Source organism: Molossus molossus, unplaced genomic scaffold (genome assembly GCF_014108415.1).
Source record: "Molossus molossus isolate mMolMol1 unplaced genomic scaffold, mMolMol1.p scaffold_m16_p_2, whole genome shotgun sequence".
Taxonomy (NCBI): domain Eukaryota; kingdom Metazoa; phylum Chordata; class Mammalia; order Chiroptera; family Molossidae; genus Molossus; species Molossus molossus.
Genome location: NW_023425355.1, coordinates 37,460,058 through 37,532,146, shown reverse-complemented (window position 1 = coordinate 37,532,146; position 72,089 = coordinate 37,460,058).

Sequence of the window (72,089 nt, the reverse complement as noted above, 5' to 3'; positions counted from 1 at the left end):
CTGGATTTGTGTAACTTTTTTCTTCTACAGATTAGGGGAGTTTTCTGTCACTATTTCTTCAAACAAATTTTCTATTTTTTTCTCTGATTCTTCTTCTCATACCCATTTGATGTAAATATTGTTACATTCTGTGGTGTGACAAAGTTCCCTTAACTCTCCTCCTTTTTAATTTTTATTACAATTCGCTGCTCTATTTGGGTGTTGTTGTTTTTTTACCTTGTCTTCTAACTTGCTGATTCTGTATTCGCCTTCTTCTAATCTACTATGGAATCCTTCCAAGGTATTTTTTTCGTTGCAATTTTTATTAATGTATTGTTTTAAAATTTTATTTATTTTTGTTACAGATGATTCTCCTTCCCCACTCCAGACAGCCTTCTCCCCATATGCTCCTCCCATCCTTCATAGCATTGTTGTCTATGTCCATTGGTTACAGATACATGCAGATAAGTTCTTTGGTTTATATTATCCATCTCCACCACCCCCCTCTTCTGAGGTCTGTCAGTCTAAACTATTCTCCTTTCTGTGTCTTTGGGTCTATTTTGTTCATCAGCTTATTTTGTTCACTATATTCCACAAAAAAGTGAGATCATGTGGTATTGGTCTTTCTCTGATTGGATTATTTTGCTTAGCATAATGCTCTCCATATCCTTCCATGTCGTCTCAAAGTATAAGAAATTTTTCTTTCTTACAGCTGTATAATATTCCATTGTGTAAATGTACCACAGCTTTTTTCCCCACTCATTTACTGATGGACACTTGGGCTGTTTCCAGATCTTAGCTATTGTAAATAGTGCTACTATAAAGATAGGAGTACATATATTCTTTCTGATTGGTGTTTCAGGCTTCTTAGGGTATATTCCTAGAAGCAGGATCACTGGGTCAAATGGAAGTTCAATTTTTAATTTTTTGAGGAAACACCATATTGTTTTCCACAGTGGCTCCACCAGCCTGCATTCCCAACCGCAGTGTACTAGAGTCCCCTTTACTCCACACCCTCGGTAGCACTTGCTGTTTGATGATTTGTTGATGACAGCCATTCTGGCAGTTGTAAGGTGAAACCTCCTTGTTGTTTTAATTTTGCATCTTTCTGATGATTAGTGACATTGAGCATTTTTTATGCCTCTTGACCATTTGTATGTCCTGTTTTCAGAGGTATCTATTTAGTTCCTCCACCCATTTTTAATTTGGGTTCTTTGTCTTCCTTTTGTTGAGTTGTATGAACACACTATATACTTTGAAAATTAACAACTTATCTGATGTATCGTTTGTAATTATGCTCTTCTATATAGTGGGTTTCCTTTCTATTTTGATGGTCGTTTCTTTTGCTGAGCAGAAGCTTTTTGGTTTGATGTAGTCCCATGTGTTCATTTTCTCCTTTGTTTTTCTTGCTTTAGATATGTGATGTTGGCTGTAGCTTTTATTTATACATGGACTTTATTATGTTAAGATATGATTCCTCTATTTCCACATTGCTGAACATTTTTATTAGAAATGGGTACTGGATTTTGTCAAATACTTTTTCAGAGTCTATTGAAATTATTATGTTTTTTATCTTTCTTTTTTTTTATGTGGTGTTTCACATTTATTGATTTGTAAATATTGTACCAGCCTTGCATCCCTGGGATGAATCACATTTGTTCATGGTGAATAATTTTTTTGATGTATTTCTGGATCCAATTTGCTAATGTTTTGATAAGAATTTTGTCATCTGTGTTTGTGAGGGATATTGACCTGCAGTTTTCTTTCTTTGTAGTGTCTTTTTATCTGGTTTTAGAATTGGAATTCTGTTGGTCTCCTTCAGTGAGTTTAGAAGTCTTCCTTCTTCTTGGACTTTTTGGAATAGTTTGAGAGGAATGGGTGTTAGATCTTTGAATGTTAGTAATAACTACTCCATGAAGCCATTCGGGCCCAGGCTTTTGCTTGCTGAGAGTTTCTTGATTATGTCTTTAATTCCTTAGTTGTTATTGGTCTTGTCAAGTTTTCTATCTCTTCCTGGTTCAGTTTTTAGAGACTGTGTGTTTCTAGAAATTTTTCCATTTTGCCTAGATTGTTCAAATGTGTTGGCATATAATTGTTCATAGTGTTTTTTAATGATCCATTGTATTTCTGTGGTGTTAATTGTTACTTCTATTTCGTTTCTAATTTTTTTTTTTTTTTTTAATTTCGGTACTCTCATTTTTTTTCCTGTTGAGTCTGGCTAAGGATACATCAATCTTGCTTATCTTTTCAAAGAACCAGCTCTGTATATCATTGATGTTTTGGGGTTTTATTTTCAGTGTCATTTATTTTTCTTCTGACCTTTATTTTTTCAATGTCTTGTCTTTTTATAATATGTATGTCTTTTTATTTTATTTATTGATTCATTTTTACTTCCTCTACATGATCCTTTTTTATTTCTTTCCTCTACACAATCTTTCTTTAACTTGCATAGAACCTCTGCAACTTTCCTAGTCCTTCCCCTGACATTAACCTGAGAGTATGCTCAAGCTATCTGCAGTCTGTACATTCCCCAGTTTTTCTTCTCCTCCTCCCTACTCAGATCCATACATTCCTGCTTCCCTCTGCATTCTCCCTTTTCCTGTGACCTTACTGTACATTCCCTGCCTCTCAGGAGTTCATTAAACTTGGTGTAACCTAAGTGGGTAAGCTGGTTGACTAAATTCCGACCTAGAACCTCTGGAACTGTCCATCATCCATTAATTCCCTTTATGATTTGTTTCTGCTTGGCTAAGTCATTTTCTGATCTAGTGTATCTGATGAGGCCTCACTGGTTTTAGGGCTGCCCCCTAAGCTTTCTGATCTGTAGCATATTTCTCTTGCCCCATTGGAGAGCCTAGATTATGGCTGAGTTCAGCTCATTAGGCTGATGTTCCCCTATTCAAGAACTGTGATGAGATGACACAGTCCAGAGTTACTACTGCTGCCCCAGCATACCTGATTTCTTCTTGGACATAGCTGCTCCCATCTGTGAACAATACTTCATCTGATGATGGCAGTGGAACATCCTTGAGATCTGGGTGGGCCGTCTGCACTCTGTCAATTGCCTCCAGGCCATGCTGTAGAGGTTACACTGGGTCATCATCTGGAGGCAGGCTGGCAGGATTGATGGCCAACATTTTGTGGAACTTGATGTGGGGCTGGCCTGGAATGGTAGTGGCCAGTAATTTGAACAATCACCAAATAAGATCATGTCTGAGTAGAGGGTATGGGCACTCTGGCATGACCAGAAACAAATGAGTCACAGTATTTTTTCGCAAAGTCTATAGTCCTCTTTGAAGTCCAGGGGTAGGTTAGGGGTTCCATTGGCTTGGTCAGGACTGAGTCTGCTGCACAAGTATCTACTAGGAAACTAACCAGTTTGCCCCCTATTGTCTTGTTATTCTTGGCTCCCAAGGGCTCAGTTGGAAGGAGCCTTGACCCTGTCATTTTTTTTAAGTTAAAAATGACTTTTTACTTTGTTCCTATACACCTGACTTTGCCCTTGTCTTTTCTATCCCTAACTGGGATCTAGGCCTGCCATCCTGACCATTCCTCATGTTTCCCTTTCTAGGGTGATCTCTTTCCATGGGCCCTGTTTCCTTTAAGGCTGCCTTTATTACCTTTGCTATTCTTTTATCTTGTTCTCCCCCAGGGGTGTCACTTTATTATATACCTTTGAGCTATTTCAAACAATTGGGCCTTTAGGCCTAACTCGAGAACACAGGTGAAAAGTGCCCAAGGAAGCCTTCCTCCTGGCAGTATTTAGATCTCACAGCAAGCAGAGGGATGGGAAACTTTCCTCTGATCTCAGGTTTTCAAAAGGACACAGGAAAGGAAAGCATTCTCCTAGTGTGTGTGTTACTCGGGACAGAGTGTTTTTTCAATTCTCTCTAAGAGCATTTCATGCCCACACTCATGCCCAGCTCCCTAAAACTCCCCAAAGTTAACAGCTCTGCGGGAGACCTGTGTTGTTGCACTCACTGCTGCCAAACCCGTGAGCCATCTGGGCTGGCATCAAAGGAACATGCCCCTTCCATGGCCAGACCACTCTCCCTGGGGAACCCTGCAGCCCCTGTGGCCCCAGCAGCCTGTGGGTGAGTGCCTGTGCACCAGCCTGTCAACCCCATTTCCCAGGACAAGGGGCTCTCTGCACCGGAACCCGGTCTCAACACACGGCGGGGCACACCATGCCATGCACACAGTGGCCCACCAGCAGGGACAGCCTCTTCCCGTCCACTTCCCCTTTTCCCTTCTTGGTGCATCTGCTGCAGCCATTTTTTTGTGTGTGTGGGGTGGGGGGGCAGGCCTGGGCATGCATGGGGGTTTTGCCTCCTCTGAGGGGGCAGAAGGATGGGGGTCACATCCCTATAGATTGACAGGCAAATGACTTAAAATGTAGCATTTAAAATACCCTGTGTTGCCCTCAGAATCTTTCCATTTGATAAACTGTGCACTTTGTTGGGGCCTAGAAACCTGTCCTACTCTTTGTAAATCGGCCACAGAAGCATCTGCTTCGGTATCTAAAATACCTTTAACTTTCTTTCCATTCGAACTGAGCTCTATTTGAGGGCAACCTTGGGTGATTAACTGCACCCAATAGGCTCCATTTATTAAGCCAAATCCTCCCTCTCCCCATGGCTTCTTTGATAGCACTTTAGCACTTTCCCAGCCACCTGATGTGGCAAAATCACAATCTGTGCTATCTTAGTTTCAGGTAAAACTTATACAATAGTATTAATTGTTTGGGCCATAACTTTTATTTCCCTCAAATAATCAGAATAAATAACTCCAGGCAACACTTGGAACATTTTCATAGTGAGACTACTCCTTCCCAAGATTAAACCCACTGTTTCTCATAGGCAAGCTGTTTAACTATCAATATGCCGGTCTCTGAATCACTTATTATTCTGTTGTCTGCCAGTAGCAACCGAGCTACAAAATCTTGATATAGCTCTTCAGGTCTTTGTCTGATGGATGTAAGATCTAGCAAATTCTCCACTTTTGTTGGGAGTTCTTTTCAGGCCTTCAAAGCACAAATATTAATCTGCTGATATGCCTGGAGAAAAAACCCTAGCTGATCTTGAAGAACCTGATATTTTCCTGCACCTGTGAGCGTTTCCAAAGAAATGGGTACTTTATGCTTTTGATTCCATGTGGCCTGCTCACTACTAATCTCCATCCAGTTATTTTTTCACATCAGATACTCCCGTGGGGTAAGGCAAGCTTTCGCTAATGTTTGCCAATCACCAGGGACTAGGCTTCACTAGCAATATTCTAATAAACTGAGCACAAAAGAGCTGTGGGCCCATACGTAGTACAAGGAGATTTGAGATTTTTTAACATCTTAAATGGGATGGGCTCATGAAATTTTAATATTTGACCTGGATTGATTGGGTCAGGCCCCTCTATCACTGGAAATAATAAAAATCCAGTGATATTCTCTCTGGCAGGTCTTGCCTCTCTTAGTCCCATCTGTAAGGGAGAGAGAGCACAGGGGCACTAGAGGGTTCTTTGGGCCAAGCCCCTGTATCCCCTCGGGATGGTAAGAACTACTTTTGCAAAACTTTTGGTAACATTAAACCCCTCATCTGAATCTTCTTCACTGAGGTGCGACTGATTTTGTTCTGCCTCTCTTTCTAGTTCTCTTTTATACTCTGGGAATAGTCTCAGCAGGGGAATTAACCTCTCTCACAGCCTTAGTAGAAGGCAGTGGGAGAGTCTTTAAAGACTCATAGCCTTTCTCAGCTTCCTTCAAGTCTTTCACTCCACCTTGCTTCCCCACCTTATTAGCTTCCTGCACAGGATCAAGGCGATTTCTAATTAGGACCCAAAGAGTAAATGTTTGTGCCGGAAACTTGTTTGAGCCTTTTGCTGTATCTCTGCCTCACAGGCACTTCCCTACCTTTTCCCAGGTTTCTCTTGGGGCCCAGTTTGGGACCCACTACCAGTATTTGTTCCCTGGTCTGGAGGGCATGACCCTTTAACTATGGGGGTGGGTGTCTCATTAAATTAAGCCATTGGTCAATATAGGGGAATTAGTCTGGATGTCCTGGCTCCCCTGTGACCTGATTCCAAACTGGCTGCACTAACTCCGGGTTGAAGGATCCCACGTCAGGCCAGGCTACCCCGAACATGGGTCAATTTAACTCACAGAAGGTCCTTAACTTTCCTTTAGATATTTTTGTGCCCTAATCAGAACCTTCTTCAAATCCTTTCCTAAGAACGTTTACTGTGCAACCCAATGAGGTCTTCTGGGCACTAGGGCTGCTAGCCATGATTAGACTAACCATAACAAAGTTGAGGGAGACACAGTAGGGAGGCAGACAAAGACAAAAACAAGGGAAGACAAACAAGACAGAAACTTACACTTTGTCTGCCTGGCCAGTCCTCTCACGGAGATTTCAGACACCTCTTGGCATGTGGCAAGTTGGAATAAGCCCCCAACTCAAATCAGGCTTGCTGGTGGGACATCAGAGTGGCCCAAGAACCTGATACTGCCTTATAACTGTATGAGGTCATCACGGGACTGCAGGGTAGGACTCACACAGGCTCCATAACAAGCGTCATGGAGCACAGTCACTCACACACACATTCACACAGTCACACTCACACACCAGAAGTTCCTGGGAGGCGATTAGATTCCCTTTCTGCCCCAGTGGCAGGCCAAGGAAAATTTCTTATCCAGAGCAGCATCTATGCCACATGCGAGGTGATCAATCTCCCCTTCAACCCCAGTGGCGGACCAGAAAGCACAATGGTCCAGAACCAGAATTTACCAGAATTTAATCCCTCCTAACGTCTCAGGGGGATCCTGGAGAGGAGAGGTTGCACCGCATCTGGCCCTCAGTCTCACCCAATTAAACCGATCACCCAGAACTTACCTCCAGGTTTCCTTTCATCTTTTGGGGATGTCTTGGCATCTCCTGACCACTCCTCAGAAACCTAAGTAGGATCTTTGTGGCCCTGGAACATCTCAGGGGGTACCCCCCCAAAGAACTACAGGTATCTGGTGGCCAGACCAGGAGAGGCCGTTCATCCTAGGCATCTATCCCCTGGTGTCCTAAAGCACCAGGGATCTCACTGGGGCCTCCAAATGTTGTAACATGTCAACAAGATAACCAGAGACACACAGCCGAATTGTAAAGGGGCACTTTATTACACTGGTGGGCTGGGGGGATCTCCCAAATCCCAGCCCCAAGCTTCCTTTGTTCTTTGCTTATATAGGAACAAAATACAGAAAAAAAACTACATTAAAAAAAAAAAAAAGAGCTATATTCAAAGAAAAAACTTACATTCTTCCTGGCTCCACTTAATTGGCATTAGGGCTTATACAGACTTCTCCAGAGAAGAAGGGGGGTTGATTGCAGGGGTTAGGGCAATCATTAATCTCTTTCTTTTTTATGGTCCCTTCAAGTTTCCCAAGGCCATCATTAACCCCTTATCTTTATGGTTCTTCTGGGTGTCAGTCCCAGGTTTTTTAGAAAACTGCTCGGGTGTTTACGTATGGGAATAACTGATCAGAACAGAGTTTGATTTTTTTAAAATAGCCCAGTTCAAGACCAAAACAAAAGGATCTCCCCCAAAATATCTACCTCAACAATGATAGAAGCCAATCACCTCAACAAGAAGATTGAGTTTTTAAAACTCAAGTTTTTTAAAAAACATGCTCACATCCACATAAGGAGCACTAGTAGGTGTGAAAAAAAATAATTAGAAGAGGAAAAAAGAAAAAAATATTGAAATGAAATAAAAGTACAGAAGACAATGCACAACCAGACTTAAAAAAAAAAAGAAGAAGAAGAAAAGAAAAAACCTTAGCTTAAACAATGATAAAAGTCCCAGGCTCAGCAATAGGATTAAAATTCAAACAAACACTTACACCCACCCACACACACACAATGAACAATACTAGAAGGAATGAAAATAAATAACTTAAAAGGGGCAGGGCAAAAATGTATATAAAAGTAAAGAAGGCAAAGCAATAACATACCAAACCAAAGGGCACCTTGAAAAGTTATCAGCATCTACATTGGTAGGAGCACCAGCTTCAACGAAAAACTTAAAGGACAAACAACCAACCAGAAAACACACACATATGTACATGAAGAGAATACTAGAAAACATGAGACCAAAAAGGTTAGGAGAGGGGGAAAAAAACAAAAATGAGAATATGAAAGCAACGAAGGCAGAGACCAGAAATAGGGTAAGTATGAAAAATAAAAAGTAGGAAATAATAATTGAAATAATAATTATAATTTTAGAGGGTAACAATGCTAATTTGAATTAAATATAGAATAGGAAATTAGAAAATGAGAAAAGAAAAAAAAACAATTGAATAAAAAAAATGCTTTAAAAACCCACACAACAAAACCACCACCTCAATAACAGAAAAAAATACCTTGAATCTGCTCTTTATGGAGCTCACTGGATTTTTCTCCATTGTTGTTGGATCTGGCCCCTTGAGTGTGGGTCCCTGTCCTTTTGGACAGTCTCTGGTATAGGCCAATGTGAATCATTGTCTCTGCCTGGTCCTTGGCCTCCTGGCTGGAACCCTGCAGGACATGGTCCCAGGTAGTTCCATGAGCTGGGCTACACTAGCACAAAGGCTGAGTCAACTTGTGTGTATTTGTTCTGGGCTGCTTTCCCTCCCCTCTAATGTACTGGGCTCTTTGGGATATCAAGTCCAGTCAGGGTGGTTTACTCAAATTTGTGTTGGGGGTGGTGCCTGTAGCTTGCAGGAGAGGCAGGCAGTTTCTCCCTCTCCTTCCAATGACTAGGTTCTCCCTAGGTTGCTGGCATCCCACCCCATGCAGGTAGGACTAGAAAAAAAGTGTTATGAAAAGAAAGAAAAAGATAAAAGAAAAGAAAAAAAATGTTCTACTTGGCTTTTTGATCTTTCAGCAAGGGTGGTTTGTGCTGGGTGGGGCTATTTCCCAGGCTCCCACCTGGCCAGATGTTGGAATCACCAACGGGTCAGTCCTTGCCCTTCTGGTGCAGATTTCCTGCCCTACACTGTTCCGCAGGGCAGGGGTTTTCTGTAGGTCAGATATCCAACTCCCCAGCATGTCAGGCACTGCTGATCTGATCTTCAGCTCAGAGCTGGTCCCTGAGAGGGGGAGGGGTGCCTCCTCTTAGCTTGAGGTGGGGAGGAAAAGGGCTGTTTCCTCAGGTACCACGTGTGCTCCCCTTCCCTTCTTTATTGCTCTCCTTTGAAGATCTCTATGTGGTGCTGAGTTCCCCCTTTCCCAGGAGGCTAAAGCTCAGGGGCTGCCTACACCTTCCCTGTCTTCCAAGCCAAGCCACTTCCCGCAGCTGCGTAAGTTCACTCACTCACCTACTTGCCATCTCTTTCTCTCTCCTCTCTACAGCCTCCTTGTTCACAGTATTTTCAGTCAGCTATTTTCAGTGACTTTTCAAGTTGAATGTTCTGCAGTTTAGCCTCAGGTCCAGTCCTATGTTTGGATCAAGTGGATGGGACTTCCTTAGGCTTTAGCCATCTTGTCCCTTCCTTGGGAGAGTGTCTTCTAATGAAATAAAAAAATCACTGGTGCCTTGGGACCCAAAGAACAAAAAACAAGGCTCTACAACAGCTGCTGGAGTAGTCAGTGTAAGCAACTCAGTCTCCAGTGCTCTGGAGCCAGGAGCACGTTCACAATGACATTTTTAAAGATCCAGTCTGTGAGATCCACAGCCAATTTCCTAGAAGTCTTAAAACGTTAATTAGACCTAGCAGATCCCATAACCAAATCCCATAATCCCATAAATCTATAACAACAAGTGAGGCACAAGAGTTTAGGCACACTCTGAGTGCAGGTAACATTTATACAGGAGGAAGGAAAATGACTCTTACTCCCAATCAAAGGTGCTATTTTAAGATTTGACAGAGTCACTATCACCAGAGTTGGGGACATGTAAACTAAAAATGTGCCCTCTCCACACATATGCAGCAAGCATGCACACTTACACATGCACACACATACACGTGTCCTTGATTGTGTCACTTTAATGTCTGCTGTATCTCTCTCTCAAACAAATCTTGGGCTGAACAAACACTGGGACAGGGCTACAGACGGTTTAGTACAGGATACAGCTACCACAAGGCCTGTTCCCTACCACCTCTTGTTTTTATTGTTGTCAGTATTACAGATGCCCCCCCCCTTTACCCGCTTCCATCCAGCCCCCACCCCACACCTGGCCTTTCCCTCACTGTTGCCTGGGTCCATGGGTTTTGTATATGTTCATATATCTTCTTTGGTTAATCACTTCCCATCCCCTTCACATCCCTCCCCTTGGAAATCTGTCATTCTTTTCCATGCATCCATGCCTCTGGAGCTATTTTGTTCATCAGTTAATGTTGTTCATTAGATTCTACATATAAGTGAGATCATGTGATATTTGTTTTTCTCTAACTAGCTTATTTCACTCAGCATAATAGTCTCCAGGTCCATCCATGCTACTGCAAAGGGTAAGAGCTCCTTTTTTTACAGCTGCATACTATTCCATTGTGTAAATGTATCACAGCTTTTTTATCCTCTCATCTATGGATGGGCACTTGGGCTATTTCCAGATCTTAGATATTTTAAATAACACTATTGTGAACATATGGGGTGCATATATTCTTTCTGATTGGTGTTTCAGGATTCTTAAGATATATTCCCAGAAGTGGGATCACAGGGTCAAATGATAGTTTCATTTTTAATTTTTTGAGGGAACTCCATACTATTTTCTACAGTGGTTGCACTAGTCTTCTTTCCCACCAAAAGTGTACTAGGGTTCCCTTTTCTCCATATCCTCACCAGCACTTGTTGGTTATTCACATATTGATGGCAGCCATTCTGGCATGTATGAGGTAGTAACTTTTTTTTTTTCTTTTGGTATGTGCCCCTAGCAGGAACCAAACCTGGGACTCTCATAATCCCATAATTCACAGGCCGATGTTCCAACTGCTGAGCCAAACCAGCCAGGGCATAACCTATTGCTGTTTTCATTTGCATCTCTCTGATGATTAGTGACATTGAGCATTTTTGCATATGTCTACTGGCCATCACTGTGAGAAAGAAACATCTATTGGCTACCTCTTGCACTTTGGAAAAGTGTCTATTTAGGTCCTTGGCACATTTTTAAACTGTATTCTTTGTCTTCCTAGTGTTGAGTTGTATGAGTTCTATGTAGAGTTTGGAAATTAATCACTTATCAGATATCTCATTAGCGAATATGTTCTCCTATAAAGTGGGTTCCAATTTCACTTTGTTGGTGGTTTCTTTTGCTGTGCAGAAGCTTTTTAGCTTGATGTCCCATTTCTTTATGTTTTCCTTTGTTTCTCTTGCCCTACTAGATGTGTTAGTGAAAACACTGCTACATGAGATGTCTGAGATTTTCCTGCTTATGTTTTCCTCTAGGATTTTTATGGTTTCACAACTTACATTTAAGTCTTTTATCCATTTTGAGTTTATTCTTATATATGGTGTAAGTTGGTGGTGCAGTTTAATTTTTTTTTTTTAATGTAGCTGTCCAATTTTCCTAACACCATTTATTGAAGAGATTGTCTTCACTCCACTGTATGCTCTTGCCTCCCTTGTCAAATAATAATTGTCCATAATGACATGGATTGATTTCTAGGGTCTCTGTTTTGTTCCATTTATCTGTGTGCCTGTTCTTGTGCCAGTACCAGACTGTGTCGATTATAATGGCTTTGTATTATAGTTTGATATCTAGTATTGTGATCCCTCCAACTTTGTTCTTCTTTATCAAGATTGATGAGGCTATTCTGGGTCCTTTTTGGTTCCATATAAACTTTCAGAACATTTGTTCTAGATCTGTGTAATATACCATTGATATTTTAATATGGATTGCATTGACTCTGTAGATTACTTTGGGTAGTATGGACATTTTAATGTTAATTCTTCCAATCTATGAACATGGTGTATGTTTTCACTTGTGTGTACCTTCCTTTATTTCCTTTCTCAGTGAACTATACTTTTCTGAGTACAGGTCTTTTACCTCCTTGGTTAAGTTTATTCCCAGCTATCTTATTATATTTTTCTTGCAGTGCTAAATGGGATTGCTTTTTCAGTTTCTCTTTCTGAGAGTTTATTATTAGTGTGTAAAAACATAAATTTCAGGATGTTAATTTTGATTCTTTGCCAAATTCATTGATTACATCTAGCAGTTTTTTGGTTGAGTCTTTGGGGTTTTCTATGTACAATATCATGTCATCTGAGAATAATAACAATTTTACTTCCTCCCTTCCAATTTGAATTACTTTTATTTATTCTTCTTTTCTAATTGCTGTGGCTAAGACTTCCACTACTATATTAAATAAGAATGGTGCAAGTGGGCATCCCTGTCTTGTTCCTGATCTTAAAGGAAATGCTTTGTCTTTGCCCATTTAGTATGATGTTGGCTGTAGGTTTTTCATATATGGTCTTTATTATGTTGTGGTATGATCCCTCTATTCCCACCTTGCTGAGAGTTTTTATCATAAATGGTTGCTGAATTTTGTCAAATGCTTTTTCTGTGTTTATTGATATGATCATGCAATTTTTTTGAAGTATGTTCTCATTGATTTTTTTAGAGAGAGAGGAAGGGAGAGAGAGATAGAAACATGGATTGGCTACCTCTTGCACTCCCCCTACTGGGGATCAAGCCTGCAACCCAGATATGTGCCTTGATTGGGTATCAATCCAGGACCTCTTAGTCCATGGGACGATGCTCAATACACTGAGCCACACCAATAGTGCACAATGATTCCCTTTTCTCCACAACCTCACCTGCACTTGTCATTTGTCGATTTGTTTATGGTAGCCATTCTGGCAGGTATGAGGTGATATCTCATTGTTGTTTTATAAGATTCTTTCTTTGTCTTTAACATTTGTCATTTTAATTATGATGTGTCTTGGAGTGGGTTCATCTTGGTTCGGACTCTCTGTGCTTCCTGAACTTGTGTGACTTTTTCCTTCACCAAGTTAGGGAAGTTTTCTGTCATTATTTCTTTAAATAGGTTCTCTATTCCTTGCTCACTTTCTTCTCCTTTTGGTACTCTTATAATGTAGATGTTGTTGCATTACATATTGTTCCAAAGTTCCCTTAAACCATCCACCTATTTTTTAATTCTTTTTCCTTTTTGCTGCTCTAATTGGGTGTTTTTTGCTACCATCTTCCAAATCACTGATTTGATCCTTTGCTTCATTCAATCTGCTTTTCATTTCTTCCAGTGTATTCTTTGTGTCAGATATAGTATTCATTTCCAACTTGTTCTTGTTCATGGCTTCTATTTCTTTTTTTGTTTGTTTGGTTTTTTTTTTGTTTTTTTTTCATTTATCTTTAGATAGAGCAGGAGGGAGAAAGGGAGGAAGAAAGAGAGAGAAACATCGATGTGAAAGAGACACATCAAGTTGTTGCCACCACACAACACCAACCAGAACCAGAGATAAACCACAACCGAGGTATGTGCCCCTAGTGGGAATTGAACCCAGTACTCTCTGGATTGTGGGCTGATGCTCTAACCAGTGAGTCAAACTGGCTAGGGCTCTATTCTTTTTTTATGCTGTTGTAGTTCCCACTGAGTTCATTGTAATTCTCACTAAGTTCCTTGAGTATCTTATAACCATTACTTTGAACTCTATATCTGATAAATTGCTTGCATATATTTTATTTAGCTCTTGTCCCTCTCTGTCTGTTTCTATGTATTAGATTAGACTGCTATGCCTCCCAGTCTTTGTGCGTTTTTTTATTTAGTAAGTGTCCTGTGAGACCAAGCGGTGCAATCTCTTTGGTCTCCTGAGCTGGATGCTTTAGGAGTGTCTCTTGTGTGGGTTATTTGGGCTCTCTTGCTGTAATCAGGTCTTGATAGTTGTTTTCCCCTTTGTGAGTGGAATCTCCCCTCAGTCTTGCTGACTGTAAGGTTCACCACCGACCATATTGTGCAAGCTGTTGTCCTGTTGTTGTCAGAACAAAACAAAATACAACAAAACAAAACAAGAAACAAAACAAAAACATTCAAAAGATCCTTACAACATTAATAACCAGAAAAACAACCACAAAAGGAAAGCGTATTAGAAAAGAGTAAAGAGAACAATAATAATAAAATTAAATTTAAAAAATAAAAAAATAAAACAAGAGGAAGAAAAAAGGATATAATATTAAAGAGGGGAGATAAAACTAAGAATAAAGACTAGAAAAAGAAATATGTTATTTAAAAAGAGAAAGGAAAAAATTATGAAAAGGAAAAAAGTAGAAAGGAAGAAAGACAAAAATGAAGGAAAGAAAAAAAGAAGAGAAAGGAGAAAATAAAGTAAGAAAAAGGGGAAAAATAAGAGATATGAAGAAAAAAAGAAAAATCATACAAAGCAATAAAAAATAAAAATAAAGATAATAATATCAAAAAGGAGAAAAAAATGAAGTGGATTTCATCTCAGCAGAGTTTAGTGCCTCCTCGGAGCTCCCTTTGGATCTTGTTCTTATGCTGACTGAGGCAGACTCTTTTGTCTGCCATTTCTGTGCCTCCTGGGATGTACTTTGATGCAACACTGTCAAGAATTGTCCATGTTTGGGTTCTCAGCAACCTGTTCAAAGCCTCAAGGGATCCACAATTTGTGGCTACCTCTGTGGGTCTTGGCTGCTCAAGGGAGAGGCCAAGCTGCACTCTAGGGCCGGATTGTTAGCAGCACAGGGCTCAGGGATGGTTCAGCAAACCTCCCGAGGCATCTTAGGCTCCATCTCTGCCCACTTGCCAGCTCTCAGTTTTAGTCACTAAGAAGGCAGTTTCTGAAAGGGCTTTTGGCATAATCAGGATTTATTACATCTGGGTCTCTTGTGAGGGGGAGGTGCTATTCAGATTTCAGGAAAGATGGTGGGTGTGTTTCCCTGTCCCAGAGTCTGTTCTGAAATATTTCCCTGACCTTGGCAGGACAGAGCCCCTGTATACAGTCTGGTGTGGTCTGCTGACAGCCAGGAGTTTCTATCAGCTCTCCAGTCTCAAGGTGGTTTCTGCCCTTCCTTGTTAAAGTCTCCTCTTTAGCTAGTCTTCAGTTGTTAATTCAGGGTGAATGTCCCACAATTTAGTTTTATTTCCCATTTGATTCTGGGAAGAGGTGCAAGAAAGATCCACCTGCTCTGCCGCCACCTTGAAACCCTTCTTTCTTGAGGATGGGTTGGGGATGCTGTGCATCCTTATCAGGACACAAGCGATCTGTGCAGGTGGAGGTGGCCTGACCCAAGGACTCCACTTTCAGGTTTCTCTCAGATCAGATACTGAGACAGTGAGTGTGTAGACAAAGTACACAGAAGATTCCTGAAGGCACACACTACATGTATGCTCCTGAATGGCGTATTAGACATCTACCCTCTCCCTTCTTCCCTTTAGAAACTGTACACTTACTCAGGGCTCTCTCCATAAATGTGATCTGAGGACACCTTAGACATTCTGGAAATATTGCCACTGGGCACAGTAGCTGCTCACCCTCCAACACCACAGATAACTCCATGTTCCCACAACCAGGTTTTCCTAGGCTGTTCTGTTATTAATGCTGTCCCTGAGGCCTTTCTTACCCTAGGCAGGAAACAACTGGTTATCAAGTTTAAGAAATATGAGAGAACCCAAGACCTGCTACTAAGATTAGCTCCCAAGCCTCAAAGTGTTAAAAATTAATTTTCCCCAATACTAAGATATCCATCAAGAAGTGAGTTATAATCTCTTTGAGGTTTCCAAAGCATACAAGTAGACTCCAGGTAACTCCAATTTAGCCTTAGCCCCTGATGCTTGACATGACTTATGACCCTTGACCTAATCTTATTTTCAGAAGGCACTATCCAGGATAGTCTTGGTCTCCTAATGATTTCTTTGTTAAGTCCTTGTGGACCCAAAGCCAAACACTGAGAACTCTTCAAGGAGTTAGCCTGGTTAACTTAAAGTCGCAAGAATCCCTTGCCTTGAATGTGCTTTTATGTATAGTCAGCCAGTCTCTCTGACCCATGGGACCTAATTCTGCTTTCCCTTCTGAATCCAGGAAGGGGGTGATTATGAATAGTTGCAGTCTTGGAAAACCTCTATGTAAGGGCAAATATGACCTTTTGGGTCTCATAAATCTGAGGGGCCTGTCCTCCAGTCCCTGAAAAGCCATTGTTAACACCCCCTCACTTCCAGAACCTAATAAATGAGCTATTGTGAACACTACTGCTCCCAAAGTATGAGGGTCTCAGAACCCTGAAATGTTCTCTGCTAGGCTCAAGGTTCCCTTGGTTCACAGAAGCAGTTTCCAGGGGGCCCTTGAGGGCTAGCTAACAGGGCAGGCCCCTTGCAGCAGGAAGTTCAGCATTAGTTATGTGGCCCTGACAAACAGAGAAGGCCCCATGTTTGGCCAGAGGTAGAATAGGATCCCCAAGCCTTGTGGAGTTATTCCCGACCCTCCCCAGGAGAAAAGCAACAGAGTTGGGTCTTCTCTCTAAAAGGGGATGAATTACTTGTCCACTGACACTATAGAATAAACTTCTCCCCGTGCCTGCTAGGTCCCCTATGCAATGGCCAGCCATGGCTCCCAAGTTGCTGTCAAAGCTAAATATGAGTCTCAATTTCTTTATAAAGCAAACTGTTAATCAAGGTGAGAAACATAAGACTGTTATTCAAGAACCAGCTGGTACTATAGTTGAGTGGTCTGGAATCTCAAGAATGCCAATATCCCAGAGAGTGGGGTCCAGTAATGGGGAACTTTGAAACTCCCAGGGAGAGTTTAAAGGCCACTCTGGGGCCTTATATACTGTCCCTATAACCAACCAAGGAGGTAGGATGTATGAGCATGGGCCTTTTCTGTCTAAAGGAACTTCAGAGTTTACAGGAAGGCTGAGAGCCAGCTGAGATCAATTTATACCAACTCTGGGGAAACCCAAAGCTAGAATAAAAGAACTCTTAATTGTAGCTATTATTAGCCTCAGTAGTGAAGGCCTTAGCCAAAGGGAACAAATGGCACCATCTTGGAAATTCAAACAATCGAGTGCTTAATGTTTCAGCCTCTGCAGTCAGGCAGACTTGAAATTGAGTCAAACTCAGACACTTTCTAGCTTTCTGACCTCGGGCAAACCACTCAACCTCTTTCAGTCTTAGTTTCCTTCTGTATAAACTGGAGATTATAGTCCTGGGTGGGATAACTCAGTTGGTTAGAACATCATTCTGATACTCCAAAGATGCAGGTTTGATCCTCAGCCAGGGTATATACAAGGAGAAACCAATGAATACAAATATAAGTGGAACAACACACCAATGTTTTCTCTTCTCTCTCTCTCGCTCTCTTCCCCTCCCCTTCCTCTCTCTCTAAAATCAATCAATAAAAAATAAATTGGAGACTATAAATGTACTTAGCTCACAGAGTTACTGTGAGTATTAAATGAGTTGATGCATGATAAGTCTTGAACATAGGACTTGTAGCAAAACTCTAGAAATGGTTCTTGTTACCACAGATGTCATCAAACTGCTCACTGGGATACGGTAGAGAAAGGAAAAATCAAAGGCCAACTACTAAAAAGGCCAAAGTGCCTGGCAACTATGCCTCATCAGGCCACCCTTAGGAACATTGATTTCCAGATATGATTTGTGAAAGGGTCCTTATATTCTTCCATGCTCCATGAGACCTGAGTTGTAGGTGCCTCCAGAACTTTGGTGAAATATGTAGAATAGTCATTTTACTGCTTTACTCTCACTCTGCCATCACAGAATTGTATTACGTAGCACAAGGGCCTTTACCCAAAAGGCACTTGTTCCCTCTCCTAGTGCATGTAATCTGAGGAATGGGCGGTTTTCTCTAGGGTTGACAAAATCTTGGATATTTGCCCTGGCTAGTTTGGCTTAGCGGTTAGAGCGTTGACCAGAGGACCAATGAGTCATGGGTTCAATTTCTGTCAAGGGCATGTACCTTGGTTGCGGTTTGTCCCTGGCCCTGGTCGGGGTCTTGAGGAAGGCAACCAGTTGATGTGTCTCTTTCACATCGATGTTTCTCTTTCCCTCTCTCCCTCCCTCCCACTCTATCTGAAGATAAATGGGAAAATATCCTTGGATGAGGATTAAAAAAAAAATTTTGGATACTTATTGTAAACACTGCTTTCTAAATGGTATGTTAGGACAGTACAAGTGGGTGGCACAAGCTTAGGATGATTTGGTGACAAATCAGTCTGATCCTTAGGAGATTGCTTCAGAACTAAGCAGACTTAATAATACAAATCCTTTAGCCCATCCTCAGAGACTGATTTAATGTGTCTGGAGTAGAACAAAGGATTAAATAAACTCCCAAAATGAATCTAATGCATAGCCAAGCTTGAGAAGCCAGACTTATCTGAACCATAATTCTCACATTTCAGTGAACACTGGATTCATTAGGTGGGGTAGGACTTGTTAAAATGCAGATTTCCAGGCCCTGCCCACTAGATCTTCTATTCTGGTGATCCAGACATGATGCAGTAGGCATCAGACATTTGCATTTTTAACCAGCTACTCCAGGTAACTCTGGCCTAGAGGAAATGGTCATTTGCTTTGTAATAATTCCTGGCTAGTATGGCCAAAGATTCTCCTGAAAAGAAAGGCATTGCTTAATCTATTACAAATTTCAGTACTTATAATATTAATACACAATCTCCTAAATTCCTTTTAGAATTTGTTGAAATACTTTCTCAATCTTGTGATGATATATAAAAAACAATGATTCTAAGCAAAAATGTTTTTAAATTATTATTGAAGATTATATTAGTTATCTATTGCTTCAAAACAAATTATCCCAAATCACTAGCTTAAATAACATTTATTATTTCATAGTTTCTGTGGATTAGGCATCTGAGCATGGCTCAACCTGTGGGTCACAACCTCTTTGCGGATTAAACGAACTTTTCACAGGGGTGGCCTAAGACATAACAGTAGCAAAATTACAGTTATGACGAAGCAACAAAAATAGTGGTTAGGGATCACCACAATATGAGAAACTGTATTAAAATGTCGCGACATTAGGAAGGTTGAGAACCACTGGCTCAGATGATTGCCTCTGGCTCACGGTCTCTCATGAGGATACAGTCTAGGCATTGGCCATGGCCTGAGTTCTCATTTGGAGGCTTAACAGGGGGAGAATATGCTGTTAAATTCACTCATGTAATTGTTAGAAGGATTCAGTTCCTTTCTGCTTGTCAGCCAGAAACATCAGTTCCTTGCCATGTCTACCTCTCCATAAGGCAACTCACAGCTCACAACATGGCAGCTGGCTTCTTTCACAGTGATAAGGGGAGAGAAAGGAGAGCGAGAGCGAGAGCGAGAGCGAGAGGGAAGGGAAGGGAAGGGAAGGGGAGGGGAGGGAGGGGAGGGGAGGGGAGGGGAGGGGAGGGGAGGGGAGGGGAGGGGAGGGGAGGGGAGGGAAGGCGAGGGAAGGCGAGGGAAGGCGAGGGAAGGCGAGGGAAGGTGAGGGAAGGCGAGGGAAGGGAAGGAGAGGGAAGGGAAGAAAAGGGAAGGGAAGGAGAGGGAAGGGAAGGAGAAGGAAGGAAAGGGAAGGAGAGGGGATGGGAGAGAGACAGAGATCAATGTGAGAAACACCAATTGGTGCCTCCCTCATATGCCCCAACTGGGATCGAACCAAAACATAGGTTTGTGCCCTGACCTGGAATTGAACCAGCAACTTTTTGGTGCACAGGACAGTGCCCCAACCAACTGAGCCACACTGGCCAGGGAAGTCATACTCTTTTTGTAACCTAATCTTGGAAGTAAAATTGCATCACTTTAGCCATACAGGTATACCTCATTTTATTGAGTTTAGCTTTGTTGCATTCCCCATATATTGCATTTTTTACAATTTGAAGGCAAAACCTTCCAGCAGCAAAAGATTATGACTTGCTTTATTCCAATTCTTGCTTTATTGCCGTGATCTGGAACCAACCTTGCAATATCTTCTAGGTATTCCTGTATTCTGTTAGTTAGAAGCAAGTCACTAGGTTCAGCCCACCCTCAAGTAGAGATTACCCAAGGGCTTGAATACCAGGAGGTGGGGATCATCAAAAACCATTTCAGAGGCATTCTAATTTTAAAGTATATTTTAGAGCAATATTTAATGTTATTCAAAATATAAGAAAATATTGATATATGACAAGTACATTCAAAAATGACATTTATTGACATGCATTTAAACCAGACATTACAGGGTATTTCATTTGGAGACTGAATGTATATTAAAACGTCAAAAGGAATTTAGCTATGTGTGGTGGCCTCAAAAATTTAGCAAAAATGCTTTCATGTTGTGATGTTTAAAATTCATGAATTTTGTACTATAAAAATAAATTTACTTATTTACATAATTTTAGTATTTTCTCTCTAAGAAATGACTTTAGAAAAAAATGCTGCTGTTTCTCCATACCTTCTACACAAAGCACATAGCAAGGTGCTTATTCTTTTTTTTTCTTTTCTTTTTATTTATTTATTTATTTATTTTTCTTACAGATGTTTCTACTTTTCCCCCCACTGATTCCCCCTGTCTCACCCTCCCCGCTCTGTCAACAGCTTTGTTGTCCATGTCCATTGTTCATGCACACATGCGTATAAGTTCTGTGGTTTATCTCTCCCCCACTACCCCTCTTCTGGGGATTGTTAGTCTGTACCCCACTTCCACCTCTCTTGGACTACCCCATTCCTCAGACTATTATGTTCATTATATTCCACAAATAAGTGAGACCATATGATACTTGTCTTTCTCTGTTTGGCTTTTTTCACTTAGGATAATGCTTTCTAGGGCCCTCCATGTAGTCTCAAAGGATAAGAGATCTTTCTTTCTTACAGCTGCATAGTACTCCATTGTGTATATGTACCACTGCTTTTTTATCCATTCATCTACTGATGGACATTTAGGCTGTTTCCAGATTTTAGCTATTGTAAATAGTGCTGCTACAAACATGGGGGTACATATATTCTTTCTGATTGGTGTTTCAGGCTTCTTAGGGTATATTCTTAGAAGTGGGATCACTGGGTCAAATGAAAGTTCAATTTTTAATTTTTTGAGGTAACACCATATTTTTTTCCATAGTGGCTGCACCAGCCTGCATTCCCACCAGCAGTGTACTAGAGTCCCCTTTTCTCCACACCCTCGCCAACACTTGTTGTTTGATGATTTGTTGATGGCGGCCATTCTGACAGGTGTGAGGTGATACCTCATTGTTGTTTTAATTTGCATCTCTCTGATGATTAGTGATGATGAGCATTTCTTCATATGTTTCTTAGCCATTTGTATGTCCTGTTTGGAGAGGTGTCTATTTAGAGCCTCTGCCCATTTTTTTAATTGGGTTCTTTGTCTTCCTTTTTTTAGGTTGTATGAGCGCTCTATATATATTAGAAATTAACCTCTTATCTGATATATCATTGGCAATTATGCTCTCCCATACAGTGGGTTGCCTTTCCATTTTGATGATTGTATCTTTGGCTGTGCAGAAGCTACTGAGTTTGATGTAGTCCCATGTGTTCATTTTCTCCTTTGTTTCTGTTGCTTTAGGTGATGTATCAGTGAAAATTCTGCTCCGTATGATGTCTGAAATTTGTTGCCTACGGTTTCTTCTAGAATTTTTATAGATTCCTGAGTCACATTTAAGTCTTTTATCCATGTTGAGTTTATTCTTGTGTATAGTGTAAGTTGAAGGTCTAGTTTCATTTTTTTCCGTGTACATATTCAATTTTCCCAACACCATTTATTAAAGAGGCTGTCTTTACTGTATGCTTTTGCCACCTTTGTCAAATATTAATTGAGCATATTGCCTTGGGTCCATTTCTGGGTTCTCTCTTCTATTCCACTTGTTCATATGCCTGTTCTTATGCCAGTACCAGGCTGTTTTGATTACAGTTGCTTTGTAATATAACCTGAAATCTGGTAATGTGATCCTTCATACTTTGTGCTTCTTTTACAAGATTGTTGTGGCTATTCAAGTCTTTTTTGGTTCCATATGAAATTTTGAAATATTTATTCTAGTTGTGTGAAGTATGTCATTGGTATTTTGATGGGGATTGCATTAAATCAATAGATTGCTTTGGGTAGTATGGATATTTTAATGATGTTAATTCTACCAATCCATGAACAGGGTATGTGCTTCCAATTTTTTATATCTTATTCTATTTCTTTTTTCAATGACCTGTAGTTTTCTGTGAATAGGTCCTTTATTTCTTTGGTTAAGTTTATTCCTAGGTATCTTATTATTACTATTATTATTTTTTGCTGCAATGGTAAATGGGATTGTTTTCTTAGTTTCTCTTTCTGTGAGTTTATCATTGGTGTATAAGAATGCCATCGATTTTTTGACATTAATTTTGTATCCTGCTACTTTTCCAAATGCATTTATTAAGTATATGGGGTTTCTACATATAATATCATGCCATCTGCGAATAACGTCAGTTTCACTTCCTCCTTTCCAATTTGGATCCCCTTATTTTTTTTTCTGTCTGTTTGCTGTGGCTAAGACTTCCAGTACTATGTTAAATAAGTGGTGAAAGTGGGCATCCTTGCCTTGTTCCTGTTCTTAAGGAAAACGCTCTTAGTTTTTGCCCATTGAGTATGACGTTGGCTGTAGGTCTTTCATATATGACCTTTATTATGTCGAGATATGATCCCTCTTTTCCCTCATTGCTTAGCGTTTTTTCAGAAATGGATGCTGGATTTTGTCAAAGGCTTTTTCGGCATCTACTGATATGATCATGTGGTTTTTAGTCTTCATTTTGTTTATGGGGTGTATCACATTTATTGATTTGAGAATATTGTACCAGCCTTGCATCCTTGAAATGAATACCACTTGGTCATGGTGAATAATTTTTTTGATATGTGCTGGATCCGATTTGCTAGTATTTTGTTCAGGATTTTGGCATCTATATTCATCAGGGATATTGGCCTGTAGTTTTCTTTCTTTGTGATGTCTATTTCTGGTTTTGAAATTAGAATTATGCTGGCCTCAAAAAATGAGTTTGGAAGTCTTCCTCCTTCTTGAATTTTTTGAAATAATTTGAGGAGAATGGGTATTAGTTCTTCTTTGAATGTTCTGTAAAACTCCCCCGTGAAGCCATCCAGGCCTGGGCTTTCGTTTGCTGGGAGAGTCTTGATTATGTCTTCATATCTTCTGTTGTTATTGGTCTGTTCAAGTTTTCTATCTCTTCCTGGTCCAGTTTTGGGAGACTACGTGTTTCTAGAAATTTGTCCATTTTGCTTAGATTGTTGAATTTGTTGCCATATAATTGTTCACAGTAGTTGTCAACGATCTTCTGTATTTCTGTGGCATCAGTTGTTACTTCTCCTCTTTCATTTCTGATTTTGTGTATTTGGGTTCTCTCTTTTTGTTTTTTTGGTGAGTCTAGCTAAGGGTCCATCAATTTTGTTTATCTTTTCGGAAAACCAGCTCTTTGTTTCAGTGATCCTTTGAATTGCTTTTTGTTTTTTGTTTTTGTTTTTTTGGTCTCTATGTTATTTATTTCTGCTCTGATCTTTACTATTTCCTTCCTTCTACTTGCTCTTGGGTTTCCTTTTTGTTTTCTTTCTAGTTCTGTAAGTTGTGAGGTTAGATAGTCTATTAGAGATTCTTCTTGCTTCTTGAGGTAGGCTGCAGTGCTATGAACTTCCTTCTCAGAACTGCTTTCGCTGTATCCCATAGGTTTTGTGTTGGTGTGTGTTCATTTTCATTGGGTTCCAGGAAGTTTTTAATTTTTTCCTTGATCTTCTCAGTGACCCATTTGTTGTTTAATAACATGCTATTTAGCCTCCATGTATCCAAATGTCTTTGCATGTTCTTGTTGCGATTTCTACTTGCATGCCATTGTGATCTGGGAAGATGCTTGATATGATTTCAATCTTCTTGAACTTGTAGAGACTTAGTTTGTGTCCTAGCATGTGGTCTATCTTTGAGAATGTCGCATGTGCACTTGAGAAGAATTTGAATTCTGTAGTTTTGGGGTGTAATTCTCTGTAGATATCCATTAAATCCATTTGATCTAGCGCTTCATATTGAGTCTGTGTTTCTTTGTTTGCTTTTGTCTAGAAGATCTACCCAGTGATGTCAGTGCGGTATTGAAATCCCCTACTATGATTGTAATGCTGTTGGTTTCTCATTTGAAGTCCTCAAGAAGATTTTTAATATATGTTGGTGCTCCTATTTTGGGTGCATACATGTTTATCAAAGTTATATCTTCATGTTGGATAGATCATTTCAATATTATGTAGTGGCCTTGTTTGTCTCTAGTTATGGCCCTTATTTTGAAATCTATTTTATCAGATATGAGTATTGCTTCCCCAGTTTTTTTCCCCTTTCCGTTTGCTTGGAAGATTTTTTTCCATCTCTTCACTTTCAATCTATGTGAGTCTTTTGTTGTGAGGTGGGTCTCTTGTAAACAACATATATGTGTCATGCTTTCGTATCCAGTCAGCTACTCTGTGTCTTTTTATGGGAGCATTCAATCCATTTACATTTAAGGTGATTATTGATATGTACTTATTTATTGCCATTTTTGTTTAGTGTGGTTCTATTTTTCTTCCTATTTCTCCTGTTAATTACAGCAGTCCTTTTAACATTTCTTGCAGTGCTGGTTTGGTGCTAATGTGTTCCCTTAGCCTTTTTTTTTTTTCTGGGAAGCCCTTTTTTGTCCTTCTATTTTGAATGATAGCCTTGCTGAGTAGTTTTGGATTCAGATCCTTGTTTTTTATTACTCTGATTACCTCATTTCATTCCATTCTGGCCTGTTGTGTTTCTGTTGAGAAGTCAGCTGAGAGCCTTATGTGGTTTCCTTTGTAGGTAACCTGTTGTTTATCTCTTGCTGCATTTAGGTTTCATTCTTTGTCATTAATTTTTGGCATTTTGATTACTATGTGTCCTGTTGTGGGACTGTTTGGGTTCTTGTTACTTGGGACTATCTGTGCTTCCTGAACTTGAATGCCTTTTTCCTTCACCAAATTAGGGAAGTTTTCTGTCACTATTTCTTCAAATATATTCTCTAACCCTTGCTCATTTTCTTCTTCTTCAGGGACTCCTATGATGTGATGCTTATTACGTTTCCAGTTGTCCCACAGTTCTCTTAAGCTGTCCTCCTGTTTTTTAATTGGTTTTTCCTTTGGGTTTTCTGAAGGTTGATTTTTTTCTACCCTGTCTTCTAATTCACTGATCCCGTCCTCCATTTACTCTACTCTGCTGTTTAGACCTTCCAATGTGTTCTTTATTTCTGTTATGTCATTCTTCATTTCTTCTTTGTGGTTTTTATTTTCCAACTGGTTGATTTTCAATATTTCTAGGTCTTTACTCATGGTGCTCATGTCCTTACACATGCTGTTGAGCTTCCTGAAGATCATGGCTCTGAATCCTACTTCTGTTAACTTACTTAACTGCACCTCATTTATGTCATCTTCGGTAGAGGTCTCTTGTTCTTTTATTTGGATTTTGTTTCTGTGTTTCACCATTTTGGCTATCACAGTGGGCTTTGGAGTCTGCCAAATTTTTCCTGTGGGTGTTGGTGTTCAGCTGTTTGTGGCCCCCTCTCCTCGGTTTGGATGAGGCTGGGAGGACCCACATTAAACACCACTGTCAAGTCTTACTTTCCTTGTTAGAGTTGCTAGCCCAGGGCTGGTACAGTTACCCTCTAGCTTTTTGACTGGAGGCTATCAGTAGCAGTTATTTGAAGAGCCTTGGCTTCTCAGTTGAGTGAAAAACTCTCTCAGGTGTTCAGCATAAGGGGAGTTTCCAGAGGTGGGGCAGATGCTGGTTGTTAATGGGTCTCATTTGCATTTCAATGGCCCCCGGGAGTGGTTTAATCTCTGAGGGAGGAGCCGCCGCCTCTCCCCAGAGCCCTAGGAAGGAGTAAGATGACCACCATCCTTCCTAACTGCAACTCAGCAAAAGCTCTGAGTGCCCTCCAATTCCCAAGTGTTCTCACACAGTTCCAGTCCAGTCCGCCCTCCCTCTGCCGGAGCCCAAGGTGAGTGGCTGTGGCTATTTTAGCATCTGTCCCCACTCTGCGCTGTGGAGCTGCTTGGGTGTTTCACCCGAGGGCGTTACTCACAGATAAGGCTGCTGCACTCTCTGAGCTCCCAGCCCCCTCTCGCACCTCCGCAAACCTACTAGGATCAAGTCAGGGTCCCTGGGTATATGGTCCTCACAAACTGCTTTTCTGTTGTTTTTTTTTCCTGAGGATTTGTCTTTATTTTTGTTGTAATTCCAGTTTGGTCCTGGGAGATTGTCTGTGTAGCTTCCATTCACTCCACTGCCATTTTGGAATCTTGCAAGGTGCTTATTCTTTTCCCTCCAATAAATGTAGAGCCCAATTTTATGTGATTGGCAGTATACTTTCAATATTGGCACTGGTTTTTGAAGTGTGAAAGATAGTTTAATATACTACGTAAGGTTTTTTCATCAGATGTTTTCACTTAGAAATCTGGTAAAGAGCAGCTTCAGATTATGTATTAGTCAGCTCAGTCTGCCATGACAAAGTGCCATAGGCTAGTTGGCTTAATCAACAAAAATTTATTATTTCACAATTACGGAGACTAGAAGTTCAAGGTCAAGATGTCAGAAGGGTTGATTTCTTCTAATAATTTGGCTTGTAGACAATTATTTTCTACCCGTGTCTTCATATGGTTTTCCCTCTGTCCTAATCTCTTATTTTTATAAAGACACCAGTCTACTGGACAAGAGACCACCCTCAGGGCCCCATTTTAACTTAGTTACCTCTTGAAAAACTATTCAATTTTCTGTCTGCTTCATTTAATTGTTGATTTTGCTGCAACCACTTTCTGCTATTTTCTTTGATCAAGATTCAGCATTTCACCAACATTAAAGGTTGGTTATGGGCTGGACTTGGAACCTAGTCACCATTTATATTATAGATTCTTGAGAAAATAGGACCGGAGTTCAAAAAAAACTTTAGTCATTCACCACTTAACAATGGAGGTAAGTTCTGAGAAAATTTTTGTTAGGCCATTTTGTCATTGTGTGAATATCAGAGTGCACTTACAGAAACTTAGATGTTACAGCCCGCTACACACCTAGGCTACATGGTATTGCCTGCCATTCCTAGGCTACAAGCCTATGCACCATGTTACTGTATAAAACAACATGACATTAAATCAAGCACAAGAGAAAATGATACAATCAGCAAACACAGTAAACAAGAGATATCAGAGGCTGATGCCAGCATAACTGGCACACTGTTTTACAGCAGTAGAAAGAGTACACTCTAAAATAGTGATAAAAATATAGTGTAATAAATATATAAGCCAGGAAAATGGTTATTATCATTATCAACTATTATGTACTGTACATAATTTCATGTGGTATACTTTTATATGACTGGCAGTGCAGTAGGTGTGTTTATATCAGCATCTCCACAAACATGTTAGTTACAACTGCTATGACATTACTAGGCAATAGGAGTTTTTCAGCTTCATTATAAGATTATAGGACCAAATTGGTATATGTGGTCCATTGTCAGAAACATCGTTATGCGGCACATGACTGTATTTACTGGTTCTGTTTGTAAGCTTGGAACTGCTATGTCCTGTGTGGCAATTACCAATTTAAAATAAGTAGGCAATAAAATATATTTAACATTAAAATTCTACTAAGCATCGCTGATTCTTGGTTGGAGGGTTCAAAAAACACATCAAGATCTTGCTCTCCATATGAATAGCAATTAAAGTTCTACAGAAGTTATAGGAAAGTGGGCTGATCTAGGCACTTCCCTAGACATGTGTAACCCCTCTGCCTGAAACAAGCTGAATCTGGTCCCAGAATTCCAAATCAAGTTTAGTAACTGCTACTTTTCCTTAAACTAAGAGAGGGTCAATCAAGTTCACCTGTCTAAGCTCACTTGATATTGTTCGGACATTTTTCTGACTATCCAGGAAGATAAAAAAAGATTCATAATACATAGTAAAGGCATAATTTCTGCTTAAGATGTTATCTTTTATAAGTAAGCTTAGATTGTACAACAGGCAAGTATAATATTTTTGGATCCACTAGCATTTTTTCAGTTGTGTTTTGGGAGACCCAGGATATTTCTTTATTGGTTTTTTCTTTTTAAGTTGTGTTTGTCATCATTATAATTCATGGGAGACTGAATAGCAGCATATTTTAGTAGGATTTGGGAGCATTATATTTTAAATACCAAAACCAGTTCCCCAAACTGTCATAATAGAAGTTACTCAGCTCATTAGCTGAAAGTTTTCTCAGATGAATCCCACTGCTAAAACATTTTCTCTGTGCCTATTAAAATGTCAGTGCATTCTGTGCTCAGTACATGATGGATACAGGACACTATTTACTGACTAAAATAGGTTATTCTATTCACTTGCCAAATATGCAGAAATGTAGATAAGATCACAATGATTGAGGTCCTAGGCAATGTGGCAGTTGAAGAGGGAATGTTGTAGGCTTCATTGTCCAACAGACAAAGAAAAAGCAAAATCATGCATGTTTGGGAGCATATTTCAGAGCCAAGCCAAGAAAAGCAACTCCCTTCTTAAAAGCTCTGAAACCATGACAACTTTGGTTATTTAGTCATATATTCTGGAATATACTATTTAATGATGATGTTAATTAAATGGTCTTGTGGGGTTAGTGTCTCAGGAAACTTGGAATCTGACTCCTAAACCCAACCCTTGTGAAATAAAGCTGAATTGGTTTGAGGTAGGGGTAGAGAAAGGAGTGGCAACAGATACAGAAAAGACACAAAGAAGGAAAATAGTAGAAGGAAGAAATAGAGAAATACATGAAGCAACGTGGGGGGTCATTATTTTTTATTAAAATGTTGATAGAACAGGAAATTACTTAAGCCACTGGAATAAAAAAATGCCCTTTCCTTTTTCCTCAGACTGGATGTTGCATGGTGATCCAAATTAGGTTTTGTGATTGTCTTTTAATTGAAATGTTTTTAATTGAAATTTAAAGAGGTCTTGACCTCTTTAAATCTTTCTCAAGCATGTATTAGAAAGAGCCAATCTAAGTGACTAAGTTTTAAAATAAAATATAAAAACAATTTATTAACTACTTAATACAATTTCAAATCACTTTTCCCAGAATTCCCTAAATTCAGGCTATAAAATGCATCAAAGTCATCCAAGTACTGCCAGAGCCAATCTTCATTCCGAGTTTTACAGCCCTTGTGTGGTTCCTATTGATGCAGCCTGACACTCTCTGAGGCTGTTAACTACTGGCACCTTTACACTTCTTTATTAGTTCATCCTGTATTTTCATCTCTGCCTACTGAGAGATCCACAAACTAAATTATGCTCATAGACAAGAGTTTTATGAACAAACACACCTAAAGTATGTGGCACCTTGGTCTGAGTCATAGTTTAAAGAAACAAACATCACAACTGCAGTTTAAAGAGTTATCTGCGAAATTTAGAGCTCCCATAATTTTCAAAATGCACCAGGAGAAACTTGAGGACATTTTGTGCATGATGCCACTAGTGGGCGCCAGAAGTACAGTGAGAACCCATAGATGAATTTAAGAAAGCAGCCTTTCCTTTGACCAGGTTGAAGAAATGAAAAGTATTTTTTGATAATTTGGGGCTCCCTTCAGCTTTTGTGTTTTTTCAAGTTTGGATGATAAATAGAGAGACCTTAGGCTTGATTAAGAACCTTTCAATTCCCACATCTGAAATGGAAAGGAACTGCTTCACTTTTCAAGGAGGTGTGGAGGTAAAATACTTTTTCTTCCACCTTCTAAGTTCTTCTACCTGGGCTAATAATCAAATTAACAGAGCCAGATTCATAGTAGAAAATCAAATTTTAATCCATGTGCAAAGGGAATTCGCATAAACATGAAAATTCCAAAGACAGCAAGGCAAAATTGAGTATATATGTAATTTTGTACAAAGAAGAAAAGTGAAGAACATGAGCTTAGATTTCAAAAGTGAGAATCAGTGATTTACAGGTACTTAGGAAGAGTAGAACACACTCGGCAGGCAAATTTTTGCTTCAGTGGGACACAAAGGGTGATCTAGTTACCAGGCTCCTAACTGGAGCCCTCCCATAAGCCGTATTCAATTCAATTTAGGCTAAGGCAAACATCTTAGGATTTCCTTCCTGTTGTGGCCTTTCCATCCGAATCTCTTAGACAGGAAAGTAGAAGGGTCAAGGGTTCTTTCTAAGTCTTTTGTTTCTTAATCAGCAGCTTAAAATCAAAATCCAAAAAAGCAAAATTTTGGTCTTGTTCAGAGGGGTGATGAATAGAGACAACTGCTTTTTGCTGCAGCCAATAAATTCTTCCTTGCTTTGCTTACTATTCACCAGGCACTGTGTATATGCTGTATCTCATTTACTCCTGAGGATAATCTTAGAGAGTGGATGTTATCCACCTTTACCCTTTGAGAAGACTGAGGCACAGAGAGGTTAAGTAACATGCCTAAAGTGACAACAATGGTACAATTGACACCAAAACCCAGATCCATCTGACTCCAGAGTCAGGGCTTTTATTGGAGACCATATGACCTTTATGCTCTCTTTGTTCTATAACTAGATTATAATATAAGAAAATTTATCCTGATTATGGTGTGACTGGACTTTCAATTAAAATCAGACTCTCTCAAATCATGGTTCTAGTATGCAATTAAATGGGAGGAAGAAAAAAACAAGAAATAAAATAGGGTTAAAATTTTCCAAGTGAGGAAGGACTCTCAGGGAGAAAAAATTCTTCCCAAGCAACACTTCTGTTATCAGCAAGATGACAAGAACTTGGTTCTTGTCTTCTTCAAGGAAAGATTTCAATCTTCAAGATAAAGTGCAGCAAAGCAAGCAAGAATTTATTGGCCACAGCAAAACACCCTCAGGACAGTGAAACAAGGAAAGGCTTAACATAGAAGTCACAGAACAGGGGGCCTTGGAGATAGGTCCAGGGGGTAAGTCCAGAATGAGTTGCTGCTGCTCGTTTTCTTCCTGGTTGTAAGTCTCCTGGTGTCCCTTAGAGTTTAGGAGATGAGAGCCTGTGGAGGAAGGATATGGGGGAGGGAATGGCAAGGGCATGTTCCCCAGAAGGAGAGCACATGCTGGGTTCATTGGTATATGACAAGGCAGGGGGTCATTAGTCAGTGCAGCTGGTCCTGAGGCAGCCATGGTGTCACTTATCTGGTTTTGCTGTTTTTCTGGGCCTAAAGCTGAAATGCAACTGAGAACTAGATGTTATCCTTAGGGAGGAAAAGGTCAGGACATATAATCTCATAACCAGTGATATGCTAGTGGAGAAAAGGTTACCTTGGGTGCAAAGTCCTTGTTTTCTCAGTTTTGCCCCTTGCTGGGAACCTGGGGTTTTCTGCCCTGGTGGCCTTCTATACCTGGCCTATCATCCTTGCTTCGCTCATGTCTGTCTAACTGCCTATTACACTTTCAGATATGAAGGTCATAGGGTACACTTATGTTGTTTATTTAGATTCCATTCCTTTAGGCTGAGACTCCAGAGATTTGATGATTCAGCTATCAGGAAGAGCCAGTGTCTTCAGCCCTAGGATAGAAGTACCAGCACCTTTGTGATGCTGGAAAAAATTCTATCCAGTCTGAGACATCTATTTTACAGAATCAATATCTTATGCACTCTACAAAATAAAGCCACATCATTTATTTTGTTGTATCATGTTTCACTTCTGAGGCTAAATGTCAGAGGGACAAAAACATAGATATCTTTCTTGACTCCCAATAATGGAGGAAATGGACTTACAAGGAAAAGGATAATGGAAGTGATAGTAAAGCTCTCCATTTTGTGTATGAATATAAGGTAGGAAGTAGCCTTAATAATCTAAAATGTACAAGAATCACTTGACTTTGAACACAATATACAAGCTATTGACCTTCCTGAATATAGTGTTCTGCAGTTAATGTTATAACAACTTTGCACTTAAAATTATTACTACCTATTATGTAACAGAGACTTTCAATAGTAACACATCTTCACTCCAAGTAGTGTGGTAAGAGCTCTACCTGCACTACATTATTTAAACCCCACAAAAAATCCTCCTCGGCAGTTACTATTATTATGAAAGCAATACATGTACACAGTTGGACAGATAGTATAAAAAATCCTATATTGAAAAAAAAGTGGCAGCCTCTACTCTTCCCAACCCCTGCCTTCTTCTAAGAGGCAACGAATCTCATTTGGTATTTAACTCTAAATTCCTGAATTCCGGTTTATACTGCTATTCCTTAATTTTTCAAGTTTAAGCATTATCTATTCACTTCCTATATGCAATGCAATGATTTAGCTCCCTTGCAACCCTTCTTCCTCCTTATATACATACAACTCTACTGTATTTTTGGAGTTAATGATAGTTTCCTTTTTCACTACTTTAGTTTTTATGTGTTTATCACTACTAATCCAACTGCAGACTTACCAAAAGGACTCTAAAACGTTTCTCAATATGGTCAGTACCTCAAGTAGTCTGATTATTTTATCTTTTCCCTGGGGACATCCTTCCAGAACCCTCCGTCTACATGTACCTAGCCTACAGCATGGCTATCTTCCTGGGCTTTTCTTTCACCTTCATTCTGCAGATTTTCTCCATCTGTCTCTTATGTTTCCTGGATCCCCATGTCTTTCTCTGACCACTCCCTTGTCCTTGTGAAGCACATATTCCAGTGGCTTCCCAAGAAAAATTTCCTGGAAGGTTAATATTTTGAGATGTTATCCCCAGTATTCTGAAATTTCATGACATCATGCCCTGGCATATGTCTTGCAGTCATTGTACTGGATACTTAGCCCTTAAATCTGGTAAGTCATTTCCTTCAGTTGAGAAAAGACTTCTTTTATTCTGTCTTTAATTATTTCTTTCTTATTTTTTTTTTCTGTGCTCTCTCTCTGGGAGCTGCTAATGGATAATGGTCTCCTTATTCTCCTATCTTGTCTCTATTTCCCACCTGTTTTCCCCTCTGTTTTGCATTCTGGGAGATTTATTTAAATGTATCTTCTAACTATTGAATTAAAAACAATTTTACTCTAATAGTTAGAATTTTCAAGAACTCATTCTTATACTCAGAATGTTTGTTTGTTTCTAGCATCAGTGAATGTTTCATCTATACAATGCTTTTGTGCAATTATCTGAGAATATTAATTATAGGATTTGTTTTCTGGCTTCTGCTTCCTGCATTGTTTCTATATATTCTCAGTTTCTTTTTTTAGTGTTTGTTTTAGTTTCTTTTTTTGTTAAAATTTTTCAGTGTTTTTTGCCCTGGCCTGTTTGTCTCAGCGGTTAGAGCATCGGCCTCTGGTCCAGAGAGACCCGGGTTCGGTTCCCGCTAAGGGCACGTCCCTCGGTTGCAGTTTGTCCCCGGCCCTGGTTGGGTTGTGTGGGTGGCAACCACTCAATGTGTCCCTTTCACGTCAATGTTTCTCTCTCTCTCTCATTTCTCTCTCTCTCCTCTCTCTCTCTCTTCCTCTCTCTCCCTCCCACTCTATCTGAACAACAAAAATGGAGAAATGTCCTCGGGTAAGGAAAAAAAAGTTTCTAGTGTTTTATTATGTTTATTCATTTGTATTTACGAGTGAGACAGCAAAAAAAGCTGTGTGTGTGTTGGAACAATTACTGATTGGTGGGTCTTACATCCTTAGGTGGACCTGGCCATTTCATTGGTAGACCCAACAAATGTCAGTATCCATTTGGTCTTTTCTCCTAAGCTAATAAAATTCCCAGAGAGGCATATTTCAATTTCCTGCCTGGTGGGGTAGAAGCTTGACTGCCAGCATTAGGGTGTTGATGGGAAAGAGGAAAAGGAGGGCTGTTTAACACCGCCCTTGCTCCAAGCTGAGCCTGGTAACCCTACTTAAAAAACATTATTATCATCATAGCTTACATTTACTGAGGACTTACTTCATCAAACAGAAAGATTTATGTACAAGTGTGTTCTTTACACCATTGTTTAATATAGTGAAAAATCAGAAGTAATCTAAATGTCTAAAATGAGATTGATTACAAAAATCATGGTGCATTGATACAATAAAATGTCAGTTAGCCATTAAAACAATCTAATTAACTCCAGTTGTTGAAGCCATCTACCACACAGCTAGTTAATAGGGGTCCCATTTCAGCTGAACTGGCCCTATCATCATCTCTACTCCGGTTACTAACATAGATTTGGATTGAAAGGAAAATTGAAGTTGTTTTTTGAGAACTGCAGTGATGACTAGAGACTATTCCCCTCCTCAAACTGCCCCCTCCTTGGTAGAAAGGTGGCAATGGTACACTGGTAAATGTTTAACCCATTGGAGGTCTCTTCGTCACCTAAACACTACCACCATGGCCAATTTCCAGTTACCAATGTGATGTGAACTGGCTAAAACATTTTCTGAAAATTTAACAATACATTTTTGTAAACTGGGATGAGGTGGCTCTAGCACAGCACTAGAGTGAGGCCTCAGAGAACCACAGGATTAGACATGTGCTTAGACACAAATCCTGCTTTGCAGACCAGGCCTAATAACACTGGAAAGGGATGATGTTTTTTAGAATTGTGGAGGTGATTGAACCGCCAGCTGGAGAGAGAACAAACACCATCAGCTTGAATTTCTGGTTCCCAAGATGTATGGAGGAGATTGGGAGCCACAGGTTTTCCAGGCCCTTCAAAACACACACACACACACACACACACACACACACACACACACACCATGGAGTGAAGAAGCATGTGCAACAAAGAAAGGAAGAAATAGGCCACAAGCTGGAAGACACAGTGGAAATTAGTGTGGGGTGGGGAGTGGGGTGTTCCTCAGCACTGAGCTCCTCAGCAGAATCCCAACTGCAGGTTTGCTGAGGGGATGTAGCAAGTGGTAGCCTGCCCACTGGTGAACAGTTTTCTCTATTATTTCTGATCCCAAAACCAGAAGGGTAAGCACTACAAAGGGGTCAGGACAAGAAGCACAGAGAGTGAATGAGGAGGATGACAACTTTGAATGAAAAAGGAGAGTAAAGTTGCAAAACAAACAGAACTAAGCCTTAAGAATCAGAATAGGACTCTTTCAACCACCAGAAATTACTACAATATTATAGATCAGAAAGAGATGGCATTAGTGTGCTTGCTACTTCATGGAGAAAAGAAGTAGTTTGGGGAAAATTAAAACCACTGTGTGGTACTTGGTGGTAATCTGGGAGTAGTTGTAATCTGTGAGTAGCTACTTAAATTTTTTTCTTTATGTTTTTGTGTATCTATTTTTGTATATATAATATATATACCAACATTTTTTAGTAATTAATTTATATATTTTTGTTACAGATGTTTCTCCTTTTTCCCCCACTGATTCCTCCTCCTCCTCCCTCCCTGCCCTGTCCACCGCTTTGTTGTCCATGTCCATTGTTCATGCATACATGCATATAAGTTCTGTGGTTTATCTCTCCCCCACTACCCCTCTTCTGGGGATTGTTAGTCTGTACCCCACTTCCACATCTCTGGGAATACCCCATTCCTCCGACTATTATGTTCATTATATTCCACAAATAAGTGAGATCATATGATACTTGTCTTTCTCTGTTTGGATTGTTTCGCTTAGGATAATACTTTCCAGGGCCCTCCATGTAGTCTCAAAGCATAAGAGATCTTTCTTTCTTACAGCTGCGTAGTACTCCATTGTGTATATGGACCACAGCTTTTTTATCCATTCGTCTACTGATGGACACTGGGGCTGTTTCCAGATCTTAGCTATTGGAAATAGTGCTGCTACAAACATGGGGGTACATATATTCTTTCTGATGGTGTTTCAGACTTCTTAAGGTATATTCCTAGAAGTGGGATCACTGGGTCAAATGGAAATTCAATTTTTAATTTTTGAGGTAACACCATACTGTTTTCCATAATGGCTGCACCAGTCTGCATTTCCACCAGCAGTGTATTAGAGGCCCCTTTTCTCCACACCCTCGCCAACACTTGTTGTTTGATGATTTGTTGATGGTGGCCATTCTGACAGATGTGAGGTGATACCTCATTGTTGTTTTAATTTGCATTGCATCTCTCTGATGATTAGTGATGTTGAGCATTTCTTCATATGTCTCTTAGCCATTTGTATGTCCTGTTTGGAGAGATGTCTATTTAGTTCCTCTGCCCATTTTTTAATTGGGTTCTTTGTCTTCCTTTTGTTGAGTTGTATGAGCACTCTATATATGGAACCAAAAAAGACCCCAAATAGCCACAGCAATCTTGAAAAAGAAGAACAAAGTAGGTGGGATCACAATACCAGATATCAGGTTATACTACAAAGCGACTGTAACCAAAACAGCCTGGTACTGGCACAAGAACAGGCATATAGACGAGTGGAACAGAACTGAAAACCCAGAAATGGACCCAAAGCAATACGCTCAATTAATATTTGACAAAGGTGGCAAGAGCATACAGTGGAGTAAAGACAGCCTCTTTAATAAATGGTGTTGGGAAAATTGGACAGCTACATGCAAAAATGAAACTAGACCATCAACTTACACCATACACAAAAATAAACTCAAAATGGATAAAAGACTTAAATGTGACCAGTGAATCCATAAATATTCTAGAAGAAAATGTAGGCAACAAAATTTCGGACATCATACGGAGCAGAATTTTCACTGATACATCACCTAAGGCAACAGAAACCAAGGAAAAAATGAACACATGGGACTACATCAAACTAAAAAGCTTCTGCACAGCAAAAGAAACAATCATCAAAATGGAAAGGCAACCCACTGTATGGGAGAACATCATTGTCAATGATGTATCAGATAAGGGGTTAATTTCCAATATATATACAGTGATACCTCGGTTCTCGAACATAATTCGTTCCAGGAGGACGGTCGAGAACCAAATTGTTTGAGAACCGAAGCAATGAAACCCAATAGGAAATAATGGAAACTGGATTAATTCGTTCCAAGCCCCAGAAAATGCCTATTTACTGGCCTAATTTGTATATAATATGTAGAAAAACATAAGTCTCAACAAGAAATAAAAGTGTACAGTATGTCTAAGGGTTAAATTCAGTGTAAAGCGTGACTCTCTCCACAAAGCGTGACTCTCTCCACAAAGCGTGACTCTCTCTCTGCACTCACACTGATGACGCAAGCAAGGCGCGCTGGGCCGAATGAACGCCAATCGGCTCAACTCGGCTCATCTCGGAAGTTCGAGTTCCAAATATTTGTTCAGATTCCAAGACAAAAGTTTCTCGAATCTCCTGGTCGAATACCGATTTGGTCGAAATCCGAGGCGTTCGAGAACCGAGGTATCACTGTAGATCATGTGGTTTTTATTCTTTATTTTATTTATGTAGTGTATCACGTATATTGATTTGCAAATATTGTACCAGCCTTGCATCCCTGGGATGAATCCAACATGGTCATGGTGGATAATTTTTTTGATGTATTGCTGGATCACATTTGCTAGGATTTTGGCATCTATGTTCATCAGGGATATTGACCTGTAGTTTTCTTTCCTTGTGTCTTTTTCTGGTTTTGGAATTAAAATTATGCTGGCTTCATAAAACGAGTTTGGAAGTCTTTCTTCTTCTTAAATCTTTTGAAATAGTTTGAGGAGAATAGGTGTTAGTTCTTCTTTGAATGTTCAGTAAAACTCCCCCGTGAAACCATCAGGTCCTGGGCTTTTGTTTGCTGGGAGAGTCTTGATTACATCTTCAATTTCTTTTGTTGTTATTGGTCTGTTCAAGTTTTCTATCTCTTCCTTATCCCGTTTTGGGAGACTACGTGTTTCTAGAAATTTGTCCATTTCGCTTAGATTGTCGAATTTGTTGCCATATAATTGTTCATAGTAGTTGTTAACGATCTTCTGTATTTCTGTGGTGTCAGTTTTTACTTCTCCTCTTTCATTTCTGATTTTGTGTATTTGGGTTCTCTCTCTTTGTTTTTTGGTGAGTCTATCTAAGGATCCATCAATCTTGTTTATCTTTTTGAAAAACCAGCTCTTTGTTTCATTGATCCTTTGAATTGTTTTTGTTGTTGTTGTTGTTGTTGTTCTCTATGTCATTTATTTCTGCTCTGATCTTTACTATTTGTTTGCTCTCTAGTTCTTTAAGTTGTGAGGTTAGGCCTGTAGTGCTTTGAACTTCCCTCTCAGAATTGCTTTTGCTGTATCTCATAGATTTTGTGTTGTTCTGTCTTCATTTTTATTGCTTTCCAGGAAGTTTTTAATTTCTTTGATCTCCTCGGTAACCCATTCATTGTTTAATAACATGCTATTTAGCTTCCATGTGTTCAAATGTCTTTGCATGTTCTTGTTGCAATTGATTTCTAGTTTCATGCCATTGTGATCTGAGAAGATGCTTGATATGATTTCAATCTTCTTGAACTTGTACAGACTTAGTTTGTCTCCTAACACGTGGTCTATCTTTGAGAATGTCCCATGTGCACTTGAGAAGAATGTGAATTCTGTAGTTTTGGGGTGTAATTCTCTGTAGATATCTATTAAATCCATTTAGTCTAGTGCTTCATTTAGAGTCTCTGTTTCCTTGCTAACTTTTTGTCTAGAGGATCTGTCCAGTGCTGTCAATAGGGTGTTGAAGTCCCCTGCTATGATTGTATTGCTATCAATTTCTCCTTTGAAGTTCTCCAGAAGATTTTTAATGTATTTTGGTGCTCCTATACTGGGTGCATATATGTTTATCAAGGTTATATCTTCCTGTTAGATAGATCCTTTCAATATTATGTAGTGGCCTTCTTTGTCTCTAGTTATGGCTTTCATTTTGAAATCTATTTTATCAGATATGAGTATTGCTACCCCAGCTTTTTTCCCCTTTCCATTTGCTTGGAAGATTTTTTTCCATCCCTTCACTTTCAATCTATGTGAGTCTTTTGTTGTGAGGTGGGTCTCTTGTAAACAACATATAGATGAGTCATGCTTTCTTATCCAATCAGCTACTCTGTGTCTTTTTATGGGAGCATTCAATCCATTTACATTTAAGGTGATCGTTGATATGTACTTATTTATTGCCATTTTTTTTTAGTTCTATTTTTCTTCCTATTTCTCCTGCTGATTACAGCAGTCCTTTTAGCATTTCTTGCAGTGCTGGTTTTGTGCTAATGTACTCCCTTGGCCTTTTTTTGTCTGAGAAGCTCTTTATTTGACCTTCTATTTTTAATGATAGCCTTGCTGGGTAGAGTAGTCTTGGATTCAGATCCTTGTTTTTCATGACCTTGATTACCTCATGTCGTTCCCTTCTAGCCTGTTGTGTTTCTGTTGAGAAGTCAACTGAGAGCCTTATGGGGTTTCCTTTGTAGGTAACCTGTTGCTTCTCTCTTGCTGCTTTTAGGATTCTCTCTTTGTCTTTAATTTTTGGCACTTTGATTACTATGTGTCTTGGTGTGGGCCTGTTTGGGTTCTTCTTACTTGGGGCTCTCTGTGCTAATTGAACTTGAATGCCTTCTTTCTTCACCAAATTAGGGAAGTTTTCTGTCACTATTTCTTCAAATATATTCTCTAACCCTTACTTATTTTCTTGTTCTTCGGGGACTCCGATGATGCGAATGTTATTATGTTTCCAGTTGTCCCAAAGTTTTCTTAAGCTGTTTTCCTGTCTTTTAATCACTCTTTCCTTTTCGTTTTCTGATTGGTTGATTTTTTCCACCCTATCTTCTAATTCACTGATCTGGTCCTCAGGTTCCTCTACTCTGCTATTTAGACTTTCCAATGTGTTTTTTTATTTCTGATATAGCATTCCTCATTTCTTCTTGGCGGTTTTCAATTTCCAACTGGTTGATTTTCAACATTTCTTTGTCTTACTCATGGTGCTCATGTCCTTACACATGCTGTTGATCAAGGTTCTGAATTCTAGTTCTGTTAACATGCTTAACTGCACCTTATTTATCTCATCTTCGGTAGAGGTCTCTTGTTCTTTCATTTGGCTTTTGTTTCTGTGTTTCACAATTTTGGCTATCACAGTGGGCTTTGGAGTCTGCCAAATTTTCCCTGTGGCTGTTGGTATTCTGCTGTTTGTGGCTCCCTCTCCTGGGTTTGGATGAGGCAGTGAGGATCCACTTTAAACACCACTGTCAAGTCTTAACTTTCCTGGTTAGAGATGCTAGCCTGGGGAATGATAGTTATCCTTTAGCTTTTTTGCCTGGAGGCTATTCGTAGTGGTCACCTGAAGAACCTTGGTTTCTGAGTTGAATGAAAACTCCTTCAGGTGCTCAGTGTAAGAGGATTTCCTGAGGGTGGGGCAGATGCTGGGTTTTAATGGGCCTCAATTAGCATTTCAATGGCCACCCGGTGGGGTTGAATCTCGGAGGGAGGGGCCTCCGCCTCTCCCCAGGGCCCTGGCCCTGGTAAGGAGTAAGATGACCACTGTCCTGTGTGCCTGCACTCAGCAAAAGCTCTGAGCACCCTCCAAAACCCGAGTGTCCCCACACAGTTCAAGTGCAGTCTGCCCTCCCTCTGCTGGAGCCCAAGGTAAGTGACTGCTGCCAATTTAGCTTCTGTCTGGGCTCTGTGTCATGGAGCCGCCTGTGACTTTAACCCGAGGGCATTGCTCCCAGCTAAGGGCGGCCAAGGCTGCGGCAGCTCTCAGCTAAGGGCGGACAAGGCTGTGGCAGCTCCCAGCCGAGGGTGTAGCACCCAGCCAAGGTGGCAGGACACAACCGAGGCCACAGCAGGTCCCAGCCGAGGGTGCAGCAGGTCTCAGCTGGGGCCAACCTTTTTTTTAAATTAAAGGATCCACATTATTGATGAGGATAAAGGTGATGTCAGGAACACATATGAAGTTAACAAAATGCATTTTCTGGTGCACTTTGAGCTCCTAATAAGGTTGGTGCTGAACAGAAAACCAGTTTCAAAAGGTCCCAGAGCAGTGGGGCAGGGGTTCGTGAAAAGCAAGGACCCCTCCTGGAGAGAGAAATTACCTAGGTCACAAGGAAGCAGCTCCTTAGTAGCTTTGATCCAAACATGGAGGTTCCTTTCTGCTCATTCCTTGAGAGTTTTAGCGAGAGTGTTTCTGATACAGTATTAGGTCTTTAAATGGGCAATTTAAAGCAGCTTGAAAAGAGCAAAGGCCTCATGACCTAGTGACCTTATTATATCACTGAAATAGCAACATTTCATCTGAAAAGACTAAAATTTTCTTCTGTGATTTATACATTACCCAGAAACCTATTGACTTCTTGACATTTTTAGTAAAAATTCCATTTTCTCAGAGAAAATCTGCTTGTAACAGATTTCTTGGCATCAGTCACCAAAACCAACTGATTTTGCCCTTAGCAAAAGTAATGGCATCGCCTTTATAAATCTGAAGATAAAAATAAGGTTGCACTTTCAACAGGAACCTTGTCAGTTCTTTAAAAATCACCTAAAACTATCCATCCATTTTTAATGTCTTCTTTGGCAGGTACTTCAAGTCACTCTAAAAGCCTCCCTGAGAAAAATATTTAAATTCTTCTGTTACAGCTAAAAGTTGTTACAGTGCAGTAAAATGTAAAAGGGCCTCATAAACATCCTGCATTTGTGTGCTTTCATTATTACCACATGCTAGGCATTGTGTGTGTGTGTATAAAAGAGAGAGAGAGAGAGAGAGAGAGAGAGGGAGAGAAAGAATAATTTCTTCCTGTCGTTCCATTTTCTACTTACCACCCTGTCACCTGTACAAGTGACAACTTCCTGCAGAGAGCCACTCATCTTCTGAGTTGGCCTTGCTCAAATATGCCTGTGGAGTTTTCCAAAGAGAAAAGTAATTGCCCCAAATTTTCCCTTCACTTTAGCAAACAGTGAAGCCTGTTATAGGTTTCCAATTTTATTTGGATTCTTAGGTATTTGAGCCTGATTTCATCTTGAGCCAGATTAATAAGGTTTACAACCTGGCCCAGGATGTTTGTATAATTGATGTTTATTGCTCCAAGTTCAAAGTTATTTATGACATGGTAGATTGTAGAAATTCAATTTGGAAAATCTTTAGAAGACATCTAAAAGATATCATTTTCAGTGCTTTGCTTCTTCTCCCGGTGAAAAATCCAGAAATCAAAGATGTTGGGAATGCAAACAAGATATTCATTGGATTGCACAAAATCCTAAGAATGGATAAGGTTGGTCCAGCCTCTTTCCTTGGTTCAGGGAGTTTATCTCACACAGGGACTCCAACAGTTTTGGAAGGTCTGAGATTGGCCTCTTGGATGTCACTCCCTGTCCTTTAATAATTCATTGTGGGTTTGTTAGTACTGAATCTTCTTATACTTTTGAGGGGATGTGATTTATATTGCGAGTTTGTGCCATTTTTCATGATAAGGGATTCTCTAAATTCTGCCCACACTGTGTAAAATCAGACTTCCTTTGATTTGGATTAAACTCACCTCAAAAACTTAAAGGGGACTCTTCTTTTTTTCTCTTTTGGAATTCATTGTTCAGTCCATGAGGCTCTTTGTGTGTGATTTTATAGCTTTCTAATGCATCTCTCTCATTCCAGCTTTTCTGACTGAACAGCAGCTAATCTTTTATATCATGCCTCCTTTCTGCCATATGGCAGCCTGTCCCCTTCCTGTGCCCTTAATATCTTGTCTGCAGTCTTCTCTAGCTCTTCCTCTACCCATCCCCCTCCATTAGGTATGCCTTTCTGAAAGGGCAGTGACCCAAACTGTCCTGAGGGTATGGCTAATGGGGTGATTGCCCTGACCTCTGCACTCTGGGAGTTCCCACCCAACAGCAGAGATCAGGTGGTTGGTGGAATGGGAGCAAAGGAGTGCTGTGTAGGGATCGGGTGAGGGTGGAGTGAGGGAAGAACAAAGAAGCTGGAGGCTTCACCAGCAGGAGGTTAGAAAAAGATCAATGTGGTCATGAATACATCACAATTAATTACTAAACTGAGATTGACTGCTTAGATATGACACCCTTTCTTCCTTTGAGTCCTCCCTACCCCTTGCTCCATGAGACCCCTTCATGAGAGACCTTCACCTTCTTGGGCTCCAAGGCCCCTTTTCATGTTTATTTGACACGTTCAATTTGAATAAACATATTTACTGCTGGAGAGGGGTATGTGGGTCCACAGGTCACTGGACGGGGATGTGTGCCAATGAAGAAATATCCTGGCACAGATGCTAGCTGTTTTATAAAGAGAAGAGACTGGTTTCTGGACTCTGATGGAAAACAAACATGAACAATCCCCTGAAATCCTTTGTGCCCAGACAACCCCATGGACCTGAGTTTCTTTGCCTTGGGTCATGAGTATAAATTGCTGCTGTGAAAAATATGAGTTAGAAACCAAAGCAAAATTAGCCATAGTTCTGAGGACAATTACCTAAGTAGTCTGAGCCACAGACATAAGGATTCCCTGAAGGACTGCTTTTTAAAGTGGCTCATGCTTTTATTCCCTAAATAATTGTCTGCATTAAGCTTAGAAGTGAGGATGAGGATAAGTGTGAGTGGAGAAAGTAATGGGAAAGTGAGGTACTCTATACATATGCATGGAGCACATCTTTCAAGACTTCTCTTTTTGTCTGCTTCCCAGTACTTATACCAAGAAGACACACACACCCACACACACATAAAAGAACAAAATGGCAGTGCAGAGAGAGGGCCTGAGTAACATCTAGTCCACATTGTTTTATGACTCACTTTTTCCTCTGAACCTGAAGTTTAGACTTACAAATTAATAGAATTTCATTGAGTAAAGGAATCTTTCCTTCCTGGAATTTAGGCCAGATACACCAAGTGGAACTCCCACACGCATACTCATGCAAGATCCGATGACATTTCTCCAACAGCTGCCTCTTCTGAATAATGTGATTGCACAATGAGCTTGCGAAAACAAAGAGAATAGTCAAAGAATAAACTCCAAAGGGAACCTTAGCCAGAAGTAATTTGACCTTTCCCCTAGTTTTCCAAAGAGGTTCTTGTCTTGGCAAAATAATAGGATGAGGTAAAGTGGGTACTTTCCTTTCCCACTACTTTAATCTACTTGAAAGACACTTGCAGTCTTTGGTATACTCAGAATTTTTGAACTATTTGCTTTCAATCCTAATTTCTGCCTACCAAATGAATAAAGTATGTGAATTGCAACTTTAAGGTTTATATTTTCTAGTGAATTGTCCTTAGAGTCTTTGGCAACTACCCATTGATGTTGGATTCATAATGAAAAATTACTACATATCTGAGTGTTCAGATATACAGTCTGAGGGGAAAATTCACTATCCTTTCATTTGATGAGTGTTTTTGGTTTTCCAATATTTTGGGTTTCCAAAAAATATAGTGTTATCAGAGTCATAGATAAAAATACACTCATATATCTGGGTTTGGGAAATTATAGCTTAAAAGACTAAAATATTTGTTTCACCTATTATACAAATCAGCTAAAAGTCTCCTATGAACCAGACCCAGTACTACCTCTTACACAAGTTCTGGGTTATTTCCATGAGATATTTTCTAAGTCATGTGGTGAGTAAAAGGTTGAGATGGATTTTCTCTACACATAGTAGAAATCATCCTGTTTATCTACTCTAGCCTGTTTGTGAGAAACAGCAAGTAAAAGAAGAGAGTCTACATAAGAGACAAAAAGAAAACAAATATGTTTGCAGACCTATATTCAGAAGACAGCATGCCTGGCACCCAGAAGACCCACAATGAGTGTGTGTTGACTTGAAAAATGGAGTCTAGACAATAGAACTTGATTCTGTTTAGCCATTGGAATCTTCAGGTAGCTGAAGGATTGAACATCTGCACTCCATTTACCACTAAATCTAGCCCTCAGAGATGCTGAAATAAAAATCTCCAGAACATCCAAGATATCACATCTAACCCCCTCACCCATTTCTGTAGCAAACACAGCTCTGGAGAAATAAAGGTTGGAAAACTGGTTGGCTTTCTCATCTCAAAAATGAGAGACTTGGGTTCAATTTTTTCATTTTAATGTTGAATGTATTTGGATGACATTGGTTAATAATATGATATAGATTTCAGGTGTACAATTCTATAATACATCATCTGTATATTGTATTGTGTGTTCACCACACCAAGGATTACATTTTTTTTTCTATAAAGTTGTTCCAACACCTAATTTTAAAAGTGAAGCCTGGTCAAATTATGTGCATATGGATTTGTCAACCAGCTACTCTGGGCAATGATAATAATCATGGGGGCTATGATAGAAGGAATTGCAGTTTATTATTATTGGAAAACCAAAAACACTGACCACATTCAGAGTACAACCTTCTGGTAGATTAGATGTCTAGAAATAGATTACCTGTATTTTCAAGGTTTTCATTAACAAGGGGTATACTTAAAATGTTCAGGCTTCTAGTGAAGTATACCCAGTGGTTCCATTAATGTAGTGGTGATTCTGGGAAATCTTATAGTTAAAAAGTATATGGTACAGTAAACAAGGTATTTTTGTCTTAATGATAATTATATTGTAACTGGTCAATATCCCAACAGGTGCAATGATGTTCTCAGGCTAGGAAATATCTAACGCCTGCCTTCTTCATTATTTGTGATGTGATTTATAATCCTCTTACAGCCTAAGGTCATTCTTTTGGAGGTACATGGTACTGGGCAAACCATGTGCAGGTATTTCTCAACAAATCCCACCATTTTCATTTTATATTAAGAAGTGGAAAAGCAAGAGTACCTTTCTACATTCTCCTGGAGTCTTGTTTGAAGAACTGAGGCAGAATACTCCAGAGAACTGTAGAAGTAGAGAACTAGCACTGGGCAAATCATAACTACCATCAAATGTAAAATAAAGAAGAGCTTCAGTGACCCCACTATTGCCATGGATACAGTACAAGTGTATGAGTGTGGGCAATGTGGCTCTGATTCTAACAGTATGTGATTGCCATGTCAAGTCTCACCATTAACCTCTAGAAGTTGGGGTTACCAGCTCTGTCTGATCTCTGAAGCAGTATAAAGCTTCTATATTCTCAAAGAAGGCCTGGAGCACTATGCTTTTTTTTACCTCTGCATGAGTGCTCCTGGGTTTTCATGATACTCCTATGAGCTTTGAGCATCAAGACCTACATACTTTAACAGATCTGGTGTGAGGAGGAGTGACTTGAACTAAAAGCACCCCTAATTTTTTTAAAATAATTTTTGTTACAGATGTTTCTCCTTTTTCCTCCACTGACTTCCCCCGCCCCCTTCCTCCCTGCCCTTTCCCCAGTTTGTTGTCCATGTCCACTGTTCATACATACATTCATATAAGTTCTGTGTTTTATCTCTCCCCCACCACACCCCTCTTTAGGGGATTGTCAGTCTGTACCCCACTTCCACGTCTCTGGGACTATCCCATTCCTCAGACTGTTATGTTCATTATATTCCACAAATAAGTGAGATCATATGAAACTTGTCTTTCTCTGTTTGGCTTGTTTCACTTAGGATGATACTTTCCAGGTCACTCCAAGTAGTCCCAAAAAATAAGAGATCTTTCTTTCTTACAGCTGCAGAGTACTCCATTGTGTATATGGACCACAGTTTTTTTATCCATTTGTCTACTGATGGACACTTGGGCTGTTTCCAGATCTTAGCTATTGTACATAGTGCTGCTACAAACATGGGGGTACATATATTCTTTCTGATTGGTGTTGCAGGCTTCTTAGGGTATATTCCTAGAAGTGGGATCACTGGGTCAAATGGAAATTCAATTTATAATTTTTTGAGGTAACGCCATATTGTTTTCCATAGTGGCTGCACCAGTCTGCATACCCACCAGCAGTGTATTAGAGGCCCCTTTTCTCCACACCCTCGCCAACACTTGGTATTTGATGATTTGTTCATGGCGGCCATTCTGTCAGGTGTGAGGTGATACCTCATTGTTGTTTTAATTTGCATCTCTCTGATGATTAGTGATGTTGAGCATTTCTTCATATGTCTCTTAGCCATTTGTATGTCCTGTTTGGAGAGATGTCTATTTAGTTCCTCTGCCCATTTCTTAATTGGATTCTTGGTCTTACATTTGTGGACTTGTATGAGCACTCTATATGTATTGAAAATTAACCCCTTATCTGATATAACATTGGCAATGATGCTCTCCCATACAGTGGGTAGCCTTTCCGTTTGGATGATTGTATCTTTCGCTGTGCAGAAGCTTTTGAGTTTGATGTAGTCTCATGGGTTCATTTTCTCCTTTGTTTCTATTGCCTTAGGTGATGTGTCAGTAAAAATTCTACTGTGCATGATGTCTGAAATTTTGTTGCCTACAGTCTCTTCTAGGATTTTTATGGATTCATGAGTTACATTTAAGTCTTTTATCCATTTTGAGTTTATTCTCGTGTAGGGTGTAAGTTGATGGTCTCGTTTCATTTTTCTGCAAGTAGCTGTCCAATTTTCCCAGCACCATTTTTTTAAAGAGGCTGTCCTTACTCCACTGTATGCTCTTGCCACCTTTGTCAAATATTCATTGAGCATATTGCCTTGGGTCTATTTCTGGGTTCTCTGTTCTGTTCCACTGGTCTATATGCCAGTACCAGGCTGTTTTGATTATGGTGGCTTTGTAGTATAACCTGAAATCTGGTATTGTGATCCCTCCAACTTTGTTCTTCCTTTTCAAGATTGCTGTGGCTATTCGAGGCCTTTTATGGTTCCATATGAACTTTTGAAATAATTGTTCTAATTCTGTGAAGTTTGCCATTGGTATTTTGATGGGGAATGCATTGAATCTATAGATTGCTTTGGGTAATATGGACATTTTAATGATGTTAATTCTCTAACTCCATGAATAGGGTATGTTCTTTCTCTTTTTTATATCATCCTCTATTTCTTTTTTCAATGACCTGTAGTTTTCTGTGAATAGGTCCTTTATTTCTTTGGTTAAGTTTATTCCTAGGTATCTTAATTTTTTTGCCACAACGGTAAATGGGATTGTTTTCTTACTATCTGTTTCTGTGAGTTCATCATTGGTGTATAAGAATGCCATCCTTCTCTTGATGTTAATTTTGTAGCCTGCTACTTTGCCAAATTCATTTATTAAGTCTAGTAAGTTTTTGATGGAGTCTTTGGGGTTTTCTACGTAGAGTATCATGTCATCTGCCAATAATGACAGTTTCACTTCCTCCTTTCCAATTTGGATCCCTTTTATTTTTTTCTTCCTGTCTGATTTCTGTGGCTAAGACTTCCAGTACTATGTTAAATAGGAGTTGCGAAAGTGGACATCCCTGTCTTGTTCCCGTTCTTAATGGAAATGTTTTTAGTTTCTGCCCATTGAGTATGATGTTGGCTGTAGGCCTTTCATATATGGCCTTTATTATGTCTAGATATGATCTCTCTATTTCCACACTGCTGAGCGTTTTTATCAGAAATGAATGCTGGATTTCGTCGAAGGCTTTTTGAGAATCTATCGATATGATCATGTGGTTTTTATTCTTCATTTTATTTATGTGGTGTATCACATTTATTGATTTGCAAATATTGTACCAGCCTTACATCCCTGGAATGAATCCCACTTGGTCATGGTGGATAAGTTTTTCTGGTGTATTGCTGGAGCTGATTTGCTGGTATTTTGTTCAGGATTTTGGCATCTCTGTTCATGAGGGATATTGGCCTGTATTTTTCTTTCTTTGTTGTGTGTTTTTCTGGTTTTGGAATTAGAATTATGCTAGTTTCTTAAAACGAGTTTGGAAGTCTTCCTTCTTCTTGAATTTTTTGAAATTGTTTGTGGAGAATGGGTATTAGTTCTTCTTTGAAGGTTTGGTAAAACTCCCCCGGGAAGCCATCCGGGCCTGGGCTTTGTTTGCTGGGAGAATCTTGATTACATCTTCAATTTCTTCTGTTGTTATTGGTCTGTTCAAGTTTTCTATCTCTTCCTTATCCCGTTTTGGGAGACTATGTGTTTCTAGAAATTTGTCCATTTCACTTAGATTGTCCAATTTGTTGCCATATAATTGTTCATAATAGTTGTTAACGATCTTTTGTATTTCTGTGGTGTCAGTTTTTACTTCTCCTCTTTCATTTCTGATTTTGTGTATTTGGGTTCTCTCTCTTTGTTTCTTGGTGAGTCTAGCTAAGGGTCCATCAATCTTGTTTATCTTTTTGAAAAACCAGCTCTTTGTTTCATTGATCCTTTGAATTGTTTTTTTGGTCTCTATGTCATTTATTTCTGCTCTGATCTTTACTATTTCCTTTCTTCTACTTGCTCTGAGGTTTTCTTTTTGTTTGCTCTCTAGTTCTTTAAGTTGTGAGGTTAGACAGTCAATTAGAAATTTTTCTTGTTTTTTGAGGTAGGCCTGTAGTGCTATAAACTTTCCTCTCAGAACTGCTTTCGCTGCATCCCATAGATTTTGTGTTGTTGTATGTTCATTTTCATTGTTTTCCCGGAAGTTTTTAATTTCTTCCATGATCTCCTTTGTATCCCATTCATTGTTTAATAACTTGCTATTTAGCCTCCATGTGTTGAAATGTTTTTGTATGATCTTGTTGCAATTGATTTCTAGTTTCATGCCATTGTGATCTGAAAAGATGCTTGATATGATTTCAATCTTCTTGAACATGTAGTGATGTAGTTTGTGTCCTATCATGTGGTCTATCTTTGAGAGTGTCCCATGTGCACTTGAGAAGAATGTGAATTCTGCAGTTTTGGAGTGTAATTCTCTGTAGATATCTATTAAATCCATTTGGTCTAGTGCTTCATTTAGAATCTCTGTTTCCTTACTAATTTTTGTCTAGAGGACCTATCCAGTGGTGTCAACGGGGTGTTGAAGTCCCCTGCTATGCTTGTATTGCTGTGGATTTCTCCTTGGATGTCCTCCAGATTTTTAATATATTTTGGTGCTCCTATATTGGGTGCATATATGTTTATCAAGGTTGTATCTTCCTGTTGGCAAGATCCTTTCGATATTATGTAGTGGCCTTCTTTGTCTCCAGTTATGGTCTTTATTTTAAAATCTATTTTATCAGATATGAGTATTGCTATCCATGATTTTTTTTGCTTTCCATTTGTTTAGAAAATTTTTTTCCATCCCTTCACTTTCCACCTATGTGAGTCTTTTGTTGTGAGGTGGGACTCTTGTAAAGAACATATAGATGAGTCATGCTTTCTTATCCAATCAGCTACTCTGTGTCTTTTTATGGGAGCATTCAATCCGTTTACATTTAAGGTGATTATTGATATATACTTATTTATTGCCATTTTTGTGTAGTGCGGTTCTATTTTTCTTCCCATTTCTCCTGCTAATTTCAGCAGTCCTTTTAACATTTCTTGCAGTACTGGTTTAGTGCTAATGTGTTCCCTTAGCCTTTTTTTTGTCTGGGTAGCTCTTTATTTGACCTTCTATTTTAAATGATAGCCTTGCTGGGTAGAGTAGTCTTGGATTCAGATCCTTGTTTTTCATGACCTTGATTACTTCATGCCATTCCCTTCTGGCCTGTGGTGTTTCTTGTGAGAAGTCAGCTGAGAGCCTTATGGGGTTTCCTTTGTAGGTAACCTCTTGCTTCTCTCTTGCTGCTTTTAGTATTCTCTCTTTGTCTTTAATTTTTGGCATTTGAATTACTATGTGTCTTGGTGTGTGCCTGTTTGGGTTCTTCTTACTTGGGACTCTCTGTGATTCTTGAACTTGAATGCCTTCTTCCTTCACCAAATTAGGGAAGTTTTCTGTCACTATTTTTTTTTTTTTTTAATATATTCTCTATCCCTTGCTCGTCTTCATCTTCTTCAGGGACTCCCATGATGCAAATATTATTACGTATCCAGTTGTCTCACAGTTCTCTTAAGCTGTCTTCCTGTTTTTTAATTGTTTTTTCCTTTTGGTTTTCTGATTGGTTGATTTTTTCTACCCTGTCTTCTAATTCACTGATCCGGTCCTCAGCTTCCTCTACTCTGCTTTTTAAACCTTCCAATGTGTTTTTCATTTCTGATATGTCATTTTTTGTCTCTTCTTGATGGTTTTTAATTTCCAATTGGCTTATTTTCAGCGTCTCTATGTCCTTACTCGTGCTGTTAAGCTTTCTCAAGATCATGGCTCTTAATTCTAGCTCTGTTAACATGCCTAACTGCTCCACATTGATATCATCTTTGGTGGAGGTCTCTTGCTCTTTCATTTGGTTTCTGTTTCTGTGTTTCACCATTTTGTCTATCACAGTGTTCTTTGGAGCCTGTCAAGTTTTCCCTGTGGGTGTTGGTATTCTGCTGTTTGTGGCTCCCTCTCCTGGGTTTAGATGAGTGAGGGAGGACCCACATTAAACACCACTGTCAAGTCTAACTTTCCTGGTTAAAGTTGCTAGCCCAGAAAAGGTACTGTTATCCTCTAGCTTTTTGCCTGGAGGCTATGAGTTGAGGTTACAGTACTTGATGACTTTTGGGTTGTCAGGTGATTGAGAAACTCCCTCAGGTGCTCAGCATAAGGCAATTTCACGAGGGTGGGGCAGATGCTGGTTGTTAATGAGCTTCAATTAGCACTTGAATCGCCCACAAGTTGGGGTTGGATCTCCGAGGGAGGGGCTGCTGCCTCTCCCCAGAGCCCTAGGAAGGAGCAATATAGCCACCGTCCTGCGTGGCAGCAACTCAGCAAAAGCTCTGAGTGTCCTCCAAACCCCGAGTGTCCCCACACAGTTTCAGTCCAGTCCGCCCTCCCTCTGTCGGAGCCCAAGGTGAGTGGCTGTGGCTTTTTTAGCCTCTGTCCTGGCTCTGTGTTGTGGAGCTGCTTGGGAGTGTAACCCAAGGGCGCTGCTCCCAGCTAAGGCCACTGCCGAGCTGCCAACTGTGGGCTCCCAGCCCCCATCTTGCGCTTTTGCAATCCTACCAGGATTAAGTCAGTGTCCCTGGTTATATGGTCCTTGCAAGCTGCTTTTCTGTTGGTTTTTCCTGTCGATTTGTCTGTATTATAGTTGTAATTCCAGTTTGGTTCTGGGAGACGGTCTGTGTAGTTTCCATTCACTCTACCGCCATTTTGGAAAACGGGCTGGGGTTTTCTTTTTTTTGCTCTCTAGTTCTTTAAGTGTGAAGTTAGATAATCTAATAGAGATTTTTCTTCTTTTTTGAGGTAAGCCTGTAGTGCTATGAACTTCCCTCTCAGAACTGCTTTCGCTGCATCCCATAGATTTTGTATTGTTGTGTCTTCATTTTCATTGGTTTCCATGAAGTTTTTGATTTCTTCCTTGATCTTTTCGGTGACCCGTTCATTGTTTAATATCATGCTATTTAGTTTCCATGTGTTCAAATGTCTTTGTATGTTCTTCTTGCAATTGATTTCTAGTTTCATGCCATTGTGATCTGAGAAGATGCTTGATATAATTTCAATCTTCTTGAACTTGTAGAGGCTTAGTTTGAGCACCCCTAATTTAAGAAAAAGATATCAAATACCATCTAAGGTTCCCACATGCAGTTAAAGAGGAGAGATTAATCAATTACAAATCTGGAATGGCTAGCCAAAAACCAGACTCCTCTATCACAACCTGGTGGCAGGCCAATATGTAAAGTCAAATAATAGTGTCAACAACAGCTGACTCTTTGAGTTTGCCCTATTAGGAAAATTTGTTTTGGAGGATTCAGTAAGGCAGCTGACAGGTTGGAGAAGCCACTTCTCACTTAATCCAGGGAAGCCTGCAATCTAATAACATTAATTCTGGGGAAACAGGAGCATAGGGGCGTGGCTGTTCTGGAAAAGGGAATCTTGGCAAAGAGTGCTTGGCAAAACCCCAGATAAAGGGCGTGGGTGATGACTCCTCAGATGGTCTTATCCAGAGAACAGAAGCCCGAGGCAGCCCTGAGTACCTCCCACCATTTTCTTACTTATGACACATAGTCAGCCATTTTCCCTTTTTAAGCCTCAGTTGTTTTGTTCATAAACATGGGATTAAAGGCAACTCATGCTTTGAGTTTAACAAGGCCAGGGTTCAAATCTCAACTCTAACTTTTCATATTGATCTTGAGCAATTAACTAACCTCTCTGAACATTCAGTTCTTCATCTATAAAATGTGGGAAATAATACTTATTGTGCAGGGTTTAAGAAGTAAAATAATGTATGTAAACATAGTAGGCACTCAGTAAATATCTATTATATCAATAAATGAATGTGCCTGGCTTAAAATAGGTGATTTTTAGGTGGAGGTCCATTTTCTTTCTTTCTCAGTTAGTTGGTGAGACAAATTATCCTTATATCAATATCCAAATATCAGGTGAATGCACTAGCAATTAAGTCTATATCTTGTATTTTTTGTCTTTCCCATGGGCACTATTCTGGCCACAAATGTACATCTTAGTTACACTGATAGTAAATATGTCATGGTTAAAGACAAAAATACCAACTGATGTCAAAATTACCTAGCTCATATAAAAACAGGGGAACAGAAAAAAGATAGTGGCGGGCAGGACCTGAGGGAGGGTGAGTGTGTAAAAGAGTGAGCGAGTGTGTGAGTGTGTGAGTGGACCTGAAGGTGGACGACCAAACCCGAGCAGTGCAGAGATGCTGAGCAGAAGGTTCCTCTGCTATGGACAAGAGCAGCCAGATACCACAGTAAGCGGCCCTTCAGGGCACTTCTCCCTGCACGACAGGGAGGTCCCACCATTTTGGAAGATCCTGGGACTTCCCTGGGAGGAGGCAGTGGGAGCAGTTAGGGCTCAGCAACCTGAGCCCACCAGCACACCTGGTACCATTGGACCAGTGGACACTCTGTGTCAACACAGACCATTGCACAGTAGTGCAGCTCCCAAGGTGCTAGTCACAGAAGCCACAGACAGCCCGGAGCCCAGCACCATCCCCCATAGTAGCAGCCCTATCAGAGTCAAGATATACCCTGGGCAACAGAGGCTTGGGAGCAGACATCCATCCCCAGGCAACAGAAGCACAGACCAGCAGCTGAGACCCATCCCAAAAAACTGCAGCAAAAACTGAGCAGGAGTTGAGCCCTATGGGGCAGCAGCACTCCCCAGCCCCAGTGGCGGGACATGGGGCTCCACAGAGGCCTGTGATTCCAGCAGCTCACAAGAGCAGTGAGAAGCCAGAGACTAAGAGAGACTGGTGTGATCCAGCTGCCCTCGGGACCTGCAGGGTGCGGGGGCACCAGAGAGGCCTGTACAGCCCAGCAGGAACTGTGTGATCTAGTTACCCCCAGGACCAGCAGGGTACTGAAACACCAGAGAGGCGTGTGAGACCCACCAGGGACTGTGCCTTCTAGTTACCCGTGGGACCTGCAAAGTGCAACAGCACCAGAGAGGCCTGCGCAACCCAGCAGGGACTGTGCCATCCAGTTACTCCCAGGACCTGTGGGGTGCTGAAGCACAAGAGAGTCCTGTGCAACCCAGCAGCCCATAATATAGGCATAGAGCCGGGTCCTCAAAGGGACTGAGTGATCCAGTTACCCACAGGACCTGCAAGGGTGCTGGGGCACCAGGAAGGCCTGTGCAATTCAGCTGCACACAAGATAGGCATAAAGCATGTGAAAAATTTAGGTGGAGTGAATAGAAGCTACACAGACGATCTCCCAGGACCAAACAGGAATTACAACTAAAATAAAGAGAAATCCTTGGAAAAAAGCAACAGAAAAGCAGCGGGACAGGACCATATAACCAGGGACACTGGTAAGATCTCTGGAGGTGCAAGAGGGTGGCGGGCTGGGAGCCCACAGACAGCAGCAGTCTTAGCTGTGAGCAGCACCCTTGGGGAATAAAGACCAAGCCTGCTTCATAGCACAGAGAGCCAGGACAGAGCACTAAAATAGACACAGCCACTCACCTGGGCGCTACGGCAGAGGGAGGGAAGACTGGGCTGGAACTCTGTGGGGACACCTGGGATTTGGAGGGCACTCAGAGATTTTGCTGAGTAGCGGACACAAAGGATAGTGGCCAGTGTGCTCCTTACCAGAGCTGTGGGGAAAACAGCAGTCCCCACACCTCAGAGATTAAGCCTTTCCCAGGTGAGGCAAAGAAAGGAAAATTGAGGCTCATTAATAACCAGCATCTATCCCACCCTCTGGAAATCCTCTTATGCAGAACACCAGGGCTACATTCCATGGCACTGAGTAACTGAGACTACTAGACACCAGGAAAAAGCTAGAGAATAACTGAACCTTTCCTGGGCCTGCAAATCTACCCAGGAAAGTAAGACTTGACAGTGGTGTTTAACGTGGGCCCACCCAGGCTCATCCAAACCCAATAGAGGGAGCCACAAACAGCAGAACACCAACACCTGCAGGGAAAATTTGGCAGTCTCCAAATCCCACTGAGATAGCTAAAATGGTGAAACGAAGAAACAAATCCCTAATGAAAAAAACAAGAGAACTCTATCAAAGATGATATTAATGAAATGCAGCTAAGCAGATTATCAGAGGTGGAGTTCAGAGCCATGATCTTGAGGAAGCTCAACAGCATGAGTAAGGAAATCAGAATCATGAGTAAAAATATAGAAACACTGAAAACCAACCAAGTGTAAATGAAAAATGATAACGCAGAAATTAAGAACACATTGGAAGGACTAAATAACAGAGTAGAGGAAGCTGAGGACCGAATCAGTGAATTAGAAGACAGGGTAGAAAAAAAATCAGCCAATTAGAAAGCCAAAAAGAAAAAACACACAGCTTAAGAGAACTGTGGGATAACTGGAAATATAATAACATTCACATCATAGGAGTTCCCAAAGAGGAAGAAAATGGGAAAGGGTTAGATAATATATTTTAAGAAATAGTGACAGAAAACTTTCCTAACTTGGTGACAGAAGAAGGCATTCAAGTTTAAGAAGGACAGAGAGCCTCAAGTAAGAAGAACCCAAACAGGCACACACCAAGACACACAGTAATTAAAATGCCAAAAATTAAAGACAAAGAGAGAATCCTAAAAGCAACAAGAGAGAAGCAAGAGGTTACCTACAAAGAAAACCTCATAAGGCTCTCAGCTGAATTCTCAACAGAAACACTACAGGCCAGAATGAAGTGGCAAGAAATAATCAAGGTCATGAAAAACAAGGATCTGAATCCAAGACTACTCTATCCAGCAAGGCTATGATTCAAAATAGGAGGTCAAATAAATAGTTTTCCAGGCAAAAATAGGCTAAGGGAATATATTAACACCAAACCAGCAATGCAAGATATGCTAAATGGACTGCTTTAATTAGTAGAAGAAATAGGAATAAAAATAGAACCACACTAAACAAAAATGGCAATAAATAAGTACATATTAATAATCACCTTAAATGTAAATGGATTGAATGCTCTGATAAAAAGACACGAATTGAGTAGCTGACTGGATAAGAAAGCATTACTCACATATATGTTGTTTACAAGAGACCCACCTCACAACAAAAGACTCACATAGGTTGAAAGTGAAGGAATGGAAAATAAGTTTTCAAGCAAACGGAAAGGAAAAAAAGCAAGGGTAGCAATACTCATATCTAATAAAGTAGATTTCAAAATGAAGGCCATAACTAGAGACAAAGAAGGTCACTACATAATATTTAAAAGATCTATCCAACAGGAAGATATAACCTTAGTAAACATATATGCACCCAATATAGGAGTACCAACATGTATTAAAAATCTTCTGGAGGACTTCAAAGGAGAAATCAAGAGCAATACAGTCATAGTAGAGGACTTTAATACCCCACTGACATCACTGGATAGATCTTCTAGACAAAAGCTAACAAGGAAACACAGACTCTAAATGAAGCGCTAGGTCAAATGGATTTAGTAGATATCTACAGTAGATATCTGTAGATATATTACACCCCAAAACTGCAGGATTCACATTCTTCTCAAGTGCACATAGGACATTCTCAAAGATAGACCACATGTTAGGGCACAGACTAAGTCTCTACAAGTTCAAGAATATTGAAATCATATCAAACATCTTCTCAGATCACAATGACATGAAACTAGAAATCAATTGTAACAAGAACATGGAAAGATATTTGAAAACATGGAGGCTAAATAGCATGTTATTGAACAATGAATGGGTTACCGAGGATATCAAGGAAGAAAGTAAAATCTTCCTGGAAACTAATGAAAATGAACACACAACAACACAAAATCTATGGTATGCAGAGAAAGCAGTTTTGAGAGGGGAGTTCATAGCACTACAGGCCTACCTCAAGAAGCAAGAATAATTTATAATAGACTATCTAACCTCACAACTTAAAGAACTAGAAAACAAACAGAAAGAAAACCCCAGAGCAAGTAGAAGGAAGGAAATAGTAAAGATCAGAGCAGAAATAAATGACATGGAGACAAAAAACAAAAAACAATTCCAAGAATCAATGAAAGAAAGCTGGTTCTTTCAAAAGATAATCAAGATTGATGGACCCGTAGCTAGACTCTCCAAGAAACAAAGAGAGAGAACCCAAATACACAAAATCAGAAATGAAAGAGGAGAAATAATAACTGACACGACAGAAATACAAAAGATTGATAACAACAACTATGAACAATTATATGGCAACAATTTGACAATCTAAGCAATATGGACCAATTTCTAGAAACACATAGTCTCCCAAACCTGAACCAGGAAGACATAGAAAACTTGAACAGACCAATAACAACAAAAGAAATTGCAGATGTAAGCAAGACTCTCCCAGCAAACAAAAGCCCAGGCCCAGAAGGCTTCACAAGGGAATTTTACCGAACATTCAAAGAACTAACACCCATTCTCCTCAAACTATTTCAAAAAATTCAAGAAGGAAGACTTCCAAATTCGTTTTATGAGGCTAGCATAATTCTAATTCCAAAACCAGAAAAAGACACTACAAAGAAAAACAAAAACTACAGACCAATATCCCTGATGAACATAGACGCCAAAGTCCTGAACAAAACACTAGCAAATCGAATCCAGAAATACATCAAAAAAATTATTCACCATGACAAAATGCGATTCATCTCAGGAATGCAAGGCTGGTACAATATTCACAAATCAAGAAATGTGATACACCACATAAACAAAATGAAAGATAAAAATCATATGATCATATAAATAGATGCTGAAAAAGCCTTCAACAAAATCCAGCACCCATTTCTGATAAAAACGCTCAGCAATCTGGGAATAGAGGTGTCATATCTTGACATAATACAGGCCATATATGAAAGACCTGAAGCCAACATCATACCCAATGTGCAAAAATTAAAAGCATTCCCCTTAAGAACAGGAACAAGACAAGGATAACCACTTTCGCCACTTTAATTTAGCAAGATACAAAATTAACGTCAATAAATAGATGGCATTCCTATACACCAATGATGAACTCACAGAAAGAGAAACTTAAAAAAATCCCATTTACCATCGTGGTAAAAAATTAAGATACCTAGGAATAAACTTAACCAAAGAAATAAAGGACCTATTCGCAGAAAACTACACGTCATTGAAAAAAGATATAGAGAAAGATATAAAAAAGTAGAAACACCTACCTTGTTCATGGATTGGAAGAATTAACATCATTAAAATATCCATACTACCCAAAGCAATCTATAGATTCAATGCAATCCCCATCAAAATACCAATGACATACTTCACAGAACTAGAACAAATACTTCAAAAGTTCATATGGAACCAAAAAAAGACCCTGAATAGCCACAGCAATCTTGAAAAAGAAGAACAAAGTTGGAGGGATCACATTACCAGATTTCATGTTATACTACAAATCCACTGTAATCAAAACAGCCTGGTAGTGGCACAAGAACAGGCAGAGAGACCAGTGGAACAGAACAGAGAACCCAGAAATGGACCCAAATAATATGCTCCATTGATATTTGACAAAGGGGACACGAGCATACAGTGGAGTAAAGACAGCCTCTTTAGTAAATGGTGTTTGGAAAATTGGACTACATGCAAAAAAATTAAACTAGACCATCAACTTACACCATACATAAGAATATACTCAACATGGATAAAAACTTAAATGTGACTCATGAATCTATAAAATTCCTCAAAGAAACTGTAGGAAACAAAATTTCAGACATCATACGCAGCAGAATTTTCACTGATACATCACCTAAGGCAACAGAAACAAAGGAGAAAATGAACACATGGGACTACATCAAACTCAAAAGCTTTTGCACAGCAAAAGATACCATCATCAAAATGAAAAGACAACCCACTGTTTGGGAGAGCATAATTGCCAATGATATATCAGATAAGGGGTTAATTTCCAATACATATAAAGTGCTTACACAACTCATCAAATGGAAAACAAAGAACCCAATTAAAAAATGGGCAGAGGAACTAAATAGACACCTCTGCAAACAGGACACACAAATGGCTAAGAGGCATATGAAAAAATGCTCAACATCACTAATCATCAGAGAGATAACAATTAAAACAACAATGAGGGATCACCTCACACCTGTCAGAATGCTGCCATCAACAAATCATCAAACAACAAGTGTTGGCGAGGGTGTGGAGAAAAGGGGACTCTAGTGCACTGCTCGTGGGAATGCAGACTGGTGCAGCACTATGGAAAACAATATGGTGTTACCTCAAAAAATTAAAAATTGAACTTCCATTTGACCCAGTGATCCCACTTCTAGGATTATAACCTAAGAAGGCTGAAACACCAATCAGAAAGAATATATGTACCCCCATGTTTGTAGCAGCACTATTTACTATAGCTAATATCTGGAAACAACCCAAATGTCCATCAGTAGATGAATGGATAAAAAAGCAATGGTACATATACACAATGGAGTATAAGAAAGAATGATCTCTTATCCGTTGAGATGACATGGAGGGACCTGGAAAGTATTATCCTAAGTGAAACAAGCCAAACAGGGAAAGACAAGTATTATATGATCTCACTTATTTGTGGAATATAATGACCATAACAGTCTGAGGAATGGGGTAGTCCCAGAGACGTGGAAGGGGTACAGACTGACAATCCCCAGAAGAGGGGGTAGTGGGGGAGAGATAAACCGCAGAATTTATATGCATGTATGCATAAACCATGGTCATGGACAACAAAGCTGGGACAGGGCGCGGAGGGATAGGTAGGGTGAAATCAGTGGGGGAAAGAGGAGAAACATCTGTAACAAAAATTAATTAACTAATTAATAAATAAATCAGGGAACAATCTCTATTGATAAGTACATGTGCACATGTTTATAAATACACACATAAACATGTAGAGTTAGGCATGTAATCTCAAGGTGTTCATAGGTCCTCCAAATCTCCAGGTTATGAACCAAGACAAGAGGTAGGGCAGCTGGTCAGAGAGTTATCTCAATAACCTTGTAAAATTCCTTGCAGAAAGTTTAGGTGAGTGTAAATTTTTTAAAAAAATAACATTACTTACTTTTCAAACCTTCATTTTAAAAAACTTTGCTTCATATCCTAATTTTCTTTTTTTTTCTTATTTCCTTTTCTCTTTGAAGATGATCACAAATCTTTCTTGAAAAGATGAAAATCATAGCTGTTTTTAACATTTCCGTCTGTCTTCAATTTCCTATGTTGAAGTTAGCATGATCTATAGTTGATAGTCAGTAAGCATTGTAATTTAATTGTAGGTAATTTAATTGTATTACTCCATATGTTAACTATTGATGCTCTTTATGGTAATCACTGTTTGGAATCTAGAGCTGCCATGCATACCACTATGTAGACATATATGCAGAACTATATCCATTGACCACTAGTATATACACTCCATATATAAGTTTGTCCTTTAGTCTATAATTTCAACTTGAAGTTCTTTGTTTTATGGTACTTCTTTAGAAAGAGCAGCAGCCTTAGTCTTAATTGTGGCATACCTAGTATTCCATTTGTTGCAGTTTCCCACAGTAACTGCAGTCTATGTTTTAAAGTCCTGACTTGGCACACCTTTACAGCATTTTTCTGTCTACCCAGCTTGTGGCTGTCTCACTTCAATCTATCTTCTTGCATCTGTGTGAATTTGAAAGAGTCATTCATTTTTCATTCTAGAGTGGCTGTGTTTTAATGATTATTGTTTCTTTGCAAGTAAATTGGCTATGTTCCAAACTTGACCTATCATTGAATATTTAGTACAGCTCCTGGGTTGTGCTGATAAAGCAAGATCCTTCATTACAGCTTAAATCTACAATGTGATTCTGCACACATATGGCTGCAATTTTGTCTAAGAGTCAACCCAGAAGGTTTCTGATAAGGAACTTTATTTCAGTGGAAATATGATAGTCACCCCAAGCAGCTTTTGTTTTTAAAGATGGAAATAATAGCCTTTCCCTTACTATATTAGTGGTCAAATGCGTCAGACAGAATGTTCTGACCAGCTGAAAAATTTCATTTGTGAGTCATTTCCTCTTTCGCTGTCTCTTACCCAAAATCCTCCCTCATAATCTTAAAATTATATACTGTCCTCCAAGATTATCATGGCCTCACCAGCCCAAGTGTTGTCAAGCATTCCAAAAGTTCATCATAGTGGAAATCATGAGTAGGAAGCCTGACCCACTCCATGACAGGGTCTTAGCCTCTGCCTGACTGGCTTCTCTGTGGCTCCCAAGCATGTTTGGTGTCAAGCAATGAGGAGGAGAGGTTAGCTTCCATTGCACATGGTTAGACCTCCCCTTTCACACTGTCCATTTATCAGACTCTTCCATTAGTACCACTGTCAACTTTCCTGGTCCCCACTCATGACTTCAAATTTTGGGTCAACTTTATATATGTCTTGCTCCCAAAGAAGATAAGGGACACTTGCTTTGAACCTATCTTATTCTCTTCTCCTAATAAAACTTTATTTATAACATTTTCCAGGCCCCTTCTGGGTGACTGAAACAGATCAAATAATCAAATCCAAGTTTTAGTGTTGATGGCAGATAGTTAATGGCTTATTCTGCTACTCTTCCCAGACAACTTAAACATTTTAATATGTATAAATATTAATCCATTAGCCCAAGGGTTGGTATACTTTTATGTAAAGTGCCAAATGGTACATATTTTAAGCTGTGAAGAACCATACAGTCTTTGTTGCAACTATTCAATTCTGCTATTATAACATGATATTAGCAATAGACAATTCATAAACAAATTGTAGTGGCTGCATTCCAATTAATACGTAAAATGAATTTCATGTAATTTTCACTGTTATAAAGTATTATTCTCCTTCTGATTTTTTTCAATCATGTAAAAATATATAGAAAACATTCTTAGTTTGGACATCTAAAAATAGATGACAGGCCAGATTTGGCCAGTGGGCTGTAGTTTGCTAACTAGTGTCTTAATCCAAAGGGTTGATTCAAATGGGGATTTTACATGCTATTAGAAGTTGAATGAGATGGAGAAAGTGAGCTTTTTATAACGGGATTGATGGCAGCCTCACCATACTGTTCAAATCATACAAGCTAGGTGGAAATGCTTGCTATTTCACTCAACATATATTATTGAGTAATTACTATGTGCCAAGCACTGTGTTAGATACTATGCAATATATTGATAGAATAAAACAGATGCGACTATGCCCTTATAAAGTTTAAAGTACAGTGGAGGGAGATAGACAATCAATAAGCAAATAAACAATAATCATGGAGTTTCAAATTATGATAAGTGTATGAAGAAAACACAAGAGAGCATAATGGAGAATTAGGAGGAAACATACTTAGAGATTGTGGTCAGGGAAGGAGGAATTGTGTGTGAACATGTTTTTATTAAGGACTTCACCTGGTGAAGAGCATCAAGGAAAAAGAAAGTGCATTCCAGACAGAAGGCCCACCATGTGTTAGGGACCAAAGACAGGAAAGAGCTTGCCTTGTTCACAGACTTAAAAGGAGACAGTATGACTGGCAGGATTGGAGGAAAGTGGCCCAGGAGGAGATGGGAGAAGTAGACAAAGTAGCCCATGGGGAGAGTATGAAATTTACTGCCTGGCCAGTGTGGCTCAGTGGCTGAGCATCATCCCATGCACCAAGATATTGCCACTTTGATTCCCAGTCAGGGCGCATGCCCAGGTTGTGGGCCAAATCTCCAGTGGGGGGCATGCAGGAGGCAGCCAATCAATGTTCTCTCTCACAGATATCTATATATCTCTTTTCCTCTCCCTTCCTCTCTCCCTAAAATTCAATAATAAAGAAAAAAATTATAAAAAAGAAATCCACATAAGGTACAAGGAAAGCATTTTTAAAAGATTACTGTGCCTAATGTGTGGAGAATCGACTACAAGGAAAAAGCAAGTACAAGTTGGATAACCAGTTAAAAGTTTATTATAGTAATATGTATAGTCAAGAAATGATGATGGCTTAGACTAGGGTATTGTCAGTGAAAATAAAAAAAAATTGTGGACAAGTACATGATATATTTTGGAGCTAGAAACAACAGAACATGCTGATTAAATGTTGGAGGTGAGGGAGATAGAATAAAAAATGCTTTGTAGGTTTCTGGCTTCAATAACTTGGTAGATGGTAGTTCTTTTTGATGAAATGGAAAAGATGGGGAAAGGAACAGTTACATTGAGGGGGTAGGAAGTCAGGCATTAATAAAAAGTTCTATTTTTTTATAATCTCACCCGAGGATATTTTTTCCATTTATCTTCAGATAGAGTGAGAGGGATGGATGGAGGGAAGGAGAGAGGGAGGGAGAAAGAGAGAGAGAGAAAAACATCAATGTGAGAAAGACATATTGATTGGTTGCCTCCTACAGGACACCAACAGGGTAGGGAATCAAACCGCAGCCGAGGTATGTGGGAAAATGAGGTTAGTGAGAAATTAGCCAATATCTGTCACTCAAGTGTAGGGCACTGTGAAGGTTCAAAAGAGGAACTTTCAATATTTACTTAATGTGTCAGGAGAATGTTCCTGGATGAAGTGACATTTACGCTGAAGACCTGAAGGATGAGGGAGAATTAACTTGGCAAATTTGGGTTAAAAATATTCCAAGTAGAGGGAGTAGCAAGTATAAATGATAGGAGGTGAGAAAGAGTATGATTTGTTTGAGGAACTGAGTGAAGTTCAGCATTGCTAGAAAGCATGAGTTTAGGAATAGCAAGAATAAAATAGGAGGCCAGTGTCAAGTGTGGGCAAACCTTCAGGCTAAGGCTTACATAAAGAAGAAGAATCAAGAGTGCCTTCAGGACAACTGGTCCCTAATGAAGGCTATGGGTAGAGGAACTAAGGCAGATGTTTTAAACTCAAAGACCTTCTGGGGCTAAGCAGAGAAGTTGAGTTTAAAACAGTAGAGAACAGTGGTGCCTACAGGAAGGTGGAGTGTGCAAGCTGTGCCTAAATACATTAAGTTAAAAAACAAATAAGCAAAAAATAAAAAAAAAAAACCACTGTGAAGAACAAATAAACCACATCTGCTGTGATCTTTGATTAGAAGATTTCTAGAGAGTTTTTACAGTCACCAAAAGGTCCAGGTCAAAAATAGGAGATGGGAAGGTTTCAGATAGAAGGTTTTGCATCCAAGTCTACTGTTGTCTATGTGTGGGTTCACAAAGGTTTTCATACTTACTTTGCTGTATTTGGTTAACTGGCTGGTAAAACTACAAGTTTCTGAAGACAGCAATAGAATTGTCTTACTTTTTTTCCATAAAAATAATTATTATTAAAATGCCAGGCACTGCTATTAGTGCTTTATTAACTTATGAAGTCCTCGCAACAACCTATGTGGGAGGTAGTATTATTACATCAATTTTTAGATGAAGAAACAGAGTAAGTTCACAGTGACCTGCCTAACATCACAGTTAGAAAGTGACAAAGCTGGGATTTGAACCAAAGCAAACTGCCCCTAGAGTGTATGGTCTAACTGAAGTCTGCCTCTCAACAGACATCATTTTACACTGCCTAACAGCACTTTTTTTTTTACTGGGCTCCACCTATGGGCAATGGGTGAAATCCTGAAGAAAGTGATGAAGAAAACTAGCCTCTACCCTTGGGGAGTTATCCATCTATTGCAGGAGCCCATTATCCAAGTCTGGCCTGCAGCCTGTTTTTTTTATGGCCTGTGAGCAAAGAATGGTTGTTACATTTTTAAATACTTGAAAATGCAATATATATATCATGGCACATAAAAATTATATGAAATTCAAATTTGAATATGCATAAAGATTTATTAGAACACAGCCACAGTCATTAGTTTATATGTTATCTATGACTACTTTCATGATACAACCAGCAGAGCTGAATAGCTGTAGCAGAAATTGTATGGCCTACAGAGCCATACAAATATTTATAATTTGGCCTTTTACCTAAAAAGTGTACTGACTCTGGTTTATTGGATCATATAAGTATGTAAACATAATTGCAATGCAAAATGAAGAAAGGCAGCATTGTTTGTTTGCAAAAGTATGGGCTATGACTCAGTAAAGACCAACAGACTAGGGTTTGAAGCCCAGCTTCATCTCTACTAGCTGTGTGATGTTGGGTGAGTTACTTAACTTCTGTGAACCTGTTTCCAAGATAATAAGGCTAATAATGCCTTTTTCACATATCATTGTGAGGACTAAAGATATTACATGTATAGTATTTGCACAAAACACTCAAAATGATACTACTAATGATAATAATAACAATGTCAATAGTATGTTATGATAGAAAAAGCAAGGTGCAATATGAACATGGTACATGGACACCTAAAACATTTTAGAGAGTTTAGGTAAAGTTTCCTGGGGTGTGTGACCTTTCAGTTGGTCTCTGGTGTCAGATGAACTTTGCAGCACAGTTCTTTCACTTACCAGCTGTGTGACTCTGGGTAGATTATCATTTGAAGCCTTATTTTTTTAAATCATATGTCAAATAGGATTAGTAATAACAATAATAGTGCTATGTTCCAAGAGTCATTCTGAGGATTAATTGAAATGCTACATATACAGCACTTGGTGCTATGTTTGGCACATGGTAAGTATTCAGAAATAGTCAGTCATTGTCATTCATGGTGTGGTGTTTGTTACTATAATTTAGGATGTATGTTTAGAAGGCAGAGACTTGGATTTGTATTCTGGTGCTGGGCAAATTACTTAACTCCTATAAGTCTTAGTTTTCTCATCTGTAAAATAGAGATAACCACACTATCTGAGTAGGCTAGTTATTAGGGTTCAATAAGATAATGTTATTACTTAGATATACTTAGCCCAATGTCTGGCAGATATTAAGTGTTCAGTAAATGGTAGTTATTGTTATTAGGCACAGTGATGGCAACAGGGAGCACTCAGTAAATGTTATCAAATGACCAACTAACTAGTGGGTTTAAAGTATTCATATTCAGTAGCTGAGAAAGGAAAACCTATCAACTTCAGCTTTGACATTATAAAGTAGACATGAAACTGTTTATAGCTAAAAAGTTTTGATATATATACATAAAAATCTTTTCAGAATGTCCTGTTATTCATTAATTACTAGTCATAAACTGATATATAAATATGACTTATGAGTGTGTGTAAAAGTTACTAAGCAATATGGGGAAATGGCCCTGATGACTACTTTTCTCCATCAATAAATAACCCATCATTTGATGAAGCAACAATCTAATTTCCCTAAGAAAATAACAGAAAGGACATCACTTAGAACTTTAAAAGCCCTGTTTTGTAAGCCTTTGGTAAATATATTTAGATAATGATAAACCAAGACCTTAGGCAAACTTCACAATCCACCCCCACACTGCTCCACTTCTGTGTCTATAGTTACGCAACTGAATGGAAAAATGTTCAAAGAGACCAGAAGCCCTAGTCCAACACTGACTGATTAAATTTCCTAACCCCATTTCCTTATCTGGCTCTTTCCCAGCCAAACTCATGGCTTCTATACAAGACTGGCCCTCAGAAAAGTCATGTAGCAGGTCAACTTTCTTTGCCTCCTTCTAGGTTTCCTTTTCATTCCTCTCTGCTCTGGGTCCCCAGTATCTTCATGCTCCTTTCCAGTTCCTCCAAATAACTCCCTACAATGTCCTATACAAAGTAACTTTCTAGAACATAGAGAGCCTATGCCCTTCCTCGAATAAAATCTGACCTGATCACTCCTTCAGAGATCTGCTATTGGTTCCCAAGACAATAAGAGATAAAATTATAACAGTATAGCTACTTCCAATTGTCTCAACTCTGGTATGCTAACATGCTCAGTTCATTGTCCCAAAGAACACGTTCAGGAGCTTCTCTATGACACCAGGCTATGAGTTCTAGGTTTCTTAGAGTTGGGGTGGGGTTGTTATATGAAAACCATGGTAGCTACCAACTGGGCATTCTGCCCACAGCAATGCATTGGCTTATAGGGTGTTTTATCCAGGCAGAGTAAAGCTCCTGCTCTATAAATTCAACTGGAGCAAGCCTATGGTACAGATGAAATGAAGTAAAATGGAGATAATAATACCAACCTCCTAGGGATATTGGAGTGATTAAATTAAGCAATACATGTAAAGTTTTCAGAACAATGCCTGGCACAGTGTAAGTGTCCAAGAAATGTTAGTTGTTCTTATTCCCACCCTCTGAAGATTGGGTGGCTAGTCTGCAAGGATTCTGATCTGACACAGCTCCTGAGTACAATTGGTGCCTCTCACAATGCTCTTTTGGAGCCTATTTGCCCAGAACAGCACTCACTCCCATTCAAGGATCATACTTAGGGCTCCTGCTCCCTTCTTTTCCCCACCTACCCAGCCTCTCTCCTTCCTGCTTGCCTTTTGCTAACCTCATTTACCATCTGTGCTGAAAGCCTTAGTGCCTTTTCTCTCATAATAACCCAGGAGCCATACTGGCAGGAAATATGTGCTGTGGATATATTTGTGTAGGTCATATGGCAACATTTTAAAAATTTCAGTTGTTTGAAAAACTTCAAAATCAGGATATTTCTTATAAAAATCTGAGGTTTGGCCCTGGCCGGTTTGGCTCAGCGGTTAGAGCGTCGGCCTGCGGTCCGGAGAGACCCGGATTCGGTTCCCGCTAAGGGCACGTACCTTGGTTGCAGTTTGTCCCCGGCCCTGGTTGGGTCGTGTGGGTGGCAACCACTCGATGTGTCGCTTTCACGTCGATGTTTCTCTCTCTCTCTCTTTCCCACTCTATCTGAACAAAATATCAAAAAATGTCCTCGGGTGAGGATAAAAAAAAAAAATCTGGGGTTTGGCCTCTTTATTTTGTTTTTGAGTTTTAAGATCCAGTACTCACAGGCCCAAAATACAGTGGGAAAATATCCATTGCTCTGGATGGTGCCTGCCCTCTTAAAAACCGCTATGCACTCTCTGGCTTGCCATTGTCCCTAGCAGACATGATTCTCTCTTTTACTGACACCATCAATAACCCTTTAGGGTGTACCAGGAAGAGCCTCAGTGACATTATGTAAACTGGACCCTGAATCAATACCAACAGAAAACAGGCTTATCTTCCCTGCTGGTCAGGCAAGGGACTCAGTGTTCACAGAACTCAGTTGCCTTTCTCTACTTCCTGGAGAGAAGAGAAGAGATGTTCCTTTCACCCTGGTAGAAGTTGCACTTTGATGGATATACATACAAACAAGATGTGGGGAAAGAAGGTGTACAGTTGTTTGTCTGGAAAACAGCAAAACAATTTAAAAAATAATAATACAAGATAAACTCTGTGTTTCATGTACTCATAACTGTAAACCTACTTTTGCTCAACCCGGTGTGTGTGTGTGTGTGTTGAATGTTTGCATCCTGTTGTAAACACATCTCTCCTTAAACAAGGAAGTCCACATATGTCTATGTCAACTAAGTTGTCTTTCTTTTCCAACAATTAAGACTTTGTCTATGGATTTGATAGGGTCATGTGTTATTCAAATACTTAGATCTGTTTTCTAGATTCAATAATGGACATTCTCTAGGAAAACATTCTGGAAGCTTTCTGAAGAGTAGGATAGAAATAATACTGAATGTTAGCTCAGCCAAATTTCTCCGGAGGGGCAGTCAGCATCTGGCAGGAACCAGGGTAGCTGAAAACCCTGTCCAGTGGTCAGGCATGGCAAGAATGATTCCAGGAGTGCATCTGCCCTAAATGTCTGCAGCTCTCTTTAAGTTTAAGGAAGAAAATTAGCAGCTCAGTTCTTATAAGCTTGTGGGTAATGATAATAAACATCCACCTTAATACTATGGACCAGGCACTGTTCTATTACCTAACAACAATCTGATGAGAGAGGTCCCATTATGATCTATACTTCTATCATGAGGAAACTAAGGCACAAGGGTTAAGAAACGATTTAAAGTTGTGAAGCCAGTTAGTATTAAAATGAATATTCTAAACCAGGCAGTTGTCCTGTAGAACTAGCACTTCTAACCACTATACCATGGTTCTCAGTAGGGTCATAGGACCACTGGCATCTGTATCACCTGAGAACTCTTTAGAAATGCAAATTCTGAGGCCCCACCTCCAGACCACCTGAATTGGACATTCTGGGGATAGGACCCAGAAATCTATGTTTTTAACAAGCTCTCCAGGTGCCTCTGATGCAAGTTCAAGGTTGAGAACCAACATTCTAGGAGATAAGGACTCCCAAAATTGTAATGAGTATAGTAGTTTGCCTAAGGGAAAGAGTTGGTAGAGTATGCAATTACTTGAATGAGAATTGAAAGGCTTGTGGTGGGGGTGGAGAGAAATCACTTTCCCACCAACTTGTTCCAATTCGGTGCGATTCCATTATTAGCCATCCATTCATTTGGAGTGTGAAAGCTTCATGATTTAGAAAACATCTTTATTAAAATGCAAATGCTCATGGTAAAAGGAATGCCATAAGTCAATTCCTTATGGAAACTTATGGAGAGTAACCAACGATTTCTGTTTGCCTGGGACTGAAGGGTCTCTGGATATGCAGGACTTTTCAGTGCTAAAATATAGACAGTCCCCCACTGTTCAGATCTTTCCAGGACTGAGATGGTTCCTGAGATAAAGGATGTTTGCTGCTAAAACCAGAAAGTCCTAGGCAAACCTGGACAAGTTGGACATTCCATAACATGGATAACAAAACAGCATGTTAGAAGCATGGAATGGACTACAGTAGTCATTGCCACATAGGTGACTTGAAACCACACAGCTAAAGATGCACCAACTTTAAACATGAGTTTGACAGGAAAATTTTCAGGGTTATGTTTTCTAGACTTCAGCAAATGGATAGAGGTAAACTTTTGCATGCAAAAAGGACCCAAAGGGTTATTGGGGCACAGTAACTACAGTACAGACCTTGCCATAAAATTTAGAGCTGAAAGATTAGGGTTAAGAATTACTCTCCCAAAAGTTATATAAAAGGCAGTGCATATGTAAGAGAATATGATGCCTCCATTTAAAATTATGGTAACAAATATTCTTGAAGCCATGGAAAAATGCTACTTGAGGGGAGGGGGTCAGTAAAATTTTGAAGTAGTAGAATCTTAACCATGTTGTTACCAAATTGCTCGATGCTTCAAAAAGCCAAACCCAAAGCATCAGAATTTGAAGTAAGGAGAGATTTATTGATCCAGAAGGCGCCAACCAAGATGATTTGAGACATAATAATGCCTCAGCTCCATCTTGCTTACTGGACTAGGTTAAGGGCTTTAAAGGGGTTAGTGGGAACAGGTATGTGGAAGTGTTGGTGGGGCAGATTTTAATTGGAGGACCTTAGAAGTTGGCCATTTTTGGTAAAGTGTTGTTAACACCAGATGTTCTTGGACAACTGACCCTTTGATTCTGAAAGGGTTCCACAGTTCAATTATCAGTTATATCCTGGTACTTTAGTCCCCTTTGGGGGGATCAATACTTTAGTTCTGGGTGCAGCTGGAGGTCAAAGTTCACTCCTCTGCACATGCTTGGACTGCATGACTTGTGGTTTGGGTCTGTTGTCTCTGAAAAGCAACTCAGTATCTCGTTAAACAGGATAGAACCATTTTGAGCTGGTTCTGCAGTTATAATGTCAAGAAAGTGTGCAGCAATGAAGGCTGGGAGAGAAATATGCTACAATGTTATTATTGGTTACTGCTGGATGGTGGGATCATGCATGGGTAATGTTTTTCTACTTCTTTTTTTTTTTTTTTTTTTTTATCCTCACCCGAGGACATTTTCCCATTTTTTGTACAGATAGAGTGGGAGGGAGAGAGAGGAAGGGAGAGAGAGAGAGAGAAACATCGACGCGAAGGGACACATCGTGTGGCTGCCACCCGCACGACCAACCAGGGCCGGGGACAAACTGCAACCGAGGTACATGCCCTTAGCGGGAACCGAACCCGGGTCTCTCAGGACCGCAGGCCGACGCTCTAACCGCTGAGCCAAACCGGCCAGGGCGTTTTTCTACTTCTTAATTCTTGTCTGTAACTCCCAAATTTTTACATCACCACACAATCAGCAAATAAACAACATAAACAAGTGAGGGGATCAGGAAGGCGATATCTCCATGGTGGACATGTTGCAGGACAGTCACCCAACATGAAAGGTGCTGAAGGGACTGGATCATTCCCAGTGAAGACTCCCCAACATGCTACGGGAAAGGAGGTCTAGGCACCCTTGACTGGAGCTGAACAAAACACAGAGGACTATGTCTCCCAGAAGGAGGGGAGGAACTAATATTTTTTTCAAACAATTTGTGGGAACAGAGGAGGGGAACTCAGTTTTCTCCTGCTATAACCAACCATTGCCTGATTTTGCAGAAATTGTGCTCCTCTGGCTATATTGTTGTTGCCATCCGCCACCTTTGTTGAAAATTTATCCAGGAAGCTTTGCTGGATAATGTAGTTGGGTATAGATTGAGAAAAAAAGTTAACATTTTGTTTTGGCCATTTACATAGCCTGGCTTTGGGGTCCATTTACTTAAAATGAAGTCCTGAAGCATTCCTTGGTAACATTGAAGGAATATTCATGGAAGGTTGTGGGGCAAGAGCAGGGGAAAATACCCCTTTTATGTGTCTCATTAGCTCTAGTAGGGGCTTTGGGAACTTTTGGAGAAATGCCTTCATGCAGGTGCAGGTGAAAATTTTCTGATGTTTACCCTTATTTCCTTCCCCAAAGGAGTACATACACCATAGGACTGATTTTGTAGCCCAGTGTGTTCACAGGAGAAAGAGCACAGGCTGTTAGCAGGGCAAACTGCACAATCAACACCTAGCAGATACTAAAGGAGTCCCCCTTCTTCACGAATCCCTCTTTCCCTCCCCCACCACAGCATACAGTTTAAGAGTAAAAACTTGGTTGTTTGGCCTGATGTGTGGCGTGGCCTAGAGGTCTACCACTCTGCTCTGCAGAATAGGAACCCAGTTTTCGATGTGAGAAGGCACTCAAGTTTTGAGTCCCCTTGGCAAACCTACTCTGTCCTCTCCCTGGAGCCACACAGTAGCAGAGGGAAGGAATGGAACCCAGCCATCTGCCCAGGTGAATGCAAATACGTGCCCAGGAAATCATGTAAATACTTTAGGAGCAAACCCTATAGGACACTAGTCTGAAGGGATATGCAAAAAACCAAAGTACAC